This window comes from Dromiciops gliroides, chromosome 1, assembly GCF_019393635.1.
Source record: "Dromiciops gliroides isolate mDroGli1 chromosome 1, mDroGli1.pri, whole genome shotgun sequence".
Taxonomy (NCBI): domain Eukaryota; kingdom Metazoa; phylum Chordata; class Mammalia; order Microbiotheria; family Microbiotheriidae; genus Dromiciops; species Dromiciops gliroides.
The window spans coordinates 57,550,468-57,611,415 of record NC_057861.1 but is presented as its reverse complement, the minus strand read 5'-3'; the positions used below and the strand labels follow the sequence as shown (position 1 = coordinate 57,611,415).

The window sequence follows — 60,948 nt, the reverse complement described above, 5'->3', positions numbered from 1 at the left end:
GCAATTCGTATTGATATTCACCATCACCACATCAATAGTTATCATCGTCATATAATAAATATTCATCACGTTAGCCCTCCCAGCGGCCCCACTCTCGAACTAAAGCACTAGCTGCCCTCCCGGCTTCCCAGGGGTCCCCCACGTGGCCGACCTCAGCACAGCACGCCCTTTTCTCAACCAATCACAGAAGGGTACTGCTGAATCTCGCGCGGGGCTTCTACGGGAATGACCAATCAAATTTTAGGGAGGGCGGGACCGTTCCCACTGCTGCTGTGGTGCCTATGCTGACCGACCAACCACACCTCAACGTGAGTGGTGCCTGGATTGCGGAGAGAGGATGGGGTTGGTACCACAGAGAAGCTAGTTAATAAGATCTTGCGGTAGGGGGGAGGGACTTCTATGGCATGGACCGATCATACTTCACAGAAGGCAGTCTTTTAGGGATAATAGCCAACTAAGAATCAGAAAGGGCGGTGCCATCGAGAAAAACCAATAAAACCTCAGGCAAGGACGGACCCTCCTGAATGCTAACCAATGGGGCTAGGGAGGCGGGGCTCTCACGGAAAGCCGCTGCCGAGGGAACTGGGGCTTGCGGGAGGGCTGCGGGGTCGGAATCGAGCGCCTCCGGAGCCGGGAGGGGGCGCTCTTATTGCCCCGGCCTTGCCTCCTTCCGCGCCATGTGGCGGCGCCTGGGAGCCCTTGTGTTCGGGCCTGCCCAGAATACTCGTCTGTGTACCAGGTGCGTCCGGGTCCAGGACGGACGGGGGTGGTGTCTAGTTCGGCAGCCAGGGGGTTAACTACGGGGCGGGGCGTAGGCCAAACCGCGAATCTGGGAGGTTTGTGGGTTCGAATCCCGCCGCTGCCTCCTGGACGTGCTACGTGCTCTTGGGCCAGCGGCCGCCCCTCTCTGGAAGTCAGTGTTGTCTCTGTAAAGCTTCAGCAGACGATGACTATGCGCCTACTGTGTGCTAAGGCCTTTTGCTCGGAGACGGAGACGAAGATTGTCAGAAAGAACGGCCCCTGCCCCAAAGGAGCTTCCTTTTTAAACTGGGGAGACAGGACGAGGAAGCATAACGCCAGGGAGGCGGCCCCTTGTAATGCCGTGGATAGGTTTCGGAATCCGAAGCCCGGCTCTGCCCCTGTGTCACTTGTGGCAAGGGGCCTCAGTTTCCCCTTCTGTAAAATGAGAGGGGGCGGGGCGGCCCTCTCTGCCAGCCGCGTGTCTGGAGAATGCCCTCCGCAGCTGGGGATCTGGGAGGGCTTCTGGGAGGAGGTGGGAATCCCGAGACTCCCACCCCCCCTCCGCCCCCAAGGAAGCTGCATTCCAGGCATGCCCCGAGGCTGGGCTTGTGGTTTACCGGAGGTGGGATGTCCTTAATTGCTAATAGTCTACACTGGCTGGAATGTACAGTATGTCTGCTAGGGAGGGTGAGAATGAAGTTAGGCCCCAGAGGTGGGTGGGTGGAGAATGCCTTTCATTCTCCTTGTTGGGCAGGGGTCCCGGACCCAGGCAGTAGTCTGACCAAGCCTATGGTCCCCTGTCAGAATCATGTTTTTAAATGAAATATACGGGATTCCAAAGGAAAGCAACTATATGGAAATAGATATCTAAATATATATATATTTTAAAAGTTCACACACCCAAAGTTAAGAATCTCTGGACTAGACTGAATAGTCAATAGGAAGGCATGGAGGGTTTTTACTGAGGGGATTAAAATTTGGCAAACCTGGGCCTACTGGGGGCTGGACTAATAGTGAGCAAGCATTTATTAAACCCTGGGCACATAGTTGGAGCTTAATAAATGCTTGTTCAATATTAGTCTAGTCCCCTGTGGTGGATAGAGTGCCAGGCTTGGACTCAGGAAGACTCTTCCTGAGTTCAAATCTGACCACAGGTACTTACTAGCTGTGTGACCCTGGACAAGTCACTTCACCCTGCCTGCCTCAGTTTCCTCATCTGCCATATGAGCTGGAGAAGGAAATGGCAAACTGCTCCAGTATCTCTGCCAAGAAAATCCCAAAAGGGATCACGAGAGTTGCATGTGACGGAAAATGACTGATGTTGCCAGGACTGGCATCTAGTCCAACATCTTCATTTTGCAGACAAGGAAACTGAGGCCCAGAGAGATAAATTAACTCTGTGGTCTGGAAGACAGAGGATCAGTGACTGACCTAAACCTCTCACTCCAAATCCAGTTCTCTTTCCACCAGATGTGAGGCATATTAAATACATTCCCCACCCCCTCCCACCGCCCCCGTTTCCCCCAGCATCCACAGCCCATAACACTCCCAAGTGTGATCGAGAGCAGGCTAAAATGTAATTGAGAAGGGGCAGCTAGGTGGCACAGTGGATGGAGCACTGGCCCTGGAGTCAGGAGTACCTGAGTTCAAATCCAGCCTCAGACACTTAACACTTACTAGCTGTGTGACCCTGGGCAAGTCACTTAACCCCAGTTGCCTCACTAAAAAAAAAAAATGTAATCGAGAAAAATAGCGGAAAATACAGTAAAACACAGATAACATCAATATGAGGTTTTCTAAGTCAACACATGGCATGTAGGGATCCTTATGTTTAGCTTAGTAGCACTCATTTCTATTTGAATTTGACACCCCCAGGCTTGACCATACTCCCGCTGAGCCCACTCTCCTTCCTCCCACTAGGGCCCCCCCTGACTGCTCCTTCCTCTTCGCCTCCATGCCCAGCCTCCCACAGTGTTGTTCTTGCAGACCTGTCTCTGGCGGTCGAGCCACTATCTTCGCCCTGTCTTCTGGCCAGGGCAAATGTGGTGTGGCAGTAATTCGCACCAGTGGTCCAGCCAGTGGCCCTGCTCTCCTGGGACTCACAGCCTTGCGGGCCCTTCCACAGCCCCGGGTTGCGACACTTCGTCTGCTGCGGGAGCCTGGCTCTTCTGAACCCTTGGACAAGGGCCTCATTCTCTGGTTCCCAGGTACGTCAGGAGGGACTTATTTCTTGAGGGTCAGGAGTGGGTGGCAGGCACTTCCCTGTCAGTCCTTCAGTTTTCCTGACCTTTTGGGACCAGGTTGGTACTTTCCTATACTCCTCATCAGCTGTGATTCTAAAAACAAGTCTACAGTTTTAGGAGTCTGTCCTGAGAGTCTTCAAGATCTAAGTTCTAAGAGTCGTGGAGTCTGTGGTTCTGAGCCTCAAGGAGTGCACAGTCCTAAGAGTCGTGGAGTCTGTGCTACTAAGTCTTTGTGGCTAAGAGTCTAGGAGCCTGAGCCTGTGGTTTTAAGGGTGGGTGTTGCTAAGAGACCCAGAGCTCATGCTTCTAGCTGCTCCTGTTTCTATGATTCTAACTTGCTGGTTTTTTTCTTCCCTTTTCCCCACCCAATGGGAATTGGTACTGAGGTATCCTCAGAAGTTGCCAGTCCCCCTTGCAGGAGAATGAAGATGGATAATTGGAGGGGGGTAGGGATGGAATGATATTTTTCCTTCCTCCATCCCAGAGTCAACATGGTAAAATCAGGTCTCCCTCATTTCTGTGTGTCCATGTTTCTTGCTTGGGTGTTGCCAACCTTGCTTAGGGAAGTATCCCCTCACAGCATTAGTGTCTTCCTTGCCTCCTTCCCAGGACCCCACAGCTTTACTGGAGAGGACTGTGCTGAGTTCCATGTCCATGGTGGGCCAGCCGTTGTGAGTGCTGTACTGGGAGCCTTGGGTGAGTATCTCCCATCCCTGGGGCTACTCAGGGGGCTAGCTCTCTTGGAGGTAAGGCCGGCTCCGAACAGACATTCCCCGGCAGGTAGGCAGCCTACCAGGCCTTCGGCCAGCAGAGGCTGGAGAGTTCACCAAGCGGGCCTTCCAGAATGGGAAACTGAGCCTGACTGAGGTGGAGGGACTGGGGGACCTGATCCACGCGGAGACAGAAGCCCAGCGACGCCAGGCCCTAAGGCAGCTCCAGGGGGAGCTGGGCCAGCTCTGCCAAGGCTGGGGAGAGACTCTAACTACGGCAAGTGAGACTCCAGGGCCTGCCTGGTCCCCAGCTCTTGTCCCCCTCCTTTTGTTTTTCTCTCCCAGTTACCCACTTCTCTCATTCTAGTTCTCTCCTCTCCCTTGCTCTTCCCTTATTCTTTCCTTCCCTATCCCTTTTTCCCCTTGTCTCCTCTTGTGGGCACCACTGTGGTTCTAAGATTCCGGAAATCTGTGGATCAAGGAATCACGTGGGCCCAAGAGTCTAGGGGTTCGCATCCGTGGCCAGGGGCCTGGGGTCTGAGCAGCCTGAGTGGCCCTGACCTATGCCTCTGTCCAGACTGGGTCAGTGACCCTGAGTGGGGTGGCTGCCTCTTCTGGAAGGAAAGGGGAATTTCAGCTCCCCCTCCCTGCCACACAGGCCCTGGCCCACCTGGAGGCCTACATTGATTTCAGTGAGGACGACAATATCGAAGAAGGCGTGTTGGAATGGGGTGAGGCCCCCCAGCCCATTCTCCCCTTTCCAGACCTTCAAGTGTCAGCTGCCTGCCCTCCCTGGCCGTGCCCTCCCTGACTGCTCCTTCCCTGAGTCTCTCCAGGAAGCTCTCACTCCCCTTCTGATGGCTTCATCCCCTTGGCCACCCCCGCTCAGCCCCTGCCACCCCACCTGCCCTCCCTGGCCAGCCCCAGCCCCTTTCATTGAGTTGCAGCTTTTGAGGCTCTTATCCCTGTGCCTGCAGTGGACAATACTGTGCAGGGGCTCCGGGAAGCCCTCCTGGCCCACCTAGAAGATGCCCGTAGGGGACAGCGGCTCCGGACAGGGGCCCACGTGGTTATTGCTGGCCCAGCCAACGCCGGCAAGAGCAGCCTCATCAACCTGCTGAGTGAGTAGGAGGAAGGAGTCCCATGGGGGGGTGTAATTTTTGTGGGGGAGACCCCCAGGAGGAATATGGAGAAGTGTGGGAGGGGGTAGAAGAGAGGAAGGGAAGAGAATAATCATTTGTTTCAATGTGCCAAGCTCTTTGTAAAATGTCATTTGCTCCTCACAACAACCCTTTGAGGTAGGTGCTCATTGTTCATCCCATTTTATAGACAAGGAAACTGAGGCAGACATCAGTTAAGTGACCTGCCCAGGGTCACACAGCTGGTAAGTGTGAGGCTAGATCTGAACTTAGGTCTTCCTGACTCCTGGCCCAGCATTCTATCCACTGTGCCATCCATTGCTTCTTGGGGCAAGGAAGCAGAGCTCTCCCCTTCAGGATTAGGAGTAAGATGTTTGGGGGAATGGGGTGTCAGGGAGGACGGAGATGTTTGAAGAGAAGAAGAGGCTCCTGGGACGAGGGGGGATGCTTTGGGAGGACTAGTCCAGATGAACAATGGAGGGCTGATCTGGCTCATCTCTGTGATGCCACCAGGGGGCAGCAGTGCCCAGCCTTGGACTAGTGGAGTTCTGCTGGGATGAGAATTTGGGGTCTGACTCTGGGAAGGGGAGGGTCCTGGGAGCTGGACCTGGCCTACGAGGCTCTTGGAACTGACACCCTCACACATTCACCCCCAAGGTCGGAGACCTGTCGCCATTGTGTCACCCGAGCCGGGCACCACGAGGGATGTGGTGGAGTCGGCTGTGGACATCGGGGGTTTCCCAGCCTTGCTGAGTGACACGGCGGGGCTCCGGGACAGCCCCGACCTGGTGGAGCAGGAGGGTGTCCGGCGGGCCCGGGATAGGTGAGGGTCCTGGGGGAGCCCCAGGACGAGAGGAAGATGTGATGCTCCCTCCCCCGGGCCTGGCTTGGGGGCTAGGCTGAGGGGCAGGAGATGCTGTCCTGGTGAAGGGTGGTAGCAGGAGGGGCTCTGAGGACAGCGTCCAGGCTCCTGGTGGGAGCTTCTCCTTCCTGAACATCCCCAGTCTGTCCTCAGTGGGAGGAAGTAGCCCCTTCCCTGGGATTTTTCTGCTGCAGGCTGGCCATCCCCTGGCCCTAGTGGGGCCCACGAGGGGCTGCTCTGGGACTCCTAGGCAGGTGGGCTGGGGTGGCTGGGGTCCCTGGGAGTCTAAGGGTTGGAAAGTTGGGAGGGCCACGCTGGGTGGCTGAACGAACCCCTCCCATTTCTTCCTTATCTAAGAGTTCCATCCTCTTGTCAGGAATTCACACATAAACTTAAAGCTTTATAGGATTCTCTGCTCCCAAAAGGGTAGAGGGAATGATTTCTTCAAGCCGGTGCCCAGCTACTTCCCTTCACCCTTACACGCGGGAAGCCCCTGTACCCCAAACAGTGCCCTTTTGTAGCCCAGAGCCTGAGGTTCATGGAGGGAAGTGCTTTGTTCTAATGCAGCAGCGGCAGCAGGGCTAGGCCTAGAACCCTGGGCTCCTGACCCTCTTGCAGCCCCTCCTGTTTCCATCCTGTCCCCACAGGCTGACTGAAGCTGACATCGTGCTAGCTCTGCTAGATGCCACAGACTTGGCCTCGGCCTCCAGCCGCCACTTCCTGGAGACAGTGGTGACTCCTGGGGGACCCTCCACCCCTGGCCGGCGCATCCTGCTGGTGCTTAACAAGGCTGACCTGCTGCCAAAGGGGAGGCGGTTTGGGGGGCCTGCCCTGCCCCCCCACCTCCTGCTGTCCTGCAAGACTGAGGCCGGCCTGGAGGCAGTACTGGCCTCCTTGAAGAGGGAGCTGGCTGCTGTGTGAGGACCACCCCTCCTCCCATTTTGTCTTACCCTCCTGCCCTGACGCTGTCTAATCTCCTCTGCTGACTGACCACCCCCATCCAGTCTCCCAGCCAACTGACTTACCTCTACCATCTGCCCCTTTCTACTTCCGCCTGAGGTCCCCATCTCTCTCCATCTTCCTGTTCCCTAGTTTTGGCCAGTTTCCCTCCTGATGCTCCCCCACCTCTGATTGACCATCTTTGCCCTTCCAGACTCTTCCTTTCATCTTGGGAGACTTGGGGAGAGGGGCTGAGGGCTGGGGACCACCCTTCTCTGGGTAGCTATCACTCCTGGCTTTCTCTGGTTGGGAGGCTGGGGTCAGAAGCTGGGGGCTATGGTGGGATTGGTTCCTCCCATAGCCACAGCCATCCCTTTCAGATGCGGCAATCCAACTGTTGGGCCGCCGATCCTGACCCGGGCCCGCCACCGTCACCACCTCCAGAGCTGCTGCGAAGCCCTGGCCCGCTATGAGCAAAGCAGGGCCCGGGACCTGGCACTGGCTGCCGAGGAGCTGAGGGCTGCCCGCAGGCACCTGGGCCACCTGATGGGGCAGGCTAGGGCCGAGGACATCCTGGATGTCATTTTCAGGGACTTCTGCATTGGCAAGTGAGGACTGGGGGGCTGCACGTGGGCCCCCAGAGGCTCAGGAAGGATTCTCAGGGGCAGCGACAGGCCTGGAGCTCTGAGTCTGTTGAAGAAGCGAGTAGACAGCCACTCTGCCCAGCCAGGCCCGATCTCTGTGTCTAATGTACCTTCTCTCATAGTCTGGGGCCTGGGCCCATCCTCTCCCCAGGAAGACGAGCCCAGCATCATCCCCAGGGGAAGGGGGGACAGTGGATCTCAGTTGGAGAAGATCTTGACAAGGTCGAAGGAGGTGTCGCAGGCATTCCCCCCCTGTGTAGGGGAATTCTCTTCCTGTGCCTGACATTAAATAGGATTTTACAAAAGAAAGTTTATTGATATCCTTTGTCCCATATCACCTACATTTCCCAGTATATCTATCCTCCAGCTCCTCCCAGAGCGCCATCCCTTTAATAAAGAAAAAAAAAAAGCAGACTGGGGTATTCTACAGCCATGCCCCCCCCCCTTCTGCAGGCCAGCCTCTATCAGATAAAGAGCCCTTTGGGAAGGAGGGTCATGGAAAGGGAAGAGAACACAGAATCCTGGACCCCAGGGAGCCTCTGGGCCGTCCCCTGGCCCACTCTTTGTTCATCATTAAGGGTCCTTTTCCTGGACTGGGTGAGCTCATCTGGGGCCTGGCTTCCTGCTCCAGAGAGGAGAATGCTGCCCCACCCCCAGGACCTTTCTCAGTCTGGGGCTCTCAGCCTTTTTGGTGTCTTGGGCCCTTTTGGTATCTTGGGGAAGCCTGTGGACCCCTCAGAATGGTGTTGTTAAATGCATAAAATAAGGGGGGTGGAGAGAGAAGGGAATGTGTGTTTATGTAGCTTCTACTGTGTACCAGTGCTAAGTGCTTTACAAATACCTCATTTGATCTTCACAATAGCCCTACAAGGTAGGTGCTGTTATCTCTTTTACAGTTGGGGAAACCGAGGCAGTGGTTGAATGACTTGCCCAGGGTCACATAGCCAGTATCTGAGGCCAGATTTAAATACATAAGATTAAGTATTTTAAGTGAATGTTAATAAATAAACATTTTAAAATATAGGATTACCAAGGAAACCAATTCTATTGAAATATGAAATTTTTTTTTTTTAAAAAGCTTCAAGGAATCCAGGTTGAGGATCCTTCTTGAATCAGAGAATCTGAATTGGACGAGATGGCAAAAGTTCATCTCAAAGAGAAATCATCAAAGCTATCTATAGCCATATGGGAAAAAAATGGTCTAACTCACTATTGATTAGAATGATGCAATTCTGGGGTACTACCTCATACCTATTGGACTGGATAATAGGACAACAGAGAAAAATGATAAATGTAGGAGATATGGGGAAAATGAGACATTAATGCATCGTTGGTGGAGTTATAAACTGATTCAAACATTCTGTAGAGCAATTTGGAACTACGGCCAAAGGGCTATAAAACCATGCATACTCTTTTGACCTAGTACCACTCAGTATGCAAAAAGAGATAAAAAACAAAAATTTGAATTCGAAATTGAGGAAATGTTCATCAGTTGGGAAATGGCTGAAAAAATGGTGGGATGAGATTATGATGAAACACTACTGTGCTATAAGAAATGATGAGCAGGATGCTCAGAAAAACCTGGAAAGGCTTGAGCTGATGCAAAGTGAGATGTACTGTCTACAAAGTAACAGCAATATTGTAAGATGATCTGCTGTGAATGACTTGACTATTTTCAGCAATACAATGATCCAAGACAACTCTGAAGGACTTAAGAAAAATGTGCTCCATTTCCAGAGAAAGAACTGATGGTGTCTGAATACAGAATGAAACATTTTTTTAAAGTTCCTTTTTCTTAATTTTTTTTGCCCATTTTCTTTCACAACCTAATATGGAAATGTTTTGTATGACTACACATGTATAACAAATTGAATTGCTTGTGTTCATGGGGGGGGGAGTGGGAAGGGAGGGAGGAAGAGAATTTGGAACACAACATTTAAAAAATGGATGTTAAAAGTTATTTTTATGTGTAATTGGGGGGAAAATAAAATCTAAATTAGAAAAAAAAATCATCTCATTGAAATTGAACCTGAGGGCGGCTAGGTGGTGCAGTGGATAAAGCACCGGCCCTGGATTCAGAAGGACCTGAGTTCAAATCATGCCTCAAACACTTGACACTTACTAGCTGTGTGACCTTGGGCAAGTCACTTAACCCTCATTGCCCTGCAAAACAAAACAAAACAAAGCATTTAGAAATTGAACCTGAGGGGCAGCTAGGTGGTGCAGTGGATAGAGCACTGGCCCTGGATTCAGGAGGACCTGAGTTCAAATCCAGCCTCAGACACTTGACACTTACTAGCTCTGTGACCCTGGGCAAGTCACTTAACCCCAATTGCCTCACAAAAAAAAAAAAGAGAAAGAAATTGAACCTGAGCAGAATTCCCTTCCCTTCACAGCACCAGTGAGCAAATGAAGAAGCATTAAAATGCTTACTATGTTCCAAACAACCCCTCTGAGAAAGGGTCATGCAGCCTCTGCCCAAAGACATGGGGAGGGGGAGGCGCCCACGGTCCCCTTAAGGAGACTTTACTACCTTGGATAGCTCTTTTAGGAAGGTCTTTATCTTCAGGTGCAGCTAGGCCCTGGGCCAAGCCCAGCAAGTCTCATTCCCTGCCTGGGGCTCCCCATCACCTCCGGGATCAGATACAAATCCTCTGGCTTTCAAAGGTCTTTGAGATTCCTCCCTCACACCTTTCCAGCCTTTTTAAGCCTCCTTTCCCTCCACAAACAACAGTAAGCACTCTGCCATTCTGGGGTGATGCTGTTCTCCTAGATCTTCCTAGAGAACACGCCCCATTTCTCTGGCTGTCCCCAGTGACCGGAGCCTTCTCCCTCCTCATCTCCCTCTCTCGGTTTCCCCGGCTCCCTTTAAGTCCCAGCTAAAGTGCCACACTTCTAGAGGAAGCCTTGATTCCAATGTCTTTCCTCTGGTCATTCCCCATCTATCCCCTCTACCTTGTTTGTACGGAGTTGTTTGCTTGTGGTCTCCCCTGTTATATTGTAAGCTCCCTAAGGGCAGGGTCTCTCACCTCTATCCCCAGTGTTTAGCACAATGCCTGGCACATAGTAGGCACTTAATAAATGTTTATTGATGGACTCTTCCATACGACGGCCCTGTGGAGAACTAAACATGACAGATGGTGTGTCCTTCCCTCCCTCTCCTCCTTCCACTCTCCTTCCAACTGAACAGACCCAGCCCCTCCAACCAGGCCTCATAGGACATGCCCATCCCATCACACCAACTCCTTGTGGGGCAGAGGGATTCCACATGTTCTGCTTGGCTCCCAGAGAGCCAGACCACCAGCAACGGTTGCAAGTCATACAGAAGTGGACAGTAAGGAGGAATTGTCCCCAAATTCCATGATTGTCCGGGGGCGGGGGCAGGTGTGTGTGTGAAAATTTTCCTTTCACTGGGGGTGTCCGGCAGAAACTGGATAACCACTTAAAGCCTATTCCCCCAGCTCTAAGGTGCTGGGAAATGAGAAGTAGTTCCTGCTAATTAGAGAGATCAGAAGGTCTAGTGAGGAAAGAATCTCAGAGGCAAACTAGACTAGCCCCCTCATTTTTTTTTTTTTTTGTGAGGCAATTGGGGCTAAGTGACTTGCCCAGGGTCACACAGCTAGTAAGTGTCAAATGTCTGAGGCCGGATTTGAACTCAGGTTCTTCTGAATCCAGGTCCGGTGCTCTATCCACTGTGCCACCTAGCTGCCCCTTAGCCCCCTCATTTTTACAGAGAAAGAAAAAGAGGTGCAGAGAAGGATCTCAGACCTCAAACATAGTGAGCACCAAAGGTAGGATTTGAACCTAGGTCCCCTGACTCCAGGGCTGGTGCTCTCTCTCTTGAACCACACTGCATTCTGAGAGGCAAATGCTTTAAAAAAAATAATAGCGCTATTAAACTACAAAGACAGAGACTTGAAGACCTCACCAATTCCTGATCACCTTTCATATGCCTTCCAAGTCATGGGCAGGGAACAAGGTCTTCCCCTTACTCAGTTACACTCCCCACAGAATGGGGACAGTACTGTGTGGGGGCTGGGAGAAATGGGAGGGGTTATTGGGCTGAATGTCCCACAGAGCATGGAGGTGACTTTCTGTGCACAGACATTGCTTGGTGGGGCCCTTGGGGGATGAAGGCACTGAGCTCCCATTCATTTTCAGGGAGTGGGCAGTGAGGACCTCAGACAGATTAGGGTGAGCCCCGGAATCTCCTGTTCTTGGCTCAGATCTTTGGGTCCCAGGGCTCAGGAGACTAAGAGGAAATGGGTTGATTCTTTAAAATGTAGGCCCTCCCCAGGAGCCCCAGTTTCCTTTCCCCCTCAGTCTTCCCAGCCCTCTATGGTGCAGGGTGCTGGGGGCTCCTGGGGAGGACCAGGTCAAAGGAGCTTGGCCAGCTTTCCGTTTTTTTCCAAGAATCCTGAGGCCCAGTCGGAAACTGCCCCTCCTTGTTATTTATAGAGGGGGTAGGAAATCCCCCAGCAGCCTGGTGAGGCCCCTGCTATGGGAGCTGGGCCAGGGCAGAGGGGAGAGGGTGGGGTCTGAGGGCGAGAAGATCTCAGCAAGAAGCACGTGTTTGTGTATATGGGGGGCAGGAGGGTGGGGAGAGGGAGCGGGCAGGCATTTTGCTAAACACTATTTTCAAAGCTTTGTTATGAGGGAAGACGCTGTTGAGGGAACAAGAGAAACCTATATTCAGAAATGATGATGTTATTAAACTAAAGGTATCAACATTTTTTAAAAATTCAAAATTTAAAAATGTAAATAATAATTTAAAAATTCAGCAACACAACGTCCCCGTCTCCCTTCCCTGGGACAGAAAGAGACCCTTGTTTCTTTTGGGGAGTTTGGGAGGGTGCAGGGCCATTGGACCAGCCAGGGAGTGCTGTCCAGGGCCAGTAGGTATCTTGCAAGGTCAGGCTTGGAGGGCTTTGGAGTGGGAGGGGTACCGCTTGCCTCTAAGGTACCTGGGGCCACGGGGATGCAGAGAGCCAATCCATGGTAGGGGAACTGTTGAGGGAGGACAGGTCTTGGGGGTCCTAGGCAGTCAGGGGACAGTAGAGAGATTCAAGGTGCCTTGTTCATTTTGAGGGGGAAGGGCCCCTGTATCAGGGCCTTTGTGATTGAAAAAGAGGAGTTGCTCGATAGTCACTGAGAGCTCAGAGCCCAAGGTCTGGACTCTAAGAGATCCCGGGAAATGGAGTGGGCAAATGCAGGTGGCAGGTCCAGAATGCTCAGATTCTGGTAATTACCATCCCCCGGGAGAGCTGTGCAGACGTTAAGAACTGGAGTCATTATAGCCAATGTAGAACATAGAATGTCAGAACAGTGGGGGAACTTAGACTATGGATCGTGGACTTTACTACAGAGAACAGTAGCTTTGAAAGGGATCTTAAAAACCAGAATAACTGTGCTAGAAGGGACCTTAGAACCTGGAATTCAAGAGCTAGAAAGGATATCAGAACCTGGATTGTCAGAGAGGAGGAGGGAGAACCTACAATGTGAGAGCTTGGAGGGTCCTTAGAACATGGAATGTCAGAGAAGGGAAAGGACTATAGAACCTAGAATGTGAAAGCTGGAAAGGACCTTAGAAGAACATGGAATATCAGAGGGGGAAAGGGACCTTAGAACCTAGAATGTGAGAGATGGAAAAGACCTCAGAACATGGAATGTCAGAGAAGGGAAAGGGACCTTAGAACCCAGTGTCAGATGTGGGTTGGGCTGGTAAGAATCTTTGAACATGGGGCACCAGAATTAGGAGGGATACGTAGACTATAGGATGGCAGAGTTGGAAGAAGCCATTTTCTTTCACAAGAAGAAATGGTCAGGGAAGGAAAAGGATTTGTGTAAGGGGTCTCACACTGAGTGAACGGCTTACAGCAGAACCCATGTCTCTTGACTGTTCTGATTAATGCTGCCCCCCAGGACTGACTCACTGGTTCCTATCCCAAGACTGTCACTTTCCTGCCCAGTGCTATTCAGAACATTGGGGAAAGAAGCGGGCACTGTGCCCATCCTTACGGATCAGGGATAGTCCCAGGCTCTGGTAGGTCCCTCCTGGATTGGCCCCATGGTCCTCTAAACCCTTCCTAAGCTTGGTTATGATTTTACCCTCTTGGGGACTGTAACATGGCCTGTTCTCCTTGCCACAACTAGAATGAGCAGTTTGGGGGAAGCCTGGGGTCTATCCCTTCCTCCTTCTTACTCTGTGCCCCAGCGGGCCCCCAGCCAGGCACAGTGCATCCTCAAGAGGCAGGCGTCTCTCCGCCAGACTTCCGCTCTCCGGAAATATCCTTGTCTTGAATAAACAGCTTCTTTGTTACCCCACACCCATGTTGGGCCTGAGAACTGCTCCCCCTGGGCTGACTCATTCTGCCCCACTTCCCACCTGGCCCTAAGGCTTGAGTTCCCTTGCTCTTGCCTGCCCAGGGACAGGCCTAGGTATAACCATTGCCCCTAAACCACAGAGCAGGTTCCATCACCACCACCACTTTCAACCCCTGGGTGGGTAACACTATCTTGGTTAGGGGGGAGCTGGTCTTAGATGTAGGAGTGTCTTGGTGATCGACAATAGTCAGGGAAAGTGGCTCAGTTGGGGGGTCAATGAGGATGACTTGATATCAGGAAGGTCCTAGGCTACCCCAGAAACTCAGGCCCCAGGCTACTCCAGAAACCAGGCTAACCCAGAAAAGATGATTGAAGCTGGTATTTTGGGTTTGATTATCTTTTAATAGAGACTTCCACTTGGAATCAGAGCATCACAGCATGAGGAAAATAGGGGCCTTCTGTTTCCCAACTCCCCAGCTCAGACCTGAGCATTCATGGACAGTCAGAGAACCTTCTTCCTTAGCCCCAGAATCTGGACCCCTCCTTGGGTAGGGGGTGCTCAGTATGGGTTCTAGATTCAAGGTACCAGGAGGGTCAGGACCTAGAGCAGGAGTTCCCCAGGGACTTGGCCAGCACTGGGGTTGGGGGATAAGCTTCTGGTATTGGGGTTATAGCTTTGAGGTCCAGGGGTAAGGCCAGGGGTGGGATGGGGTGGACTTGGAAATGAATAAAATCTCCAGAATTACCTATTCTAAGCCCCTCATTTGTCAGATAAGGTCCAGATTGGTGAGACCCTGGTCACATAGGAAAAGAGTCAGAATTTGAATCCAAGTCCTTGGATTCCAAATAACGTACTCCTGCATCACATCAACCTCTTTCCAACTCACTCCTGGGCCAAGTGACAGGAACCAGGCAGAGAAGACCCAGGGCTGGGCCTTGCCCTTCAAAGACCTTGCCTTTGATTTCTGAGAACAACACGCTGTCCCCCTCTTCTCCCCCTGCCCCCAGGGCTTTTGGGAAACTCTGGGGGGGGGGGAGGGAGAGAGGGAAGGCTAGATAAGAGTTCCCTTGGGAGCCAGAGACTGAGCTTTTCCTGCTCATATCTTTCCTCAGTTTGGGGCCTTGTGAAGCTATGATGTGTCAGCTAATGGAGATAACAGATAATAAAGATAAGGGCAGACAGCAGCTGCTGCGTAACTACATTAGCCAAGTGATAAATGTGCTGAAGGAGACGGTGATCTGAGCATGGGACGACAGTGAGTATGAGGTCCTAGAGATGGGGAGGCAGCTGCACACCCTGCGGGGACAGGGTGGAATTCCTGATTTCTCTCCCCCAGTTTGGGCTTACTTAGCCCCCATGGGCACCTTTAGTGAGCACGCTCAGAATCCCCCCCGACCGTGGCTACAGGCCCAGGGGCTTGTCTCCCACCCCTGCCTCTGGTGCTGAGGCTAGAGCTCCCCAAAAGGGCCCAGAGTGGATCCTGTGGTCTGTGGGTGCCTCCTTTCATGAATGTGTATGCATTCATATGTGAAGATGCATCTGCATAAGTATGGCTGGGAGTGGGAACAGGGGTGTGAGAGGAGGGGAGTGTCTGAGTGTGAGGATTGTCTAGGGGTGTGCAGATAAGTGTGTGTGTGTGTGTGTGTGTGTGTGTGTGTGTGTGTGTGCATGTGCACGCGCGCATGTGTGTGTCAGAGTATACATGTGTGTTGGGGAAGAGGGGGGCGGTGCATGGACATATTATGGGTAAGTGGACCTCTGGTGGGCATCACGTAGGTCGAGGGTGGCTTCCTCTCTGGAACGTGTCACCAGATCCTGCTGCCGCCCATCACTGCATCGCCGTTTACAGTCCCCTTAACCGCTGCAGAGGGAGTAGGGTTGGGGGGGGAGGGAAAGACACACTGACAGTGAGCCCCACAGCCATCACACACCAACCCCCTGGTTCCCTTGGGCCTGCATGCCTGTCTTTGAGCAGCCAAAGTCTTTCCTTTTGGACCCCAGGCAGGAAGTCTGGCAAGGGCTATGTTTTTCTAAGGGGCTGCCTCTTTTGCTCCTTTTGCCTTCTCTCCATTGTCAGCCCTTCCTTTGGGGGAGGGAAGGGGGGAGAGACACAGAGGGCTGGAAACCCTGGGCCTCTAGCCTCTGCACCGCCCTGCCCCGTCTGTTCCAGGCCTTCTCTCCAAAAATCAATGGACTTGGAATCAGGAAACATCGACTCAAACCCAACTTCTATATTACCTTGGGCAACCTTTTCTCTCTGGGCCTCAGTTTCCCCATCTGTAAAATGAGAGCTTTTGCCTAGATCAGAGCTTCTTAGCCTGCAGTCTATGACCTTGTTTTTCAGGTGTTTTGTTTGGGTTTTTTGCTGGACAATGAGGGTTAAGTGACTTGCCCAGGGTCACACAGCTAGTAAGTGTCAAGTGTCTGAGGCTGGATTTGAACTCAGGTCCTTCAGAATCCAGGGCTGGTGCTTTATCTACTGCGCCACCTAACTGCCCCCATGACCTTGTTTTTTTAAAAATTGTTTTTAACAGTTATTTCACTACAATTGGTTTCCTTTGTAACCCAATGTATTTCATTGGATGCATTTAACAATGTCATTCTGACTGCCAAAAGGGTCTATACCATGCACACAAAAAGGTTAAGTACCCCTGACTTAGATGGTCCCTTCTGTATCCAAATCCTATGTTGCCCCAACCCACTGCCCCCCTTAACCCCATATCTTTCAGACCATGCCCTGCTCCTATTTCCCCTGATAGATACTGAGCTTCAAAAGGAGTCACAGGATTGAAAGCTAGATGTGAGCTTAGAGACATCTAGTCCAATCTCCTTTATTTTACAGAAAAGGAAACTGAGGCACAGAGTTTGCTCAACATCCTGAAGCTAAAAAGTAAGAGATACTGGCTTTGAGCCTGGGCATCTTGGATTCAAATCCAGCCCCTTTGATCAGTCTCTAGTGACATGTGGCTTCCCAAAGCTCTCCATCTAGATTTTCTCTCACCTCCTACAAGAAGTCTTCCCTGATTTCAAAACCTTCAAGTGCCATCCCTTTTCGGAAGTTCTATTGCTTTCATGGTCAGCACTGCCCCTCCCCCTCAATTATCCTTTGAATGTTCTTTCCTTGTCCCTTAGACCCCTTCCACATTCCTCCCTGGCCTTTTGAAATCCTCTTGGCCCAGCTCAAGTGCTACCTCCTCCAGGAAGCCTTAGTCAATCATCCCCCACCTGTAATCTGGAAATGAATTCTCCTTTGCTGATCTAATAGTTATTTCTTACTCTTCCTATGTCTTTGGCACATAGTAATTTGTATTATCTGCATACTTATCTTACCCCTTCCTTTTTATCTCCTCCTACCCTCACCCCTAATTTCCATCCATGAAGCCCAAGGTTATGTCTTAATTATCTCTAAATCTCTTGCCCTCGGGGGCATCTAGGTGGCAGCAGTAGATAAAGCACTGGCCCTGAATTCAGGAGGACCTGAGTTCATATCCGGCTTAGACATGTGACACTTACTAGCTGTGTGACCCTGGGCAAGTCACTTAACCTCATTGCCCCGCAAAAACCAAAACCAAAATAAATAAATCAATCTTTTGCCCTCAGCCCCCAGCTCAGGGCTCTTCAGAGTTGGCCCTTTATAAATGTCTGTTGAATGAATCTTACAAGGCCTATACTTGTATGTGCTAACGGGCAAGGGGACTGGGAAGAAAAGAAACTCTCATCCTAGAATTTGGAGCTGGAAGGGGTTTGGGATAATGCCCACACCTTCATTTTGTAAATGAAGGAGCTGAGACTTAGAGAGTGGAAAGTACTTGACCAAGGTCACAAAGTGACCTCAAATCCCAGGATTGATTCGAACACAAGTTCTCTGCCTTAAGGGCACTATGTGCAGCACAGCTGCAGTCCTACAAAGAGAAAGCATGCATGGATGTTCAGAGAAGGGTGAAATCACCCCGGAGTATTTGGGGAAGGATTTCTGGAGCAGGTGCAATGTGAGCTGGACCCTGAAGGATGGTTCTGATTTAGATTTGCAGAGATCAGAGGGGAGGGTGTTGCAAAGAGAGCAAAGAGCAAAGGTACAGTGTGTGTGTGTGTGTGTGTGTGTGTGTGTAACTGATTTCCTGGCCTCCCTTTCCATTTCTCCATTGTTATTCCAATATCCTAGGAATGATCTGGTGGGGAGGGATGGGAGCTTAAAATGCTGAATGTCAGGAATGGGAGGGCTCTGAGAACTTATTTAGCTTGAGCCAGAGGAGTCTGGGTCATAAAGCAGATGCAGCATCTTCCATAAGCTCCAATCAAATCAACCAACCAACCATCCAAGGCTCGTGTGTGTGTGTGTGTGTGTGTGTGTGTGTGTGTGTGTGTGTGTGTGTGTGTGTGTGTGTGTGTGTGTGAGAGAGAGAGAGAGAGAGAGAGAGAGAAACCTACAAGACTGGGGTCTTTATGGGCACAAGGTGCTGGAAGTAGTGACCAGGGCTTTTAGACTGGGAGGGTTCTTAGAATCCAGACTGTCAAAACTGGGAGAACCACTAGAATGTAGAATCTTAGAACTGGGAGGGCCCCTAAAACCTAGAATATCAGAACTGGGAGAACCTTTAGAACATAGAATCTTAGAAGTGGGAGGATCCTTAGAACCCAGAATGTCAGAGCTGGGAGAACCTTTAGAACATAGAATCTTAGAAGTGGGAGGATCCTTAGAACCCAGAATGTCAGAGCTGGGAAAGCCTTTAGAACATACAATCTTGGAAGTGGGAGGATCCTTAGAACCCAGAAACATAAAAACTGGGGGGGAACTTACTTTAGAGATCATATATATGGTCCAGCCCCTTATTTTGCATTCAAGGAAAGGAAAACAAATGAGGAGGAACTTGCTTGAAATCTCATAGCCAGTTATCACCATGACAAGAACCTAGGTGTCCTGGTCCCCAGTCCAGTAAGCCCCTTGGCTGTGGGGTTGTTGTTGTTGTTTTTTAATAAAGGCCAACACTTTATTAGGAATAACCCCATTTACAGGTGAAGAGGCATCAAGTCGACTATATAACCTAGTTTATCCCCAAAGGAAAAGGGAAGAAAAAAGAGAGATCTCAACCTTTTTTATTAGCCTGATTTCTCTCAGTTCACAGACAAAGGCCTCTGGGTTGCCCCAAGTCTTCAGTCTTTTTAAAAAGGACATCAAGGAAGTTTGGTTTGCTGAATGTCCAACTCCTCAATTTCTGACCAATTAATTGGGTTTTCCTGTTGTTTCTGTGCCTACTACTCAGCTATCTATTCTGATTTTCTAGGAAGATAATGTCTGTAGAGATTTAGCTTAGGCAAGAGATTGAGAGGTTAGTCCCAGAAAGAGCCCCTTCCCATCATCCCCCTTCCAATATGTTCTTTTTTTGGGGGGGGGCAGTTTTTGTCTTCAACCTTGGCTGTGTTTTGAAAAGAGAGTAGATTCTACAGAGAAGCTCCAAGTGGAGGAAAGCAGGATGCAGAGTGGGGAGCAGCAGGTTCCACCAATGTCCATGAACTCAGGTCCTGGGGGTCAGGGAGGAAGAATGGAGAGTGAGACTGGGATGGGAGCAGAGGAGAAAGCAGCTTTGGGAAGTCTGAGGTTAGGACACCAGAGAGGAGGGGGGTCTGGAGACGTGGTCCTTGGAGCCCTAGGAGAAGCAGAATGGGGGTGTCTTATCTGCAATAGGCAAGAACTTGGAAAAAAGAGCTAAGGAGCCTTGAGGCTCTGAGCTTAGGGGTCCAATGATGGCTGGGCCCAAGGAAGACTTATCCAACCCCCAGGAATGCAAATATATCTATATATTTTTTTGTGGGGCAATGAGGGTTAAGTGACTTGCCCAGGGTCACACAGCTAGTAAGTATCAGGTGTTTGAAGCCAGATTTGAACTCAGGTCCTCCTGAATCCAAGGCCGGTGCTTTATCCACTGAGCCACCTAGCTGCCCCCAGGAATGCAAATATGAGAAAAACCCAGCTCCCCCAAGGGCTGAGAGGAGCCATTAGACTAGACTGAGGGCTAGACTGAGACTTTCAGGTTGTAGGAGACTCTAAGAGATATATCCTGAGCCCATGGCCACAGCCAGCCTTGTTCCCTTTGCCTAAACAGGCCCAAAGAGGGGAAGCACCTTCCTAGAAGGGGTGCCTCACTCCTGAAGGGAAAGATGAAGAAGTGAGGGCTCAGAGAGAGTTGTTATTGTTCATTTTTCTTTTCTTTCTTTCTTCTTTTTTGGTGAGGCAATTGGGTTAAGTGACTTGCCCAGGGTCACACAGCTAGTAAGTGTCAAGTGTCTGAGGCCGGATTTGGGCTCAGGTCCTCCTGACTCCAGGACCAGTGCTTTATCCACTGTGTTACTTAGCTGCCCCTATTGCTCATTTTTCAATCACATTAAATTCTTTGTGATCCCATTTGCTGTTTTCTTCGCTAAGATACTGGGGTGGTTTGCCATTTCTTTCTTCAACTCATCTGACAGATGAGGCAACTGTAGCAAACAGGGTGAAGTGACTTGCCCAGGGTCACACAGCCAGTAAGTGCCTGAAGTCAGATTTTAACTCAGGAAGATGAATCTTCCTGGCTCCAGGCCCTGTACTCTATCCATTACACCACCTAGCTGGCCAGGGGGAGAATTGGGGTGGTCTAGAGACCCCAGGTAGCAGGCAGTCAATGATCATGAATGCTTGTTTGGCTCTAAGGCCTGGCATTCAGCCATATCCCTGAATCAGCCCTTCCTGTGACATAAAACACTTCTTTCTCCTGACAAACTGCCAAGCCCAAGAGCTGACTTTGTGAACATCGGCACACCAGTTCAACTGTGGTGATTCACTAGGCCATTGATACCACTTCCCAGTTTGTCTATGGAGCCGAGTTCTGAAATGGGCCTTTTTGGCCAAGAGCCAGGCTTTGGCTCCAGGCCTCCACTGTCCCTTCCTCTGGTACCTCCCAAGGACCCCTGGGGCCTACCATCTTGGAAACATGCTGCCCCCAGCCTAGTTCACTTTTGTCCCTATAAGGCCCTGGGAGCTTTAATCCACTGTCTTGAGGAAACAAAAATACATCATTGTAGTGGGTGGGGGAATCTCAAAACAAATACTACCAATTAGCATTTAGAAGGAAAGGTAAAAAGGTTAGTAACAGTCCAACCTTGTCCAGTTCCAGAATCAGAGGATCTTTAATGTGTCCCTCCTCCAACATCCTGCCCCCCCCCAAGAAGGAATCCCCTTGAGAGCATCCTCTGACCAAGAGTCTTCCTGCCTCTGCTTGAGTCTCCATCACCTCCAATGATGAGGACCTTCTTATGCCCACTCCATTCACAGATAGCTCTGCATGTCAGGAAATTTTCCCTTATAATTAGCTGAAAGTGGACTCCCAGTAAATTCCAACCTCTGGTCCCAGTTCTACCCTCATAGGCCACACAGAATGAGCTAGAGTAAAGGAGCCACCTTAAATCCTACCCTCTACAAGAGACCTTTCCCAATCTCCCCTTCACCGCTAGAGCCTTCCCTCTGAGATCACCTTCTGTCTGCTCTACATTTATCTTGTAGGTTCCCTGTATGTACCTGGTTATTTACTTGTAGCTTCTCCCATTAGAATGTAAGATCTTGGGGCAGCTAGGTGGCACAGTGGATAAAGCACTGGCCCTGGATTCAGGAGGACCTGAGCTCAAATCTGGCCTCAGACACTTGACACTTACTAGCTGTGTGACCCTGGGCAAGTCACTTAACCCCAACTGCCTCACCAAAAAAAAAAAAAAAAAAGAATGTGAGATCTCTGAGGGCAGGGACCAATTTTTTCCTTCCTTTGTATGCCCAGTGCTTAGCTCAGTGCCTGGCTTAGGGTAAGTGCTTAGTAAATGCTGAATGACTGACAAAGGAGACCAGTCATAGTAAATAGCCATTTCCATAGTCTTTGAAGGCCTTCAAAGCACTTTTCTCACAATCCCATGAAGTAGGAGCCTTCTTATTTTTCAGATGAGGAAATCGAGGCTTAGAGGCTTTTTTGGGCAAGAAGTGTCAGGAGCAGGATTGGAAGCCAGGTTTCCTGACTCTAAGGCTGGTGATCGTTTCACTCTTCCAAGTTGCTGGAAGATACATTTTCAAAGGCTAACTTTGGGGGCGACTAGGTGGTCCAGTGGATAGAGCACCGGCCCTGGAATCAGGAGTACCTGAGTTCAAATCCGGCCTCAGACACTTAACACCGACTAGCTGTGTGACTCTGGGCAAGTCACTTAACCCTAATTGCCTCACTAAAAACAACAACAACAACAACACAAAAAAAAACAAAACAAAGGCTAACCTTGTTTCTCTTTTCTCTGTCTCTGTTTGCTTTACCTGTGTGTGAATAGTCTACTCTTGTATGAGACCCATGCAACAAAGTATCTTTTTGTTTCATAAAAACACAGTCCTGGTGTGGTGTTGGGCCTATGGCTTACCATGAGAAGGATAGCTTGAAATGATGGTAGCACTTTTAGGTTTCTAATGGCCCTGGGAACGAGGCTTCATCATTCCTAAATCTGGAACTGAAAGGGGGTCATTGAATCCAGAACCACCATTTTTCAAAAGAAGAAACTGAGGCTTATAGAGGTTAAGACTTGCCCAGGGTCACACAGGGCAAGTTGAAGAACTGAGACCTGCAATGCAAGTAGTCTTATCCCCATTTTTCAGAAGAGGAAACTGAGGCACTGAGAGGTTGACATAGTTAGCAGGTGTGGGATTTGAACCCAGGTCTCCTTTCTGCAAGTCCAGTCCTCTATCCACTGAATGATAAAACCACTCCCTCTTCAGAGGCTGAGGGGAGAATGGAGTGGACACAACCCTGAGTCTCAAGGATGGGGACCCCAGTCCTAAGGTAGGGACACATCTGTGAAATGGGAATAAAGAAGAAACCTTGCCTTCCCGCCCTCCAGGGCTCATCTAGATGATTTCTCTGAGGTTCTGGCACATAGGTGATTGTAAGCAGACCTCACCCTGGCCTGAGGAGCCGAAGGGATGCTTACCTGGCTGAGCTTCCAGAAGGTATGTTAACCTTCTGATAACTCTCCAAGAGCTTCTTCTTGAAGTCTTCTAGGTCAGCAGGGTCTGAGGAGGGAAAAAGCAGGGAGTCAGCTTTGGGCCTCCCCATGCTAACCTCTGCTAACCTCCTGCTGGGTGGAGTGGAGTCTGGGAGCAACGGATAGATAGATGTCTCATCTATCTCAGCTTTTAACATAAATGAGATTTGGGCCCTTGGGTCTGAAGGCCCCCAAACTCAGTCTTCCCACTACTCCTCTCTATTTACTGTTTTAATATTTACTCCAACTGTTTCTAGGGGGGGAACATTGGACCCTAGAAGCTTCCAGGTGGCTTCTTCCTGACTGGAGAGCAGAGATCTAGCACATGAATGCTCCCAAAGGCCTGGACTCAGCTTGAGGAAAGTGTCAAGGGCAGTGGAGAAAATATGAATGTCTAAGCCCAAAAGGCTCACTCCTCTTCTGACTCAACTTACCAATGGGAGCTGGGTTAGCAGGACCAGGGGGTCGCAAAACGGGTGGTGAACCCTGGGCCTGTGAAGGTTGGAAGAATACATATGGGTTAGAGGGAGCTTGGTATACTAGAAAGGGTAGTGGCTCTGATTGAACTACCTGCATGATCCTGGGCAAGTCATTTAACCTCCGTGGCCCTCAGTTTCTTTATTTGTCAAATGAAGAATGACCTCTGAGGTCCCTTCCAGCACTAAGGTTTAGGGCCCCCCAGAACTCAAGTGCCTTAAGGCTCCTTTGCCAACCTCCCAACCAAGGGCCTGGGTCTACTTGGGTCTGTCTGTTCAACTCAGAAACAAGAAAGGAGGTTGTGTCCCTGGTTCCGTCAGGACAGAGGAACCTGGAGATATGCACACAGGAAGCTCAGACACATTGAGAGCCATACAAATGTGTAAATCCTGGAGAACACACTCCTAGGAAGGCAATCCCAGACTTGTACACACACAATCATCCAGACTACACACACACACACACACACACACACACACACACACACACAGGCTCAGCACTAGCCCATTCAAACGTCAATCCTATTCCCAACCATAGGACAATAAGGATATATAAGAATCTAATAAGAATAAAAACCCTAAGATGAGTCAGTCGTTGATTTCATTCAATAGGGAAGTGAACCTGTGACTTCACTGGTAGATGGAACTCCTTAGTGAGAAACCTCTACTAATGCATAGCACCACCTCTTCTGGCATTTGTAGTCTTAGAAATCTGCCTGGGATGCTGTAAGGTTAAATGACTTGGCTGGGGTCATCCAGCCCAACTTAGCCCCCAACCCTCTTTTAACTCGATCCCCTATGCATCCTCTTGACCAAGATTAACTCAACCCCCAACCCAACTTCATCCTTCTCTCAGCCCAATTCCAACCCAACCCCCTCTCCACCCTCTTGACCAGCTCCAACTCTAACCGCAGCCTCCCCTTTCTCTTCCTCCTTGTCCTCCTCATCCCTATGCCCGATTCCAAACTCCTCCTTCCCTCAGGCCTTGAGGTGCTCCCCCCACTCTGACTCTGGCTGACTCCCCGGGCCCAGCCTTGACCTTGGCCCTGATGCAGGTCTCCAGGGTGGACTTGTTGATGTCCAGCTGCCCCTTGATCAAGATCAGCTCCTTCTTCTTCTCCTCTAGTTCCTTGGTCAAGGCCTCCTTCTCCCTCTGTAGAGCAGCCTTCTCTTCCAAGGCTAGCCGGCCTTGTTTCACACAGTCCTCATGGACTTTCTGCAGCTTCTCTTGGTTCTCCTTGACCACCTTCTCCTTCTCCTCCTTGCAGGTCTCCCAGCTGTTCGCATTGGCCTCCTTCTGACGCTTCAGATCGGTGTTTTCTCGGGCCACCTGCTCAATGCCTGTTTTCAGTTCCCTGGCCAGATTATCCACCCTGTCCATCATTATCCTGGGCAGCTCCCTGCAGCGATGTAGCATCTTGTCAACCTCAGGATTGTAGTACATCAAGGAGAGGCTGTCCACGGGCTTGTACAAGAGGATTTCCCTCCACACCTGCTCCAGCTTGGAGGCAAGCTTCTCCTTGTCTAGATCAACACACAGGCCTCGCACACGCTGGAGTTCACTGACCACCAGCTGGTACTCAGCAAAGTTTCTAATCTTCTCCTGGTTGCAGATTCTGAGCTGGTCCTCAACCATTGCCTTGGCTGCCATCAGGGCCTCCTTGTCCTTGTTGCAGGTCATCTTTAGGGCCTCCTGCTCTACCTGGGCTGCCTTGGCCTTCTCTTCAAGGGTCTGTACCTGGGCTGTGAGGGAAGAGGGAGGAAGCAATGGTTGGATTCTGAAAGATAGTCCCTTGGACTTTCCCTATCATAGGGCTTTTTTTTTTTTGTGGGGCAATGGGGGTTAAGTGACTTGCCCAGGGTCACACAGCTAGTGTCAAGTGTCTGAGGCCGGATTTGAACTCAGGTACTCCTGAGTCCAGGGCTGGGGCTTTACCACTGTGCCACCTAGCTGCTCCCCTATCATAGGGCTTCTTTAAATTCAGTTTTGGGGTTTTTTTTGTTTTGTTTTGTTTTATGGTGAGGCAATTGGGGTTAAGTGACTTGCCCAGGGTCACACAGCTAGTAAGTGTTAAGTGTCTGAGGATGGATTCAAACTCAGGTACTCCTGAATCCAGGGCCAGTGCTCTATCCACTGTGCCATCTAGCTGCCCCTATCATAGGGCTTCTTAACCTGAGATCTGTGAACTTTTTTTTTTCTATTTTTTTGTGTGTGGGACCATGCTAGTAAGTATCTAGTGTCTGATGCTGGATTTGAACTCAGATCTTCCTGGATCTAGGGCCAGTGCTTTATCCACTGAACCACCTAGCTGCCTCCTGAGATCTATGAACTTTTAAAAATTGTTATTAATTATTATTTTTTGGAAAAATAACAATGATTGAATTTCAATAGAATTGGTTTCCTTTTTCATCCTCTGTCTTTTATTTTATGCACTTAAGAACACCATTCTGAGAAGAGATCCATAAATCCATGAACCAACCTCTGCTCCATCTGAAGGCTGGTGGTATCCCTCAGGGACCAAAATGTGGCCTATCTGAGCTGGGTAGGTGAAATAAGGGACAGACAGACAGACAGGGCAGCAGATGGGATGTGGGGGGATAGTCACTTACAGATCACAGATGATAAACTTGGAGTTGGAAGGGGCTTAGGGACCATCTAGTCTAACTCCTTCCTTTCAGTGATGAGGAAAGTGAGGCCCAAAGAAATTAAGTGACTTGCCCAAGGTCACTAGGTGGTAGAATTGGGATCTGAATCCAGTTTCTTTAGCTCTAAAGTTGGAGCTCATTCTTTTTTTTTTTTTTGGTGGGGCAATGAGGGTTAAGTGACTTGCCCAGGGTCACACAGCTAGTAAGTGTCAAGTGTCTGAAGTTGGATTTGAACTCAGGTACTCCTGAATCCAGGGCTGGTGCTTTATCCACTGTGCCACCTATCTGCCCGCTCATTCTTTTCTAGTGCATTACCTCCTTTGTACTGATGCAGCCTCTTAAGACTGGTTACATCTTAGCTAGGGGGAATGGAGCAGGGGGAGGGGAGAATTCATGTGCTATCTATCCAAAGCGTGTAGATGGATGGACATGTAGAGTAGTCATCTTGGGTGAACCCACCATTCAATTCCCCAAAAAAGCTGGTAAAAAGGGTCCAGGAATTGTTCCATTAGAGATAGGATTGAAAAAAGATAGTGGGAAGGAGAAAGCAGGAGGAGGTGAGTTAGAAATTGATGGGTGGGGCAGCTAGGTGGCTCAGTGGATAAAGCACCTGCCCTGGATTCAGGAGGACCTGAGTTCAAATCCAGCCTCAGACACTTGACACTTACTAGCTGTGTGACCCTGGGCAAGTCACTTAACCCCCATTGCTCCCACAAAAATAAATAAATTTAAAAAAAAAAGAAATTGACGGGTGGGAAGAAGAAAGATGTGGCCAAGAGGCCTCCTTGGGGCGGATGACTTGTGACCCCTGATCCCTGCTCTCATGAAGCATCTAGTCCAATGTGTAGCTGAAGCATGAATCTCCTCCTTTCCTCTCTGTTCTCTCCCATCCTCCCTTGGCGATCTCATTAACTCCCAACACTTCAATTACCCCAGCTGTACAGGTGACTCCCACAGTCCTATTTCTAGTACTGACCTCTGACTGATGTCCTGCCCCTGACTGGATACTCACGGGCTCCTCTGACTCACTGAGACTAGCAAATGGTTGTCCAGACCCTGATAGAGACCTTCTACGGAGGAGGAACTCACCTCCCCCACACCATGGTGCGATAGGTGTGATTGCTAAGAGTCCTCAAATCTCAGAGCTGAGGGAGCTTCTAGCATGACCCCAACCTGAGCAGGATTCCCCTTTACAAGTATCTTGGCTTCCGTGATGCTAGTGTTCCTTCATGTCTGACCGTTTAGATTTGGAAGGGATCTGAGAGACTGAGTCCATCGACCCATTTTGTAGATGAGGAAACTGAGGTTCAGCCAGGAGAAGGGACTTTCCTAAGGCCAGAGAGTTAGGAAGGAGCAGAGCTGGAATTTGAATCCTTACTTCTTCCTTTTCCCACCTAGGGTGGGGCCATGGGGCTATGACACAGTCTAACAACTGTGGAGAGATTCCTTTCCTGTATGTAACAGGGTTCATTTCCTTCCCTCCCCATCATGATGTCTTCTCAGTCACAGCTTTATTCCACCTTCTATGTGGGAGTGTCCCTGACAGAGCTGTCCTGGATGTTCTCTCTCTAGCAGAGTGATTTTGGGCAAGTCACTTGCCCTCTCTGTACCTCATTTCCCTTATCTATAACATAAGGGGCTGGACTAGAGGTCTCTTCTGATTCTAAATCCAAGATCCTATGAAGTTCTCTCTCTCCACCTCCTTCTCTCTTTCCCTTCCTCCCTCTGTGTGTGTGTGTGTGTGTGTGTGTGTGTTGGCACCTCTCTGTCTCTGTCTTGGTCTCTGTCTCTCTCCCTTGATCTCATTCACCCCTAGGGCTTCAAGGATTCCTTCCATGCATATCTGTATCTATGACTCTGATCGCCAGTTCCCAGTCTCAGACTTAGCTTTTCTTTCTTTCTTTCTTTTTTTCCAGACTTAGCCTTTCAAATTCGCCATATCCCAATCCTTCCCCTCTCCCCTCCTCCCATGCCTCTCCCCTCCCCTCCCTCTCCCCTCCTCCAACCTGTGTAGTTCCTTGAAATCTCTGCAAGCTTTTGTAGACAGAGTTCTTCACTCTTCAAGATGGCGACAATGTACTTCATATTGTTCTGGTTCTGAATCTAGAAAAAGGAAGGCACTGACTCAGAGCAGGGTCAGCGTTCATGGGCATTCAGTCTCCCCCAAATCCCTCAAATACAACAGACTGGGCATGGGGACTGGTGAGAATAATAACTGATATTTAGACAACCCTTAAAGATTTGCAAAGTACTTTCCATATGCTAACTCATTGAATTTTCACCCTGTGAAGGTGATAGTGTTGATATTTCTAGTCCCACTTGTCAGATGATGAAACTGAGGCTCAAGTTAGTAAAGTGACTTGACCAATCGGTGGGGGCAAGATTCAAACCCAGGTTCTTTTCATGATGCCATGTTGTTTCCCTGGTGGAGGATGATCTCAGGGAAAATAATAAAGGATTGTTGAATTGAAAATACAAGTGAAGTAAAAGAAACTAATAAGTGAGTAGAAGTTTGGTATGTAGGAAGGACTCTGACTCTGGAGTAAGAAGATCTGGGTTCAAATCTTGACTGTGTTATTTATTATCTTGAACATGTCTTCTCTCTGGGTCTCAGCTTCCTCATCTGTAAAATGGGGGGGGGGTGAGCTGGGCCTACATGATTTGAGTTTCCTTCCAATTCTACATCCTGTGATCTTATAAATCTGAGGGTGATCACAGTTCAAAAATAATCTAGAGCTCAGCCTGGTCCTTAGTAATTTCTTTTCTTCATAAAAGTCTGGTGCCCTCCCTGCCTCCCCCTTCTTGCTTGTCTCTCCATTTGTTGTTTGTCCTTTGCTATCTCTCTCTTTTTTGGGGGGGTGGGGCAATGAGGGTTAAGTGACTTACCCAGGGTCACACAGCTAGTAAGTATCAAGTGTCTGAGGCCAGATTTGAACTCAGGTCCTCCTGAATCCAGGGCCGGTGCCTTATCTACTATACCACCTAGATGCCCCTTGTCCTTTGTGTCCTCTTCTGATGGTGTCTTGGGGAGGAATGGAACATAGATAATGAAAGCCATATATTCCCAGATCCGGATTTTTTGAATGCACTTGTGCCAGTCCATTCACCTCCCCAGAGTAATGAACCACATGTCACCTTAAAAGTGGGGGAGACTTATTATGATTGTCTGCTAGACACAGGAGCCTCTAAATCAGTATTAGTAAGCAAACCAGATGCTGGGTGTAGACCTGTAGGATATTTGAATGTAGTGGGAGTCTCAGGAAAGAGCCAGAGAGTGGCAAAATTGAATCCTCGCATGGTATCTATGGGGCCCTTAACAGTAGAACATTCATTTTTACTCATGCCTGATGCCCCTGTAAATTTATTAGGTCGTGATCTCCTTTGCAAGCTTAGAGCAACCATATCTTGTGCTCCAGATGGGGCTGTCTCCTTACAATTGCCAGAGGATACTGTTCATTTATTACCAATTTTACTTACAGAAGCTCAAGGAACAGCAGGGGAGGTATCCAAAATCCCCTCTGACATTCCTGAGTCTTTATGGGCCTCATCCCCTAATGAGGTGGGGCTCCTTAAATCTGCCATGCCTGTTACCTTTAAAGTTAAGGGGGGACCACCCCCCTCCATTCCACAGTATCCATTGTCTAGGGAAGCAATAGAAGGGATCACCCCTATAATTGAGGCTTTGAAAAGCCAGGGTATTATTATTCCATGTCATCACTCTCCATGCAATACTCCCATTTTGCCAGTTAAAAAACCCAAGCCTGGGCCAGATGGTAAACCTGTTTATCGCTTTGTGCAAGATCTTAGAGCGATTAATAATTATGTTATTCCTAGACATTCTATAGTCGCAAATCCGGCTATGATAATTTCCTCAATTCCCTATGAATCTACATGTTTCACAGTGGTAGACCTTTGCTCTGCCTTTTTCTCCATACCAGTACATGAGGACTTCCAATATTTATTTGCTTTTACCTGGAAAAATAGACAGTGGACCTGGACTAGACTCCCACAGGGATTTGTAGACAGTCCCACATTATTTTCCCAAATTTTACAGCAGGATCTGGCCTCTATTACCTTTAAAGCCTCCACACTAGTACAATATGTTGATGACTTACTTTTGGCCTCTCCTAATGCTGAAATTTGTCAGGAAGATAGCCGTCACTTACTGCTGGAGCTGCACAAGAGAGGACACAAGGTTTCCAAGACAAAGGTACAATGGTGTTTGCCCCAGGTAGAATATTTAGGATTTATTTTGGCTGCTGGAACTCGCTCTGTCTCTTCTAAGCGAGTCCAGGCCATTCAACAACTCTCTGCCCCCACTACTAAGAGGCAGTTGAGAGCCATTCTAGGAGCAGCCGGGTACTGTAGACAATGGATACCCTCTTTTGGTGAAATTACTAAACCCCTCATAGCTCTTACAAAAAGTTCTGTTCCAGACAGTTTACAGTTGGATCCCCAGCATCTCTCAGCCATAAAAGAATTAAAACGGGCCTTGTTATCAGCACCTGCCCTAGGACTGCCAGATTATAGTAAGCCTTTCACTCTCTTTGTGCATGAACAAAGGGGGGTGGCTTCTGGAGTCCTGACTCAGTCACTGGGGCCTAACCAGCGTCCTATAGCCTACTATTCAATTCAGCTGGACCCTGTAGCGGCTGGAGTGCCACCTTGCCTTAGAGCAGTGGCGGCCACAGCGCTTTTGGTAGAAAAAGCCTCTGATTTGGTCCTAGGTAACCCTCTAACTGTGCAATGCCCTCACGAAGTGGAGGCTCTCTTACTACGTCACAGGACACAAGCCTTTTCAGATCAAAGGCTGGCTAAGTATGAAATAACCCTGTTAGGTAATGAGAATATCACTTTAAAACGCTGCACAGTTCTTAATCCAGCAACACTACTCCCTAATTTACCATTCTCGGGGGAACCGTTGCATGACTGTGCTTCTTTAGTTGATATGGCTGAAAAACCCCGTGATGATCTTTTTGATACACCTTTAGAAAATCCTGATCTTGTCCTCTATACAGATGGTTCCTCATTTATGAGAGAGGGAACCCGTTTTACTGGAGCTGCTGTAGTTTCTGATTATGACACCCTCTGGGCAGCTTCTCTGCCTTGCCATTTTAGTGCACAGGCTGCTGAACTTGTGGCTCTTACACAGGCCTGTAATATAGCTAAAGATAAGAGTGCCACCATTTTTACTGACTCGAAATATGGCTTTGGCATATGCCACTTTATTGGTATGATTTGGCGTCAACGAGGCTTTCTAACATCCTCGGGCAAGGCTATTGCCAATGGGGACCTTATCAAGGACCTCTTAGATGCCCTAAAACTGCCTTCTTCCCTAGCCGTTGTACATTGCCCTGCCCACACAGGGAATAGTGACCCTGTTTCAAAGGGAAATGCACGAGCCGATTCTGCAGCCAAGCTTGCTGCATTAGAAGCTCCTGAACATGTATTTAACCTTTCACCTTCTGAGGATATTCCTTCCAACCTAACCTATGACGATTCTGAAGTAGAAAAGTGGAAAAAGAAATTTAAGGCGAAACAGATCAATGGCATCTGGGGGTCTCCGGAAGGTAAGCCATTTCTTCCCTGGAAATTCTACCACCAGGTATGCCTCTCTGTTCACAGAAAAGGCCATTTTGGTACACAAGGCATTGTAGACTCTATTAAGAGAACCTGGATAGCACCAGGTGTGACTAATACAGCATCTCGAATCTGCTCGGGCTGCTCCACATGTCAGTCTTATAATCAGTATGCTTTTAAGGCCAAAGCTTATGGAGGGCGTCCTCTAGCATATACACCTTTTGAGCACTTACAAATTGATTATATTACTATGCCAAAAGCAGGACATTATAAATTTTGCCTTGTTATAGTTGATCAGCTCACTCGGTGGGTGGAGGCCTTTCCCAGCCCCCGAGCCACAGCTGCCTTTGTTGCCAAAATTCTTCTTAAAGAGATAGTACCTCGTTTTGGCCCACCAGCCCTCATCGATTCTGACAAAGGCACACATTTCACTGATTCGATTTTATCCCAAATCTACTCTTTCTTGGGAGTGACTCCAAAATTCCACACGCCCTACCATCCACAAAGTTCAGGCCAAGTCGAACGTATGAATAAAGAGCTTAAGAGTATGATTGGCAAATTATGTACTGAAACCCATTTGAAATGGCCTGATGTTCTACCATTGGCATTATTCTATCTACGAAATAGACCAAGAGGAGAACTTCATATATCTCCTTATGAAATGCTTTTTGGTCACCCTCCTATCCAAGCTAAAACTTTTTCCCCAGTTTATACATCACTGGTGGGAGGTGATACGTCTGTTGCTTCCTATATACAGGAATTACAGACCAGGCTACGTGAACTCCATGAGGCAGGAGCTGTGGTCCAGGCAGGACCATTAGACTTTTCATTGCATAACTTCAACCCAGGAGATAAAATATATGTAAAGAATTTTCAGAGAACCAGTGGAACTCAACCTGCCTGGGAAGGACCTTTTCAGGTATTATTGACAACTCCTACTGCCATTAAAATTGGTGAAAAAGACTCATGGATTCATTGCTCTCATATAAAGCCTGCACCATTCATAGGTGAAGAGATTTCAGATAGACCTGAGGTAGACGCTAAAGAGGTAAAAACCCTAACGATAGCAACTGTTAAAGAGCAAAGAAAGTTCAGAGGAAACAGGCAGTTCCCATTTAATAATCCCACTGATCAGTTAAATGCTTTGGGACTCAGTCTTCGTAAAGTATCAGGAGACGGAAATTGCCTTTTTAGGGCTTTAGCAGACCAGCTAGAAGGTCACTGTAGAAATCATCTCAGACACAGACAAGAAGCTGCTTCTTATATGATTAACCATAGACATGAGTTTGAGTCTTTTATAGTAAATGACTCCCCTTTTGAAGAATATGTTGATGAATTAAAGAAATTTGGAAAGTGGGGAGGAAATGATACAATTGTAGCATTTGCTAAGCAGCATCAGCTGAATGTTGTGGTTCATCAATTAAATCAGCCCTTATTGAAAATCAGTGGCACAGACAAAACTGATGCTAGAGAACTCCACATTTTCTACCATAAAGAACATTATGACAGCATTAGAAAGATCAATGACAATTCAGAAACCCCTGCCACTTTGGCATGCAGAGAATTGGGGAACCAGTTAAAACAATGTGGCATACCCCAAACTCTAGCAGCTTAAATACCTTAAAATTTAACAAGCATTTCCTTCCACAGGCAAAAGCACTGAAGCACATGGCCTAGTTTTCTGGCCCACCTCAATTTCTCCCACCCTTTTCCCTACCCTATACCTATTTTTTTTTTTAATCCTTTTTGTTTTTTGTTTTGTTTTGACTTTTGAAAGGCACTGAAAAGACCTGGAATTCACCACACCTTTAAATTCTTTAAGAGCACAAAAGGGTGCTTAGCGAATCTTTTGCCTTTTATTTTTGGGTTTTTGGTTTTGCTTTGTTTTTTTTTTTTTTACTTTTGTTTCTTTTGCTTTTCTTTAAAAACCCGATTTTGTAAACTAAGTGACTTTTCAAAGGCATTTTAAGTATATGCTATTGAATATTGAATCTTGCTTATTGAAGTCTTACTTCTTTTTGATGAATTAATCACCACTTTAAGTATCTGCTACTGTTATACTAGAGAATTCATGTATAAGATGATGTGGTCTACTTGCTAAAAGAAGATTATGTAACAATGTCTAATATAATCAGCTATTTACATTCGTTTATTATTTATATGTCATTATACTCTGGGTATGGTTTGGAATTATTGTATATATCACTAATATATTCTCAGTTATGCAGCATAGCACACATTTTTACCATCATATTGTCTTTGGTGAAATTAATGAGATTTCAGAAATATGGAAACTTATCATTTCAGAGACTAACTTGCTGTGAACTCTGACGCAGGCCCTGGAGAGAATATATGTGCAACAAAAGGAGAGACAGGTATATGTAAGTCCATGGTTTGCTTATGATGGTGACTATGTAGAGCACAATCACTAGGCACAGTCCAGTATTCATCCTCTCTCCCTCCTAATTTAACCTAATTTAACTGAACTTATTTATCTTTTTATCTCACTCAGTTGAATTCACCTGTGGCCTAGCACAATCACTGGCTGTCTCGGAACCATGAGATATGGTATGATAACCTTTCATAACATTTTCAGGTGTCATGAACACATACTAAATTTGACTTTGATCCAGACACATGGTGGTAAAAAGTGTTACTGATTGCAAAATGCTATGCTAAGGTTTAGTAAAAAAAAAAAATACAGCAATTCAAACAGTTAAAGAAGAAATCCAGCTTTCCAGACCAGAGTCCAGAGTCCAGAATCCAGACCAGAGTCCAGAATCCAGTTTTCCAGACCAGAATCCAGTTTCCTCCTGATGACATCTTACCACTTCAAGAAGACAAGAGAACTCAGAGACTTTATATGAACTGTTTTGCTTTATTAGCTTTTACTATCTCCTTTCTGTTATATACTATCTGTAACATGTACTCTCTGCAGAGGCTCTCCCTTTGCAAGACAAATGTCAAAGCGTCGGTTCATGAGGAAAGAAAAAAAAAAAATCGCCCCTCTGGACAAAACTTTCCTCTCTTCCTTTTCTGTATTGTTGTTCGCATATTATTAGTCAGCAAAGGTTATTATATTCTTTTTACTGTTCCATCAAGGAAACATTCCATTTCTTGAGGAAGCAAAGGGGGGAAATGTGGTAAAATATGAAAGTTTTTAACAGTCGGTTAGGATAACTGAAAGACGCCAGTTTTTCAAGGACCACCCTTTTGGGGAGGAGATGAACAGTCCGCCTGCTGCGCATGTCAGACTGCCTGCCGGGTACAGTCCGCCTGCTGCGCATGTCAGACTGCCTGCCGGGTTTTTTTTTTGACTTCCGGGGTGGAGAGAACGGAAGTAGCCTTTTTTGCCTGCTTGGTGGGACTCCTGACGGCGCGGCAGGGACTCTCTCGCTCTGTCAAAAGGTGGCCTTGTCGGTTGGTGGCCTTGTCGGTTTGGTGAGTTGTTATAAGGAATATAGACTAAGCTTAGACTTAAGACGATTTGTATTGTGTTTCTACTTTCCTATCCTTCTAACCAACATCACCTTGTGACTATCATAACTATAAATAAAAAGGTCTATCTAGAAAACCAAAACCTGCTTCCATTTACTAGTTTGGGAGATAAATTAAGGGAAAGGTTAAGTAGGGGAGATTTATGATCTAATATCCAATTTTAAATCTCACACCTTCATTCTTTTTTTTTTTTTTTTTGGTGAGGCAATTGGGGTTAAGTGACTTGCCCAGGGTCACACAGCTAGTAAGTGTTAAGTGTCTGAGGCCGGATTTGAACTCAGGTACTCCTGACTCCAGGGCCAGTCCTCTATCCACTGCGCCACCTAGCTGCCCCCCTTGTCCTTCATTCTTGAAGAGGACCATGACATCAGGGTGATGTCATGACTTGCACTGACTTGGATTTAAGTGAAGGAGGGCTGTGAAAGGTCACCAACCTCACTCTCTCCTCCAGAGCCATCTAGGTCCAGTGGCAAGATATACATCAGGACAACTGGAGATGGCTTCGGATGTTCAAGGCAATTGAGGTTATGTGACTCACCCAGGGTCACACAGCTAGTAAGTGTCTGAGGTGAAATTTTATCTCAGGTCCTCCTGACTTCAGGGCCAGCGCTCTATCTACTGTGCCACCTAGCTGCCCCTGTCTCCAATATCAATGACAAGGGCATAAGTTTTCCCTGAGGTTACATATTTGTCACCAAACTTTCCCACATATTTTCATGTTATTAATGTTATATTATTAGTAGTAACAATAACACCCAGCATTTCTGTATTGCTTTAAAGTTTGCAGAATGCTTTCCATATCATCTCATTTGATCCTCATAACAATCCTGAGAGGTACAAGTTATTATTATCTCCATTTTGTTGTTCAGTTATTTCAGCTGTGTCTGCCTCTTTGTGACCCCCCATTTGGGGTTTTCTTGGCAAAGACACTGGAGCGGATTGCCATTTTCTTCTCAGCTCGTTTTAGGGATGAGGAAACCAAGGCAAACAAGGTGAAGTGACTTGCCCAGGGTCACACAGCTACTAAATGTCTGAGGCCAGATTTGAACTCAGGGAGATGAATCTTCCCGACTCCAGGCCCAGCCCTCTATCCATTGTGCCATCTAACTGCTCTATCTTCATTTTACAGGTGAGGAAACTGAGCCTTACAGAGGTTAAGTGACTCGCCTCCCAGTCAAGCAGCTAATAAGTGTCTGAAGAGGGATCAGAACTCCTGGCTCTCTTACTCTGCCACATTTGAAAACACAGAGGTCTTGGAGCTTACTTCCTGAAGACTGATTATCCATTATTCTCAGTATCCCAGCCAAGCTCCTGGACTAAAGCACCCTGGGTTTTTCCATGGCTCCCGCTGCTCTTGAACCCACCCATGCCTTCTCTATACTGGATACCCTGGGGGACACAGCACCCGAGGCTATGAGCCCGAGGCCCTGGGTGCAGAGGAGGTGATGCCAAGATGGGGAGAAGCCCAGACCAGGGGTCTGGGCAGGGCAGCTGGCACAGTTCTGCTCCGTGTTGGGCCTCCAGACATGCCCCACAGGAAGAGGGCATGGCCCTTCTGTCTCTAGACCAGGCCAGACTCCATCGCTCACCCCAGGCCTTTGGAAAGCTTTGCTTTTGCCCTTCCGCCATCTCCTTCCTCCATCATCCTTTCTCTTTTTTTTTTTTTGATGAGGCAATTGAGGTTAAGTGACTTGGCCAGGGTCACACAGCCAGTAATTGTTAAGTGTCTGAGGCTGGATTTGAACTCAGGTCCTCCTGAATCCAGGGCTGGTGCTCTATCCACTGTGCCACCTAGCTGCCCCATATCATCCTTTCTCAAGACTGGTTCAGGTGGTCTCCCCATTTTGAATCCTACAAAATGCTTGCCCTCCTTCACAAGCTTCCTCTACCGAATCCAGGGTGGTGCTGGTAAATAAAGGCAGAAACACCGGGTAGGGGGTGGCAGAGGTAGGGGTGTGACTCCTGGTTTCTTCCATTTTCCATGCATCGAGGACAGCTGAACCCTTGTGTCTGTGTCACTCACTGCCTGACAAAGGCACCACCTGGTACCTGATGGGAAATTTTTAAAGGTCCCAAGAGAATCTAAACAACCTTCTGAGGATACTCCCTAAAATTTCATCTCCTTCCCACTGACCTGGAAAGTTCTAAAAGATACCCCCAGGAAGTCTCTAGTCTGAAGGAGAGACAATTGGGAGGGCAGACAGAGCCCCCTACCTCAGGGTGACCCCAGAGAGAGGGGCGCATAGGCTGGTCAGTGGGGGAGATGACACTGCCCAAGGAGGAGCCCCCAGACAGTGGAGAAAGCAGCCTTGCATTCATGGAACCCCTCTCTAGTCTGAGAGCTCCCAGGGAGCTCCCAGTCTGAGGGGGCTATAACCCAAATTGCCCTGGCCCAGAGGCAGAGGCCTGGCCCCCACCCTCAGTGAGTCCAGAGTCTGAGAAGGAAACATGGATCCTGTTCTCAGAGATCCCCCATACTGAGTAGGGGAGAGGACAGACACACTCAAAAGAAGGACATCTGTGCCGCTTCCTGTGTCTGAAATGGAGGGTGGGGGGAGGCTGGGATGAGCAGGGACTTGGAGGGGGAGGGGGCAGCCATCCGAAGGCCTCATTCCAGGAGTGACCTACAGTCTCTTGGGAGGCCTGGCTCTCGGATATCTTAGTTCCTGCCAGTTTCCTGATGGAGAAACTGAGGCCAGTACAATGGATGTTTCCTAAGTGCTCCCTTCCCCCACTGAACTCCACCCAGAGAGATTTCCTGAGCTCCCAGCCCTCCCTCCTGCCCTACCCCCCTCCCCTCCAAAGCTGGTCACAGGCTCCCAGAGATGAGAAAAAGCAAAGAGGCAGCCAGGTCACTCCTGGCCCTTGTTATTAGAGATAATCCCCAGGTCTTTAACGCTGCCAGAGGGCAGGGGCTGGTTCATTTCTGCCTCTTTTACAGAGGAGGAAACAGTGAGGAAAACAACTTGCCCAAGGTCACCTAGAGCCAGTGTTTGAATCTGGGTCTTCTAAGTCCATAACCCTAGCCCTGGCACCATTTAGTCTCCCTCTGCGCCTAATAATAATGATGGGCAAAGGGCTCACATTTCTATAGCGCTTTACGGTTTGCAGAGCAGAGAAGCAATGGGTCATTTATGGTTAGAATGCTGGACTTTGAGTCAAGAAGATCTGGCTTCAAATCCTGTCTCAGATCCAGACTATCTGTGTGACCCTAGACAAGTCACTTAACCTTTTTTTTGAGCTTCATTTTCGTCTTTTGTAAAGTGGGGACAATAATACTTATTATGATCTAAGGGACCTCAGAATAGAGATCATCAGAGTGGGGAGGGATCTCAAAACATAAAATCTAGAATGTCAGAGCTGGGAGGGCCCTTAGGACTTAGAAGATAGAATATCAGATCTGAGAGGAACCTTAGATCATAGAACACAGAACATCAGAGCTAGAAGGAACCTTAGAACATAGAATGTCAGAGCTTGGAGGGGGCTTAGAGTGCAGATCATGGGAGGAGCAGGTGATTTATAAATCTGAAAGCACTGTAACTATGTCAGCTATGGCCATTAAGCCACTTCCCTGGTGGGCAGACTACTGTTTTCCACGTTGTTCAGGTAGGGCAGCTAAGCCTTTGAGAGGGGACACAACGTGTGCCAGATGAATGGAAGTGGGGCTGGAAGACTGATTGGAATCAGGAAGGCCTGGGCTCAGAGTCTTTCAGGCACTCACTAGCTGTGTGACCCAGAGCAAGTCACTCAGGTTCAGCAGGCCTCAGTTTCCTCATCTGTCAAACGAGGGAGTTGGCTTTGATCACTGACTCGGTGCCTTCCAACTCCAAAAATGTGATACTATTATCAAAAGCCATGAAGGAAGGAAGGAAGGAGGCTGACGAATATCACACTGCCGTGCTAGGCAGGAGGGCACGAAGGCACTCGGGGTGTGGTGAGGGGTTGGTCTTACCCTTTTGGATCAATCCCTGCCCACAGGCAATTTATCTCCCCAGGATGAGTAAGCAGTCACCTCCCCACAAGCCCTAGCCAGACAACCTCTATGTATGCCATTGCTTGAGTCACGGTATGCTGCAAAAGGATGCCACTGGGCCATGCCCCGTGTGAGCAAGACCCTGTGTCCATGTGTGCCACCAAGTGTCTGAGAACAGTGGAGGAACGTGTGAAGTTATGCGTATGAGATTGTCCGTCTAGGGATAGGGATGTGACCTGTGATGTCATTCTCTTAGGGACCTCGGAGGTGAGAGAACTCCCTCCATCGGTGCGGGATGGTACCCCCTCTTTAACTTCACATCTTAGAGTTTTCTGGGGCAAGCAGCTTGCCCAGGGTCACCTGGACAGTTTGTGCCAGAGATAGGACTTGGACTCAGGTCTTAACGACTTTAAGGCCAGGTTCCTACCCATATGCTACCGCTCCCTCTCATGATGAGGAAAGCATCTGTAATAGTGTGTGTGCAGCTGTGAGTGCCCACAGAAGAGGGTGTGATAGTGTGAGGTGGTATGTGACCGTGCCAGACCTGTGCCTGGGGGAAGCTGTGTATTGAAGTATGTAGATGCCCATGTCTGGGTAACGACATAAGCGTCTGAATTATCTTGGCTCTGCCACCAACTTTGGGAGAGTTACTCCCTGCTCTGGGCCTCAGTTTCCCCCAACTGTAAAATGTGGGGGTTAGAGTAGAGTGAGATCCCTTTTGGCTCCATCTATGCTCTTATGTGTGAGGTCTTCCTTGGCCTCTCACACATCACCTCCTCAGCTGCCCCATGCCTAGTAGGTATTTCTCCGTCACCCCAACAGAAGAGGAGCAGAGGTGATAAGTGGATTATCCTAGGCTAGAGTATCACCCATGGCTGTCCCTTCCCTCCCCCGCCAGCCCTGGCACCAATTCCTCGGAGTCCAAACAGGGTCTCACCTGCTCCACTTGGCATTGGCGGTAGCTGGAGTTGATGCGGTCCAGGTCCCGCCGGCTGCCCACCAACAGCTGCATGATGGCCTCACGGGAGCGGGTGGTGATGTTCAGCTCTTTGGAGAGGTTGGCATTGAGGGTGTTCAGGGACAGCAGCTGCCCCGACAGGCTGTCCGCCCGCCTCTCTGTCACCTGCAAGTGAGCCTCAGTGCCCGCGTGGGCATTCCCGTATACCATGAACAGCACCAGCCCCAGGATAATGAGGAATTGAATGAGAGAGACAAACAAGAAGAAGTATTTCAGGTAGTACCAGCAGCCCCAGTGGGCAGAGCTGCCGACGTGGAGCCCTTTCCGTGAGTAACTGCTGCTTCTGTCCATGGCTCGGGCAGGAGTGTCTGCCAGGCCCGCCGGGCCCTGGGCTCAGAAGGGAAAGGGTGGGGGCGGGGTCTCCTGTTGTCCACCTCCCCCCTCCCTCCCTGGAGCCTCTCCTGCCCCCTCCTCAGCAGGAGGAGTGTTTATATCGCCCTGCTTAATACTTCCTCCTCCTGGCTCCTTCCTGCCGAAGAGGAAACCGGGTCCTTGGGTTATCATAACAAGGCTGCCCTGGACTTGGGGGAGTAGTGGCTGAAGGCTCAAGGGAGTGAGCTAGAGTGGGGTCAGCCCCCCTGACTGCCACCCTCCTTCACTGTTTGGGGTAGACAGGAGCTTGGGGCCTATTGGAGGTATGTCCACCATGCCTAAGCCACTTGTTGGCTTGGATCTTATACCATAGATCAAGCAAAAAGGAGCTTTGGAATGTAGAACACAGACTATCAGGCTCGGGAGGGTCAGGGGGTGGTGAGGAGAGATCTTAGAACACAGAATGTCAGACTTAGGAGGACCTTAGAACACAGACTGAATTGGGAAGGGCCTTAGAACATAAGAGCACAGAATATCAAGCTTGAAGGAACAAAGAATGTGAGACTGGGGGGCGACCTTAGAACGTAGGATGTCAGACTTGAGAAGACCTCAGAAAAGAGAATGTCAGAGCTGAAGGGACCTTAGAACACAAGATGTCAGATTTGGAGGGATCTTAGAACCCAGATTGTCAAAGTCGGAAGGGCTCTTAGAACATAAAAATGTCAGAACTGGAAGAGACCATAGACCATAGAATGCAGAATGTTAAACTGGTAGGGATAGAACTATAGACTAGAACTGGAAGGGTCCTTAGAATCTTGAATGTCAGAACTGGTGGGACCTCAGAACATAGACGTTTGGAGTTGGAAGGGTCCTTAGAACACAGAATGTCCAAACCATGGTCTTGTGTCCTAAGTCAGAGCTGGAGAGTCATCTTGTCTACCTTGGATGGTGACAAGCCAACCAGGAGTTGATTAACCTAGCGAATTTCTTTACACAATGGAGTAGGGTTACTAACAGTCATTCAGTGTCTGCTTGGAGACCTTCAATGAGAGGAAACTCACTGCCTCTCAAGGTAACACCTTTCATTTTAGGAAGCTTTGCCTCTCATTTAGTCCAAAGCTGACCCTCTGCAACACCTATCCATGGCTCTGCCCTTTGAGACCAAGCAGATCTTTAGTCTTCTATGACATACTACTTTCTCTTGTGTGCATCTTGTCTCCCCAACCATACCCTGAGCCCCCTCCCAGGAAGAGAGGCCAGTCCTCTCCTGCCCCCCCAATGGTCCCTTCCCTCTCTGTATTCTCAAGGCTCAGGGGCAGCTAGGTAGCACAGTGGATAGAGCACCAGCCCTGGATTCAGGAGGACCTCGGTTCAAATCCAGCCTCAGACTCTTAACACTTACTAGCTGCGTGAGCCTGGGCAAGTCACTTAACCCCAATTGCCTCACCAAAAAAAAAAAAAAAAAGTCCACATGTATTCTCAAGGCTCTTCCAGTGATGGCATTCCATGATGACATGGCTCATCATATAGGTGGCTCTGCCACTAGACTGGCCCTTTGAGACTGGACCACCCTATAAGCATCTATGGACAGGCATCCATGGCTTCATTCTCTCCCCCTCTAGTCCTTCCTTCCCAGAGATGAAGAATCATCTCCCCCAAACTCATCACATCTCTCCCCTGCTCACCCACCATCTATGGTCTCCCATTATCTCCCCAGGATAAAATCTGGTCCCCTTGGCCAGGAACATGAGGCCCTCTCCATTCTCTTTTGTTAGCCCTGCTCCTCTTCACACACCCTCCCTTTCAACTCAAACAGAAAACTTGTGTATTCTTCCTTCTGTTTCCTTGATTTGTCTGAATTCCCGTAGGCTGAGACTGAGTCTGACTAGTCAGGAAATCGGGTCAGAGGGCTGGTGTTTGGGTCAGGGGCTCAGAGGGTTAGGTGGAAATTGGGACAGGGCAGTTGTTGGGGGAGGAAACAGGGGGCTGAGCATACAGTCAGTCAGTAGGCATTTAGCAAACATTTGCCATGTGTCAGGTACCATGTTAAATGGCGGGGATACAAAGAAAGGCAAAACCAGTCTCTGCCCCCAAACAGCTCATGTCCTACTGAGGGACACAGCCTAGGTGCCTACAAGATACACACAGGGTAGGTGGAAGGTCATCTCAGAGAAGGCACTACGAGCTGGGGGTGGGGATGAGGCTGGGAAAGGGTGAGGTCAGGAGGAAGGCTTTGAGTTGAGGCTTGGGGAAAGCCAGGAGGTGACAGCAAGGGACAGAATTCCAGGCATGGGAGACAGCCAGTGCAAAGGAATGGAAAGAGCCATTGGAGTTTAGTGAGTAGAGGGATGTTGCATGGGGAACGATGAGGCAGGGAGACCAATCTGAGGGTTGCTGCAATGGTTCAGGTAGGAGATGAGGAGGGCTGGCTCAGATGGTAGCTGTGTTTGTGGAGAGATTACAAGATGTGAGATGTTTCAAAGAAATACAGTGAAGTCTTGGCAAGAGACTGGCTATGTGGCATGAGTGTGCCTGAGGAGCTGGGGATTGACCCAGAGGCTGAGAGTGGAGTTACTGGGAGGACTAGGGTGCCACTGACAGGAAGAGAGATTCCTCTTTCGGGGACAGATATTAAGTTGTTTTGGATAAATCTCAAGTCTGAGACATCCAAGTCTGGATGTCTATGGGGATGTCCAGTCCAGTATGTCCAAGAGGCAATTGATAAGGGAAGACTGGAGGTTGGGGCTGGATAAATAGATTTGAGAATCGTCTTCCTGGAGATGATGGTTGAACCTATGGGAGGTGATGAGATCACCAGGTTAGAGGGAAAAGAGAAGACAGCCCAGGACAGACCCCGGAGGGGAACTCCCCTACATACACACACACACAGTTAGGAAGTGTGACCTGGAGCAAGATCCAGCAGAGAAGACCAAGAATAAGTCAGACTCGTAGAAGAAGAAGGAATAAGAGAGGCGACAGAGGGTGATTAACGCTGTCAGAGGCTGCAGAGAGGTCCAGAAAGATGAGGACTGAGAACACTTTGGCCACTGGACTTGGCAGTTCAGAGGTAACTTTGGAAGGATTATGACTGGCATGAAGGAATTGGGGCAGTCATCCAGACACACTAGAGTCTGAATTGGGGGGCTGTGGAATTTGGAATGGGAGAGTGGGGGGGTAGTTTGGGATGGAGGCCCAGGTCATGGACCTGCTCTGAGGATTAAGACGGGGGGGGGGGGGGAGTTGGGGCGGCTTATGGGGCTGGGGCACTAGGGTGGAAGTTAGGGGAGTGGGAATCAGAGCTGGGGCTGGGATGAAGATTGGGAGGGATGCTGGGGGCTGGGGTAGTTGGGGGTGGGAATAGGAAATCATGGTCAGGAAAGGGGAAATGAGTGGAAAGTGGAAGATACAAGGAAGGGAAGGATCAGAGCCAGGGAGTTATTATTGGGAAATTATTCCTCCAAGGAGAGGAAAAAGGAAATAAGTCACTTAATGAAGGTCAATTAGGCTTCTAGTAAAGCCCTATCCTGGGGCATCCACAAGAGCCAGTCAAGAAGACTCTGACCTTAACAATTGGTCCAGAAAGCTGGGGGAAGAGGGCAGAAGCCCCTCCCCCAATTCTGAGAATTCCTAGGGTCCCAGCTAGACCCCAAACCAGGCTCCCCACAGCTGACTCCCATCTGCAAAAGTGAAGAGTTAGGCCACTCTCCAGGTAGCCCCCAAATACCCCCACAGGCTCCTTCCATAAAGGGTAGATTCAATCCTCCCCCTCCTAAAAATGCCCAATATCCCCTTTCAGACCGGGGGTACCATTAGAGCAGGCCCAGGTATCCCTCTCAGGATGGGAGCTCCCTGAGGGTAAAGTGTGAAGGTTGGACAGCAGCCCAGGCCAGAGCTGGCCAAGGTGTCTCCAAGTGGGGGCCCTCTCCCCGGACCTTGCCAGGTTTATACAATTTCCTATTTTCCTTCCCGGCATTGTTCCCATCGGATTCCCAGCAGCCTCCCAGTTTCCTGTAGGTGGTGGTTGGGGGGGGGAGGTCAGGGGAGACCTGGAGTCACAGAGTGGGGAGACCAGCCCTCACTCAGGGGAACAACCCCCTTCCCCTAGAAGAACAGACAAAGGCAAATGGTCCGTGGGGAGGCTGGATTTTGAAGGGCTGAATGAAAAAGCGTTTTGTAAACTCTAAGTGTCAAGCACTCTGCCATTGGCTGGGAATGCCAAGACCAAAGCAGAGATGATCCCTGAAGTTGGGGAGCTTACATTCTCATAGGAGCAGCACCCCCCCACCCCAGACTATTGGCTGGGAAGAATGTGTTGGATGGGGAGGTCTCGGGAACCCAAGGGTGGCAGCTTGACAAGACACTTTCTGGAAGCAATGACGGAGGTGGCTTGACTATAGGTTCCCAAGTGGGAAGAGTTGGGGGTGGGGGAAGGGGAGGAGTAGAGGGAACCCACCTGGGGGCAGGGTGGCTGGTGAGAAGACCATGGTCTGGACATAAGGAGAAGCATGATTGGGGCTGCCTAGATATAGTGGTCTGTGTGAAGGACTAGCCAACCAGGCCAGCAGGGCCCCTGAGCAAGGAGTTGTGGGAATGAAGGGAACAAGACCTCCCAGGCCTTTAGCTCTATTTATTTATTTATTGCGGGGCAATGAGGGTTAAGTGACTTGCCCAGGGTCACACAGCTAGTAAGTGTCAAGTGTCTGGAGTTGGAATTGAACTCAGGTCCTCCTGAATCCAGGGCCAGTGCTTTATCCACTGCACCACCTAGCTGGCCCGGCTAGCTCTAATCTGAAGGCATAGAGAGACTGGGGAGATGGTCAGGGCACGAATTCAGAAGACTTAAGTTTGAATCCTGCCTTAAACACTTAACTAGCTTTAAGACTCTGGGCTTGTCACTTCACCTGAGCCTTGGTTTACCTATCTGTAAAATGGGGTTGTCATAGCTTGTAGTGAGGATCAAATGAGACAATGTATCCTAAAACATTTAATAAGCCCGAAAAAGCAGCTCTCTAAAGCAGTTAATAGCAGGATTATTTAACAAGAGCTGAGCTAGCATAAATATTCCTTTAAGCCTAAATTGCTTGCTGATAGGTTTAGTGGATGAATCTTTTCACCAGATTGAATAGGAGAATATTGAATCGCTCACCTTCACAATGGAAAGGGAAGGAGAGAATTTGGAACTCAGTTTTTTCAAAAATGAATGTTAAAAATGGTTTTTACATGTAATTGGGGGAAAATAAAATATTTTTTAAAATCTAAAAGACTTACTGATAGATAAGCTAGGATGAGAGCTATATCTTTATGGAAATAAAATAATATGAAATCACAGGACTCTTTACTGAGGGTTGGATTGCCCTTTCCAGACAGCTGGAGGGGGGAAGGTTGGCGCTCAGCTTACCCCAAGTTCCACTTTTAGTTGTTTTTTTTTTTTCAGTGAGGATCACAGACCCACAGTAGAAATCCTTAAAGGAGCACTGAAGGAGACTTCTCAGACAAATTCACAGGATGAGAGACATGAGCTTTGAACCAAGGAAATATTGGATCTAGCACCCTAGAATCTAAAACCCTAGAAATTCCTTCTCTCACTTCCCCCCAGGCCCAGCAGCTGAATATTGAAAATCTATCTGGGGCAGCTAGGTGGCGCAGTGGATAGAGCACCGTCCCTGGAGTCAGGAGTACCTGAGTTCAAATCCGGTCTCAGACACTAAACACTTACTAGCTGTGTGACCCTGGGCAAGTCACTTAACCCCAATTGCCTCACTTAAAAAAAAAAAAAGAAAATCTACTTCTTTGTAAATCCTATGAATCTGCCTGATGAATAGAATTCCTTTTTTTTTTTTCTGTTATAAAGATAAGCTCTGTAAATCTGTCAAATTGTCACTAATCTCTGAGGGATTCGTTGACCTGATTTCATGGTAACTAGCTGGCCTTGCTCTGAAATAATTTTCTTTTGGAAATTACTTCCAAAAGAAATTGTAGCTATTCTTAATCTATGCGGAGGCAAGGGCAGACCAGCCCTTGTTAAAAAGGTAAAATTCTGGTTATGGCTTTATCTATGATCTTATAGCTCTCTCTCTCTCTCTCTCTCTCTCTCTCTCCCCCCCCACCCCCACCCCCGTCTCTCTGTTACTGTGTCTCTGCCTCTTTCTCTGTCTCTCTCTCTGTCTCTCTTCCTCTCACTCCTCTCTCTGCTTCTCTCTCTCTGTTACTGTGTGTCTCTCTCTGCCTCTCTCTCTCTCTCTGCCTCTGTCTCTGTCTCTGTGTCCCTCTCTGACTCTCTCTGAAACTGAGGCAGGCAGAGGTTAAGTGAGTTGCTAAGTTAGTGTCTGGGGCAGGATTCAGACTCAAGCCTTCCTCACTCTAAATCCCAGTTGTCATCTTCTTCACCATCTAGGATTAGAGGGGAAGATGGGACCATGAGAGGGTCCCAGGGTGGTAGTATGGGGAGATATTTAAGAGGAGTTCTGGGGAAGAGTACACCCCTCCCCCCCCAGATGTTGACATCTGGGGGCAAGTCCTGTACTAGTTATAGCTCACTCATAGAATCCTAGAACACTAAAGAAAGGAAAGGCTCTTTAGGGATCTTGTTTATCCCCATTTTACAAATGGAAAAATTGAGATCCAGAGACCAGAATGGATTTACTGAAAGTCATACTGGTCTACTAAGTATTGGGATCGAGAATTGGAATAATGCTCTTCTGACCCCTTGTCCAGACATTCTGTCCCATTTTAAAATTTACCTTTCTTACAGGGTCTAGAACAGGGGTTCTTAATCTAGAATCCATGGCCCAGGACACAAAAGTAGAACCCCTCCTGTTGTCTGCTGACCTGGAACCTCAGCTCCAAGAGGCTGGGTCTGATGCAACAGACGTAGCCCTGGCCTGGGAGACAGGAGATTAGCTTTGAGTCTCAGGTTGAATGCTCACCAGCTGTTTGACCTTGGCCTCAGTTTCCTTGCCTATAAAATGGAGACAATACTCCTTGCCAGGCAAACCTCCCAGGGGCACTGCAAAGAAAGCCTTTTAAAACTATAAGAGCATTCAAGAATGAGACCTGCTGTTCTTATGAGCCCATCACAGTCAGATTTCCGGCCAAGATTTATCTAAGGGTCACAGCATTCGAAGGGCTCAGGCAGAATGGGAACCCCTGAGCTAGGGTCATAGACCTAAAGCTGGAAGTGACCTCAGAGGCCAACTAAGCCAAGCCCCTCTTTTTACAGATGAGGAAATGGAGGTCTGGAGAGTGCCACAGGGAGGAGAGCAGTTGCTGCCCTCTGAATCTGCTGAGCCCATTTGCGTACCCATGGGAGATAGAGAGGTGTCCTCTGGGACCCTGAGCCGACTCATGCCCTCTGGTCTGAGGCTCAGGTGACCAAGCACTCAACCAATCTACAAGTGTTAATTAGGTGCCGGTTACACAAAGACAAAAATGATAGTCCCTTCCCTTAATCATCTATCCAGGGAGACTACATGGACACCCATAGACATCTAAAGAACCCGACAGAACCAACCTAAGGTAATTGAGGGAGGCAGTACAATAGCAGCTGGGGAGATCAGGAAAAACCCCATGCAAGAGGCAGTGCTGTAGCTGGACTTTGAAGGAAGCTAGAGGGGAGGGAGAGGGTTATGGGCATGGGGCACAGCTCATGCAAAGGCTGGGAGGTGGGAGATGGGATGTTTATGGAGAACAGCATGAAGCTTAGTTTGGCTGCATGGTACAACGAGGGAAGAGTAATGAGCCTGGAAAGGTAGGTTGTAGGCAGGTTGTGAAGGGCTTTACATATGGAACTGAGGAGTTTATATTTGTTCCTATAGCTAATAAGCAACCCTAGGATTTGGAGTTGAAAGGGACCTTGGAGATCCACTAGTCCACCCTCTCCTCTACCTATGGGAAACCTGCAGCTCAGAGAGGTGGATTAACTTCCCCAAAGTCACACAGGAAGTGAAAAACAATGCAGTGTGGCTCAAAGAACTGTGGGTTCTGAGGAAGACTCCCTGGGTTTGAGATTTGTCTCTGCTATTTATTATAGGTGTGACTTTGGGCAAGTCAGGTCAATACTCTTGGCCTCAGTTTCCCCATCTGTAAAATAAGGGAATTAGACTACATGGTCTCTAAAGTCTGCTCTAGCCCTAATCCCAGTAAGATTCAAAATTCAAGATCCAAACCCAAGTCCTCTGAATCTCCTTCCTGCCCAATCTCCATTCCCCCTTAGGCCTGGAACCTCTTTTGGGAACTCTTCTAATGGAGAACAAGGCTGAGGGTACCTGCTCCCCAGAGCAAGAAGGCTCAGGAGAGAGACAGAGACCAAGATGGAGAAAAGAGACAGAGAGAGAAAGGAGAGACAGAGAAACAGAAAGACAGAGAGAAGATAGAAGTGAGAAAGGTAGAAAGGAGAGACAGAGAAAGGGAGGAAGAGAGGGGGGAGTTAGGGGAGAGGGAGGGAAGGAGGGAGGGGGAGAGAGAGAAAGAGAGAGAGAAGGAGAGAGGGGAGAGAGACAAGGAGAGATGTTAGGGAGCAAGAGAGAGAGAGGGAGAGAGGAAGAGAGGGAGGGAGAGATAGAAAAAGACAGAGAGACAGAGAGGATAGGGATGGAGAGAGAATAACCATCTAACCATCCATCTCTCTGGTCTGGAGTAATTTCAGACTTCTGAGTGCATCTGATGCCCACAGTCTGGCTTGTATTGCCCCCTGCCGGGCTAAGCAGCAACTGCTGAATCTCTACCTCCCACTGACTGTTTCCTTTGGGGTCACAGAACCCCAGACCTTCCCTTCTTGAATCCTCATAAGAAAGAGGAAGAAGAAACCCACTTCCATTCAGGACATGCTATAGGACCTTCCTCTTCTCTCCTCTAGGACATGCTTTTTTTGTTTGTTTGTTTTGTTTTGTTTTTGCAGGCAATGGGGGTTAAGTGACTTGCCTAGGGTCACACAGCTAGTAAGTGTCAAGTGTCTGAGGCCGGATTTGAACTCAGGTACTCCTGAATCCAGGGCTGGTGCTTTATCCACTGTGCCATCTAGCTGCCCCTAGGACATGCTTTTCTGTATCATTTTTTGCTAGCTTGTGAAGTGCTTGGCACAGTTCCTGGCACATAGTAAGTGCTTAATAAATGCTCTCATGCTTTTTGTATCTCTGCCTCTCTCTCACTGTCTCTGTTTGCTCCTCTCTCTCATTTACATATCCCTATATCAAATACACAGATTCGGGAAGTCAGAGCTGAGAGGACTATTAAAATAGAGAATGTTAGGACTGGGAGGGCCCTTAGAAGACAGGATGTCAGAGCCAGAAGGGTGCTTAGAACAGAGACTAAAAGGCAATGTGGAACACAGAAAGTCAGAAATGGAAAGGGTTTAAAACACATACTGTGGAATGTCAGAACTGGAAGGAACGCTAGAACATCAACTGGAATTTACCTTAGAACACAGAATGTCAGAGCTAGAAGGGGCCTTAGAATATGAAATACATTAGAACACAGAGTACAAGAAACTGTAGTAGTAGGGTGAAGTGAGCAGAACCAGGAGAACATTGTACACGGTAACAGCAACATTGTAGGATAATCAACTATGATTGACATAGTTCTTCTCAGAAATACAATAATCCAAAGGACTCATAATGGAAAACGTTCTCCATATCCAGAAAAAGAACTATGGAGGGCAGCTAGGTGGCACAGTGGATAGAGCAACAGCCCTGGATTCAGGAGGACCTGAGTTCAAATCTAACCCCAGACACTTGACACTTACTAGCTGTGTGACCCTGGGCAAGTCACTTAACCCCAATTACCTCACTTAAAAATAAAAAAAGAACTATGGAGTCTGAATGCAGATCAAAGCATACTATTTTCACTTTCTTTATTTTTTGTGGTTTTTTTTCCCTTTTGTCTGTTCTTCTTTCACAACATGACTAATATGGAAATGTCTTTTACATGATTGCACATATATAATCTATATCAAATTGCTTACCATCTTAGCAAGAGGGAAGGGGAGGAAGGTAGGTAGGGGGAAATTTTTGTTTTGTTTTAATTCATTTATATTAATTATTTTTCTAATTACATGTAAAGAATTTTTTTGAGTTCTAGATTTTTCTCCCACCCTCTCCCAAGGACAGCAAGCAATTTGATATAGGTTATACATTACAATCATGTTAAACATATTTCCACATTAGTCATGTTTTAAGAGAAGAATCAGAACAAAAGGGAAAAATGCAAGAAAGAATAAACAAGAACAATAACAAAAAAGTAACAACAAAAGTGAAAATAGTATGCCTCTATCTGCATTCAGATCCCACAGATCTTTTTTCTGAATGTGGAGAGCATTTTTCACCTTAGGTCTTTTGACATTGTCTCGGATCATTGCATTTCTGAGAAGAGTTAAGTCTATCACAGTTGATCATCCCACAGTGTTGTCGATACTGTGTACAATGTTCTTTTGGTTCTGCTCATTTCTTTTTTTCTTTTCTTTCTTTTTTTTTTTTTTGTGGAGCAATGGGGGTCAAGTGACTTGCCCAGGGTCACACAGCTAGTAAGTGTCAAGTGTCTGAGGCTGGATTTGAACTCAGGAGCTCCTGAATCCAGGGCCGGTGCTTTATCCACTGCACCACCTAGCTGCCCCCTGGTTCTGCTCATTTCACTCAGCATCAATTCATGTAAGTCTTTCTAGGTTTTTCTGAAATCCATCTGCTTATCATTTCTTTTTTTTAAATCATAAAAGTATTTTATTATCCTACAGTTACATGTAGAGATAGTTTTCAACATTTGTTTTTATAAGACGTCTAGTTCCAAAATTTTCTCTCTTCCTCCCTTCCTTCCCCCCTCCCCAAGACAGCAAGCAATCTGATATAGGTTATATATGTATAATTACATTAAATGTATTTCTGCATTAATCATGCTGTGAAAGAAGAATCAGAACAAAAGGGGGAAACCTCAAAAAAGAAAAAAAAAGTAGAAACAATATGGTTCAATCATCCACAGTTCTTTTTTTCTGGATGAGTTCTTTGGAATTATCTTGGATCATTGTATTGATGGGAAGAGCTAAGTCTATCACAGTTGATCATCATGCAGTGCTGTTGATACTGTGTACAGTGTTCTCCTGGTTGTACTCATTTCACTCAGCATCAATTCATGTAAGTCTTTCCAGGTTTTTCTGAAATCTGCCTGCTCATCATTTCTTACAGCACGATAATATTCCATTAATTCATAAACCACAACTTGTTTAGCCATTCCCCAATTGATGGGCATCCCCCTCAATTTCCAATTCCTTGCCACCACAAAAAGGGCAGCTATAAATATTTTTGTATATGTAGGTCCTTTCCCCTTTTTTATGATCTCTTTGGGATAAAGACCTAATAGTGATATTGCTGGGTCAAAGGATATGCACAGTTTTAAAGCCTTTTGGGTATGGTTCCAAATTGCTCTCCAGAATGATTGGATCAGTTCACAGCTCCACCAGCAGTGAGTGCATTAGGGAGAAAAATTTGGAACTCAAAATTAAAAAAAAAAATGAATGTTGAAGCCATAGACACTTACTAGCTGTGTGACCCTGGGCAAGTCACTTAACCCTGATTGCCTCCCCCGAAACCCCCCAAAACAAACAAAAAAGAATATTAAATTGTCTTGACATATAATTGGAAAAAATAAAATACTATTTTTTAAAAAGAAAAAGAAAATCAGAGATAGAAGGCACTTAGAGAATGAAATATAGACTGTTGGAGTTGGAAAGCAAATCTGAACATGAAACACAGAATTTCAGATTGGGAAAGAACCTTAAAACATAGAACGTCAGAGTTGGGAAGGATTGACCACGATGGGGTGGGGTGGTAAGCAGAGTTACTCATTCACTCATGTGTTTGCCATTATTCTCTCCCTGCTTTGGAGCCTTGTAACAAATGAAATCTGTATCTCTCTTGTTATCTTTGAGCCCAGGGTCAGAAAGGAGACACAAAATTACTTCTTGGGGTTTATAGTTGGAGAGAAGGTGGTCTCAGCATTGCCATCTATAGGTACAAATAAGTTCTAGCAGCATCCTTTATTGATAAAGAATGCCCCAAGAGGCAGCTAGGTGGCGCAGTGGATAGAGCACTGGCCCTGGAGTCAGGGGGACCTAAATTCAAATTCATTCTCAGAAGCTTACTAGATGTGTGACCCTGGGCAAGTCACTTAACCCCATTGCCTAAAAAAAAAAAAAAGTAAAGGGAGGCTCCCATGGTCTCCATGGGAGTTGGGTGCCTACTCTTTAAGTCTATCTTCTGCCTAGACTCACTTGAACTGGGGCAGCTATCAATTCTCAGCTGGGGTACTGCTATTCTCTTTCAGAAAGAGCAAGGATCCTTGTCCTAGGAGTGGCAGAAGCCTTCCTCTAGAGTTCTGCTTCCAGGAAGATAGTGGAAAAGAATGCATTTTCATCCTTTCTTTTTCATTACTCTTCCAGGCACAAGGCTGGACCACCTTGGTGAGAGACCTTATCCTAACTTATGGTAACTAGCCAGCATAACATATATTTCCCAGATCTGTGCCAGGTAGGTAAGCCAATACCAGGCAAAAGCTATTTGTGCAATAGTCATCATTTCTTTTTTCTTTTTTTTTCATAAAAGTATTTTATTATTTTCCAGTTACATGTAGAGATAGTTTTCAACATTTGTTTTTATAAGATTTCTAGTTTCAAATTTTTCTCCCTCCCTCCCTTCCCTCCCCCCTCCCCAAGACAGCAAGCAATCTGTTATAGGTTAGGATATGTACAATCACATTAAATATGTTTCTGCATTAGTCATGCTGTGAAAGAAGAATCAGAGCAAAAAGGAAAAACCTCAAAAAAGAAAAAAAAAATAGAAATAGTATGGTTCAATCTGCATCTAGATTCCATGGTTCTTTTTTTCTGGATTTGGAGAGTATTTTCCATCATGAGTCCTTTGGAACTATCTTGGATCATTGTATTGCTGAGAAGAGTCAAGTCTATCACAGTTGATCAACACACAATGTTGTTGATACTGTGTACAGTGTTCTCCTGGTTCTGCTCATCTCACTCAGCATCAGTTCATGTAAGTCCTTCCAGGTTTCTCTGAAATCTGCCTGCTCATCATTTCTCACATCACAACAGTATTCCATTACATTCATATACCACAACTTGTTTATCCATTCCTCAATTTATGGGAATAATCGCCATTTCTTAAAAATAACAAACAAACTTTAAATCTTTCCACTTGGTCCAAGCAAATGAGTTGGTAGGAAAAAGATACTGGGCAATCTGTGTGCCAGGGTAAATTCATTAACTGCTTCCCTGGTCTTATGTGCAAAAGATTCACTCAGAGCACACAATAAAAATGATACTATTCAGAGCTTTCTATTCTTTACAAGGAACAAAATGACACAATGGACTCTGAAAGGGTCTCATCTTTGACAAAATGAAAATGTGCCAGAGCGCAAAGGAATTGGGACTACAGCCAAAAATCACATACCCAGCAAAACTGAGTATAATCTTTCAGAGGCAAAAATGGGATTTCAATGAGAAAGAGGTCTTTCAAGCATTTGTGATGAAAAGACCTGAACTGGATAGAAAATTTGCCTTTCAAATACAAGACTCTGGAGAAGCATAAAAAGGTAAACAGGAAAAAGACTTCATGAGGGATATTAAAAGATCAAACTGTTTACATTCCTACATTGGAAGATAATACTTCAAAATCATAAGAACTATCTCAGTAAGAAACTCAGAGAAGACACAGGTCTGTACTGAATATGAAGGGATGATATCTGTAGAGCATTTATGTTTTGCTCTTTGTGGGGCAGACAGGGTGGGGTGTCTTATGTCTGGGGCTGGATTTGGGCTTGGGACCTCCTGGGTCCAGGGCTGGTGCTTTGTCCACTGTGCCACTTAATTAATCCATGATGACATCATTAAAATAGGGTTGAGGTGTAGGAGGAATAAACTGGGGGAGGGAGAAGGGGAGAGATGGTCTGGGGAGAGGTAGTTCACATGAAGGAAACAAGAAAAAAAGCTTATGGAGGAGAGTAGAAGAGGGGGAAGGAGTTGGGGAGTGAGTGAACCTTAATATCAGAATTGGCTCAAAGAAGCACTAACATACATACTCAATTAGGTATAGTAATATATTTTTGCCCTGAGGGAGGGGAGGGAGAAAAGGGCGGGGGAGAAGGGAAGGAGGAAAGGGCAGATTGGGGGAGAGAGCAGTAAAAAGCAAAACACTTTCAAGGAAGATGAAGATGTTCTGCATTACTGCACCAGTATGACATATTGAATTGCTTGATCTCTTAGGGAGGGTTGAGGAGAGAGGAAGAAAAGTTTAGATCACATTGGAGCGGGCTCATGAAGGGAATAGATTTCATACCCAATTGGGAGGAGTAATCTATTTAACCCTGCAGGAAAATAGGAGGGGAAGAGGATAAGGAAGGAAGGGTGAAAAAAGGAAGTGCAGAGTGAGGGAGAGGATAGTCAGAAGTAAAGCACCTCTGAGGAGGAATAGGTAAAAAGAAGATAGAGTAAATGTCATGGGAAGGGAGTGGGATGGAGGGAAATAGTTATGATGATTGATTATAATGGCAAAAAGTATGGTATCTACTTTTCTGGGCTTTTATGAAGAAAACTCTCTGTCAAACTTAAGGTACTATATACAGGTTATGGTGAACAGGATACTATCAGAAAAACCTGGAAAGACCTACATGAACTGAAGCAGAGTGAAATGTACTGTATACAAAATAACAGCAATAGTGGAGGATGATCTGCTGGGAAGCATGTGGTTATTTTCAGCAAGGCAATGATCCAATATAACCCTGAAGGACTTATGAAGATTGCAGCCCATCTGCAGAGAAAGAACTGATAATATCTGAAAACAGATGGAAACACATTTAAAATTTTTTTTTTCTTTTCCTCTTTGACAATTCCTTAATCTGAAGTTTTGGTTTTTTTGTCTGTTTTCTCTCACAACTAGCTAATATGGGAATTTTTCCATGACAACTCATGTATAACTTATTTTGAATTGCTTGAGTTCTTGTGGTTGGGGGGTGGGAATGGAGGGGGAAGAGAAATTGGAACACAAAGTTTTTTAAAAATTGATGTTAAAATTTTGTTTTTACATACATTTTGGAAAATAAAATTCTATTCAAAAAAAAAAGAAAGAAAGAAAATGTGATCAGATCGGGACACAACCTTACATCTCATTGTTTCTTTTACATCCTGAAAATTCACCAAATTCTGAAGGGAGCATACCCTTAAGACCAGAATGGCAATACTGGGAGGGCCCTAAGAATGAAGAATGTCATAGTTGGAAGGCAGTTTAGACCAGGACACAAACTGTAGGACCCCGATGGGCCATAAGATGGCAGAGTTGTGAGAGCTCATAAAGTACAGAACATCGGAGTCTGGGAAGGACCTTTAGAACCCAGAATGTCAGATTTGGGAGATATAGAACAAAGAATGTCCACACCCAGCAAACTGGCCTTTGCCAATTACAAAAGACAGGAATAGTTAATATTGGAGGGGCTGAGGAAAATTAGGCACATTTCTTGCATTGTTGATGGAGCTGTGAATCAGTCCAATTATTTTTTTAATTTTTAATTTTTACTCAGTTACAAATTCTCTCCTTCCCTCAACCCTCTCCCCTACCCACTGAGAAGGCAAGAAATGGGATACCCATCATATATATATGAAGTCCTGTAAAACATTTCCTTCTTAGCCATGTTGCAAAAAAAAAAAAAATGACAAGAAAATTTAAGAAGGACGTGGAATGTCAGAGCTGGGAGGAACCTTGGAACAGGGAATGTACGAGCTGGGAGGGTCTTTTGAACATGGAATGTCAGAGCTGGGAGGCACAGAGAGCTTGCCTCTTTCGGCTCAAAAATAAAGAGAACTGCTTCTCACTACCACACCAGTGACAAAGTCCCATGAGGGTTGGGAAGGAAGGTCATCTTCCTGTCCACTCTTGGCTAATGGGGAGAAAGAGAGCAGGAAACCTAGTTCCGCTTGGAGCAAGGAACAGATGACAAGAGGCTTTGGGGCCCCATCCCATTCCTCTCTCTGCCCATGTGTTAAAGGCAGCCACAGGTCTAAACCCAAGGCCTGCCTGAATGAATCACTTCAGGTATGAAGGGCTGAATTGATTTATTTTTCTTTGCTTTTTACATGTTTTGTTGATGTTCTTTTCCATGTTTACATTCCTTGTCTCTTCCCAATGACTTCCCCCTGTCTCCTAATAGATCTCTATCTCTTTGTCTCTTGCTTTCTCTCTGTCTCTCTGTCTTTGTCTGTCTGTTGTCTGTCGGTCTATCCTTCTCATAATAAATAGGCACAACCAAGACCTAGAATCCAAGACCTCACTGCCAAAAGTCAGGAGGCATGCTCCATCATTAATCAATCAAATTAATCAAAGCAAGCAAGTATTTATTAAGCACCTACTGTGCGTCGGGTGCTGTGATACTTCTAAGCTTTATAGTGTTATTGTTTGATTAGAGTTGGATGCCGTGATATGACAGGACTCCAATATGGAGCCACTTGGGCCAAGCGGTCCCGATGCCCCTAAAATCTCAAAGGCAAACCCCAGAGCTGTTCTTTGCTGCTGTTCACTGGGTCTTGTGGAGAAGGCTTGCAGCTTTTTGACTGGCTGAGATCTAGCCCTGCTGCTGCAGGGGCCTTCAGTCATTCTGTGTCAGTCACCTCCTGGAGTTAACCAGTTCATGTCTTGATGAAGGAACCTCTCCTGCCTGAGCTTCACCCAAGCCTGCTACTGACAAGAGGCCCAGAAGACTTTCTACCACACAAGGGTCTGATGGGGAATGCCCCCTCCTGCACCTGGCACCCATGACCCCTCCTCAGCCAAGCTTAGGCTAGTGTCCATGATCTTGCCACCCAAATCCCAGCTCTGAGTGTGTTTCTTCCCCAGCACGTCTCCCTCCCCCTTGCACTGGAGGAGTTTCTGGCATCTCTGGGAGTAAAGCTCTGCTTGTTTATATTACTGTTTAAGGTGTGTGTTTGCCTTGTTTGTGAGCTTGCTGCATGGCATAACAGCAAGGCTCATGATTACATCATTTCCCTAAGTGCCAATTTGCTGGGAATTCTCAAACCCAGGTATTTGCTTTAACCAGACTCTTGAGAGGCTAAAAAAAGAAGGCACTGTGTAGGTACTGGAGAGAGAGAGAAGAGAGAGAGAGAGAGAGAGAGAGAGAGAGAGAGAGAGAGAGAGAGAGAGAGAGAGAGAGAAGGGAGAGGGGAGAGGGGAAAAAAGGAGAGAGGAAGGAAGAAAAGAAGGAAGGAAGAAACAAACAAACAAACAAACAAGCAAACAAGCAGTTCCTACCCTGGGTGGCCAGGTGATACAATGGATAGCCCTGGAACTGGAGTTCAAATCCTGCCTCAAACAATTATTTGCTATGTAACCCTGAGCAAGTCACTTAGCCCTGTTTGCCTCATCTGTAAAATGAGCTGGAGAAGGAAATGGCAAACCATTCCAGTATCTTTGCCAAGAAAACCCTAGATATGGAGAGCAGGACACAATTGAAAACAACCATAAAACAATAACAATAACAAGATTGGGGACTGGGCCTGTAATTTCTTTTTTTTTTCCTGATAAAAAGTATTTTATTGTTTTTCCAGTTACATGTAAAGATAGTTCTCAGCATTTGTTTATACAAGCTTTCTAATTTTAGATTTTTCTCCCTCCCTCCCTCCCTCCCTCCCTCCCTCCCCTAGACAGCAGGTAATCTGAAATAGGTTTATATATATATAATAACATTAAACATATTTCTGCATTAGTCATGTTATAGGAGAAGAATCAGAGCAATGAGGAAAAACTTCAAAATAGAAATAAAACAACAGCACCAAAAACAAAAGAAATAGTATGGTTCAATCAGCATCTATATTCCACAGTTCTTTTTTTTTTTTTCTGGATTTGGAGATACTCTTCCATCATGAGTCCCCTGGAACTCTCCTGTACCATTGCATTGGTGAGAAGAATCTAGTCCATCACAGTTGATCAACACACAATGCTGATGATACTGTGTACGATGTTCTTCTGGTTCTGCCCATCTCACTCATCATCAGTTCATTGGGCCTGTAATTTCATTGGCATAAGGAACTCCAGGATGAGAAACTCCCTCTAACAATGTAGTCAGTCCCTTTTCTGCAATTTATAGTCTTGGAGAATTGCCTAGAGGATTAAAATATAAAATGACTTGCCCGAGGTCACACAGCCAGTGTATGTCAGCGACAGGATTTGAACTGGGGCCTTACTTATTCTAATGCCAACTCTCTATCCACCATACCTCTCCTGACAATGAAGAAGTGTGAAACTGTATATGTATGTGTGTGTGTATGTATGTTCAAGTACAACTGTGTATACATATCTGAATAAGAGGATGTGTACCCTTGTGGTGGGGAGTACATACATAGTACACATACATGTATATCCATACATGGAACATACATAGTCTATACAAGACACATATAAAGCAGACACAGGCAACCTTGGAGGAGCAAGCACTGGGACTATTGGTCAATGGTTTGACCAGAGTTCTGATGTCTTTCAGTGTTGGTTTCCTTTATATTGTTGTGGTTGTCTTGTAAATAGCTTTCCTAGCTCCACTTTCTTTACTCCGCATTAATTCCTAGTCTTCCCAAGTTTCTCTGAATCTTTCATAGGCAGCACAAATTACTTCATAATAATATTCCTTTACATCCATGCCGACTTTCTCTAGTCAATGGGTACCCACTTTCCTTCTAGTTCTTTGTTATTCCCAAGAGTTGCTATAATTATTTTTGTATATATTTCCCTCTGTTTTCTTGACCTTCTTGTGGGATATGCTTGGTAGTGATCTACCTGGATCAAACAGTATCATGACTTTTTTAGTATAATTCTAAATTATTTTCTAGAATGGTGGGACTGATTCACAGTTCCACCAACAATACATTAGTGTGCTCAATAGGCCTGATTTTGGATTCAAGGGAGATAGCCATTTTGTATGAATCCCCAAGAACCTAGAGACATGGGATAATTCATTGGGTGAGTGGCAGTCCCCCCTCAAGGCTGCTCTTCTTCCTGAGCCAACTTCCAGTCTTCTGATCCATATGTTGGTATTGAACCATGTGAGAAACGATTATTAATAACCAATATCTTGGGGAGATTCTTCCAAAGTCCTAACTCTTAGAGGTCCAGTTTCTCCTTGAAATAAGATTGCACTGAATCTCTTTATTTTGATTGAACCTACCCCAAGTTTACAAGGAATCTAGGGTGGGGAAGCTCATTGTGTTCTACACAAGCTTGAATGGAGACAGATCTTTTGTCTAGATTAGAAGGCCTCTCCATTCAGGGAGGAGTCACTCAGTTCACCCATTGAAAAGGGCATATATTCTTTGAATTGAAGGCCCAAGGCTGGGGGTGATCTGGTATAGCTCTTCATTTTAATATAGCCCACCTCCAAATTATGTTGACCAATTAGATTGGATTGCTGTTCGATGAACCACCTACTGCTTCAAGGGTATATAGGCTGTGAGTCCTGCTGCCATGATTGTCTTTGGTCTGAGAGAGGCCCCAATGACCATCCTTTTATTAATAACCTGCTGGACTTATTAATAAAATGACTAAATTACCCAGAAACTATGTCTCTCAAATTTTTAATCATCACAACTACATGATCAAGTCCTTTCTCATCAGCTGAGATGCCTTATAAGGCAATGAGCTCCTCTCAATACCAAGATCTCAGAGTTAGATGGTGGCTCAGGGACACCTTAGTCCAAACCATTCCTGAATAGGAATTGCCTTCTACAACATTGCCTAGGAGTGGTTTACAACCTTTGCTTTTAGGCCTCCAGTGATGGGGAGCTCACTACCTTGTGAGGCAGTCTATTCTACTTTTGGATAGCCCGGAATGTTATGAAACTTTTTTTTTTAAACTTTGAGCTTAAATACATCTTATAGGATTATAAAATTTAGATCCTCCCCTCCCCCACCCCGCCCCTTGAGACTCTTTGATTTCATCAGAGTAAGGAACTCCTTGGTGTGAAAACCCTCTCGATTAATGTAGATCCATATCTGGAGGTCACTCACCATCTGAGAGTTGCCTGGAAAAGTCAAGAGATTAAATGACTTGCCTTATTCATTTAGCTAGTGTGTATTAGTCACTCGGTCCCGCATTTATTAAGCACTTACTGAGTCCCAGCTCCTTCTGACTCCAGGCTCAGTGATCTCTCAACTGTACCCAGTGTGTGGCCATGGACCAGTCACTTGACCTCTTGAGTCTCAGTACTCAAATCCTCAAATGGATCATATTTTAGAGTTAGAAGGGACCTCAAAGGTTAAGTGACTTGCCCAGGGTCACACAACCAATGAGTATCTGAGGTAGGATTTGAATTTGGGTCCTCTAACCACTGGGCTACCTCGACTGGCTTTAACACTTCTCTGTAGCACAAAAACACAGAATTCGGAAGTTGGAACAAGGGCCCTGGGCAGCTGCCTGGTCCAATTCATACCAGAAAATAATCTCCACTGAAATATACACATACCACATGTATGGATACACATGTGTGTGTTATTTTATGTGTGTGTATATATATATATGTGTGTGTACATTTAGTATTTTAAAGACAGATACAGGAATAAATACATATAGATATATGGGTATATATGCATAGATATGTGCATATATGTGTTATAATATATGTTATATATTTTAAAGATAGATAAAGGTATAATTATATAAATAGATATATAGATATATATGTGTCATAATATATATTCTATATTTTAAAGATAGATACAGGTGTAATTATATATAGAGATAGATATATGTATATGTGTTATAATATATACTATAT

General features: G+C 47.0%; 2 protein-coding genes across 5 annotated transcripts; one reads left to right on the top strand and one right to left on the bottom strand.

Moving 5' to 3' along the window:
* The first annotated feature begins 254 nt into the window (after positions 1-254).
* On the top strand, positions 255-8,567 carry GTPBP3 (GTP binding protein 3, mitochondrial). 4 transcript variants are annotated; one of them, XM_043978908.1, is made up of 9 exons: positions 255-342; positions 2,728-2,948; positions 3,594-3,680; positions 3,769-3,971; positions 4,353-4,425; positions 4,672-4,815; positions 5,491-5,656; positions 6,343-6,612; positions 7,015-8,567. In XM_043978908.1, exons 1-9 carry the CDS (start codon positions 338-340, stop codon positions 7,244-7,246), a joined length of 1,401 nt encoding a protein of 466 aa, XP_043834843.1. In that variant the 5' UTR covers positions 255-337; the 3' UTR covers positions 7,247-8,567. The 4 variants fall into 4 exon arrangements, with proteins under 4 accessions (XP_043834843.1, XP_043834842.1, XP_043834839.1 ...); XM_043978907.1 differs by having other exon boundaries at positions 289-308; positions 2,662-2,948; XM_043978904.1 differs by lacking the exon at positions 255-342 and adding an exon at positions 415-739 and having other exon boundaries at positions 2,662-2,948.
* Positions 8,568-13,983: 5,416 nt separating this feature from the next.
* LOC122736093 (plasmalemma vesicle associated protein) lies at positions 13,984-40,216 on the bottom strand. Its single transcript, XM_043978109.1, has 6 exons — positions 39,753-40,216; positions 27,771-27,867; positions 24,158-24,861; positions 23,077-23,134; positions 22,589-22,670; positions 13,984-15,464 (listed from the first exon to the last, which is right to left on the bottom strand). The coding sequence occupies exons 1-6, from the start codon at positions 40,122-40,124 to the stop codon at positions 15,458-15,460; spliced, it is 1,320 nt and encodes a 439-aa protein (XP_043834044.1). The 5' UTR covers positions 40,125-40,216; the 3' UTR covers positions 13,984-15,457.
* Positions 40,217-60,948: the final 20,732 nt, after the last annotated feature.

Bases quoted from the DNA above. Each gene is read 5' to 3' on its own strand.
- GTPBP3 (XM_043978904.1), top strand. From the start codon at position 525: ATGCTAACCAATGGGGCTAGGGAGGCGGGGCTCTCACGGAAAGCCGCT. The intron at 740-2,661 runs GTGCGTCCGGGT...TCCTCCCACTAG, and splicing joins AATACTCGTCTGTGTACCAG to GGCCCCCCCTGACTGCTCCT. The intron at 4,426-4,671 runs GTGAGGCCCCCC...CTGTGCCTGCAG, and splicing joins AGAAGGCGTGTTGGAATGGG to TGGACAATACTGTGCAGGGG.
- LOC122736093 (XM_043978109.1), bottom strand. From the start codon at position 40,124: ATGGACAGAAGCAGCAGTTACTCACGGAAAGGGCTCCACGTCGGCAGC. The intron at 24,862-27,770 runs GTTGGAGGAGGG...CTTCCCTCACAG, and splicing joins GATTTCAAGGAACTACACAG to CCCAGGTACAGACCCTTGAA. The intron at 23,135-24,157 runs GTCAAGGCTGGG...CAACCTTCACAG, and splicing joins AGACCTGCATCAGGGCCAAG to GCCCAGGGTTCACCACCCGT.